At 40.3% G+C, this 72,089-nt stretch overlaps 1 protein-coding gene across 1 annotated transcript; it reads left to right on the top strand.

Annotated features, from left to right (window-relative positions):
* Window positions 1-30,002: 30,002 nt before the first annotated feature.
* Window positions 30,003-63,479, top strand: LOC135250953 (5-hydroxytryptamine receptor 2A-like). The gene is made up of 3 exons (XM_064327826.1): window positions 30,003-31,276; window positions 53,854-54,054; window positions 62,632-63,479. Exons 1-3 carry the CDS (start codon window positions 30,907-30,909, stop codon window positions 63,426-63,428), a joined length of 1,368 nt encoding a protein of 455 aa, XP_064183896.1. The 5' UTR covers window positions 30,003-30,906; the 3' UTR covers window positions 63,429-63,479.
* The last annotated feature ends 8,610 nt before the right edge of the window (window positions 63,480-72,089 follow it).

Here is a 72,089-nt window from a genome sequence, read left to right as displayed (position 1 = left end):
ACGGGAATGTGGCCCACAAAGCTAAATTACTCACCTGGCCAAACATCACGGCAATCTCTGATTTCCATGTGAGGATAGCGGGGCTGATTCACACATCTGTGCCCTGGAGGTCCCTCCTCTCTCTCCCAGCAGCGATTTTGGAGGTACTGACACCAATTACTCACTATCCCGAGTGTGTGCAGGCGAACCCTTCGGGGACATCTCCCACAAACCCGAGCTGATGTCACTTTAAGCTGTTTACCAGAAACTCCTATCTCCCGAAACTAAATCCGCGGCCCCACAATCAGACTGCCTGATTTAACACACACTGCTATCTATATACAACGCACAAAGCATGCACTAGTCCTGCTCCATCCAATCAGAGCATAGGCGCATGTAACATAAATTACTACTGTTTACAGTAATTGGCAGTGGTGCAGCCACAAGCCCCTCACACAGAAACATTGTTTTATTGTTATTGAGGTCAAACCTCTCTGAAACTGTTTGTTTTATCAGCTATCAACATTTTTGTTACTCATTCACAGGTATCTTGATGATATGTTAAAGGATCAAAACAAATGAGATTCTGACTTTCCAATTCAGACAAATTATGTGGTGTCTCTAAAGCCTTTTTTGAATACATAAATAAAACATGGTCCATGAGCTCTAAAAGAACAGTGGAAGAGGACATATAGCCAGGAGCAGTGTTACTGCAGTATCTATCATTGTGCCGTAAATCTGATTAACAATAGAAATACCGGTTTAAAGAAGTATTCTCACCTACAGCAACATATCTGTCTCTCAGAGTTTAATTATAGAGAGAAAGTCTGAGCAGATGAATAATGAAAAGAAGAAAAATAGCACTTTTCTAGGTCTGGGAATATAAAATGTACTTGGGAGCCCATTTGTTTTTAAAGCATCAGCATTACACCAACTGCAAACTACGAACTTCCCTCACGAAAGTAACTTATTAAATGATGTCAAATGTAATAACCAGTGTTAGGTAGAAGTGAAACTACATGGAACAGAGCTACAAGCCTCCTTAGCCTACTAGGCCAATTGCGATTACTGAGCTCACCAGAGCTCTCCTTCTTCTTAATAATGTTCCAGACTGTGGCTTTTGCTAAGCCTTTTTCTTATTTCTCAACCTCATAATGGCTTCCTTAACTGTAATTGGCACAGCTCTGGTCCTTATGTTGACAAATGGCAATAACAGACACCAAAGGCAATGAAAAGCCTAGAAATAAAAACTAGATGCTGAAAGCTGTCTTATACCTGCACTAAGGAAGCAATTGAACACGCTTGATTAATTGAAACACCTATGCAGCAATTTGTCCCAAATATTATGGTGCCCTGAAATGGGGTGACTGTGAAAAAAGTGCTGCAATTTCTAAATTTTTATAGAGTGAATCAAAAATATACAGATACCCTTTAATAAAAACTGAGAATCTACACTTTAACCACACGTGAATTGTTTGATTACAAATCTAAAATTATGGAGTACAGAGCCAAATCAGGAAAAGATGTATTTGTCCCAAATGTTATGGAGCTCAATATTAATGATTAGATCCCCAGTATTTATATTTCCAGTGTAAAAATAAATTTTGTAGATTTCACACAAGGGAGCCCCTTTATTTTAAAGCATCAGTAATACACTAACTACAAACCAGGGCAAAAGGATAAGGAAAATGTGTACAAGAACAAGAAATTCTGGGAAACTTGTGATGTTCTATTTTCCACATTAAATGGTATGGAACAGCACATTCTCTCTCCAGGGTCTGATAATACAGGCCTGTGGAGCAGTATGGGCCCACACACACACATGTGGTTATGCACACGTACACACACACACACACACACACAGCAAGCCAGGCAGCTGAGGGAATGAGCAGAATGAATGTGTATGAGTCAGTGAAAAATCTCATTAAAAGGGACACCGGGTCGCTCTCCAATCTCACATAGGAACACTAATGCCACTCATGGCATCAGTACTACATCAGCATTGCATTGGCACAGAACTGTGCAGCACAAACATAAATAGAAAAAACAAATCAATTTCTGAAAACATGAGTTCCGAATAAACGGCTTAATGCTCCCCCAAGACTACAGCTGCCAAACCCTGTTCCTGAACATCTCCCGTCCTGTATGTTTTCACTCCAACCCTAACAAAGTGCACCTAATTCAACAGCTAAATGCCGTAGCTTGTTGAGCTGCTAATTAGTAAAATGAGACATGCCCATGACATGAGAACCTACAGAATGTTAGAGCTCCAGGAACAGGGTTGGGCAGCACTACCCTATACCATACTGTCTAGATTTGTGCATTCCAATGTGACATACATTATATTTGAGGGTGTCTCAAACCTAATGATGAAATATCAGCAAGAATTTAGGGGTGAGTTACACTCTCCATTTGAATTAATGCATTCCGTTTCAAGTGAATTCCTTAAATTCAGACGTATGAACAACAGACCACAGCCCTGGATACTGAGAATAGTCAATACCTAATCATAAAATGAGACTTTTGAGCTACAGGGCCAGAAATCCCATAGTACGCTGCTCCAATTATTTTGAAAACAAAGGTTCCAAACAATTGTTGAGCAATTTTGAAATGGACACCAAACAAGAGACATCCTTACTTTACCATTGTCTATATTTTGAGTTCATTTTTTTCTCTTTAAAGGGAACCCCGCCTGTTGAGACTTGTAGGCCTTAATAAGGTGTAAATTTCTTCAATTATATAAATATGTTATAAAAACCACATTAAAGATCTTAGTTATTGAAAAATTGTTTTTAAATCCATCAACTCGTTGCCATTGTTATTATCGTCGCAATGCACTCTGGGTAGTGATGTCAAATGGTTGCACAGGTCTTGGTCCATTGCTCTTGTCCATTGAGTGGCATTGAAAATGACTTCTGTTCAGCATTTTCGATTCGAGCCAGAGCAGGACATTACTCAAGAGGAAACCACCAATGACAGCCCTCATCAAATAAATCAAAATGATGAAGATCGGAGAAGGTGAGAGTAGGGCATAAGAGATGGTGTCCGTGCAGCAACTGCTCACCTACGCCAACTGAGACGGGAAAGTATCCTGTTGTAAAGGGCTGCACTCTCTAGCAGCAGCCGTTCGAAGTCACTTTACTATACCAACTATCCCCATTCATTTAATAGATGTAACGTATATATATGACATGGATCAATAATAACTTTACGATATAAGCTTAAACTGGTGATAATCCCTCCTTTAAATGCATAATCCCTAATGATAATATGTGCTGATACACAAAGATGTTTAGCTATTGAATCCATCCTATTCACAGATATCCCATGTATCACATCACACACAAATTCTGTGGCCTGGTATTGATATTTTTCACTATAACGTCCAGTGTTAACGTCCAGTGCAACCATTGTAGGTCATCTACCCAGTGCATTGCAAGTCTAAAATAATGTCGACCTCCATCAAAATTTCAAAAAGGTAAAATTTTTTAATAAAGGCTGGGTTTAAAAAAAAAATTGAAATGTTTTGTGTGGTTTTTACAATATATTACCATAGTTGGGGGCATTCACAACATATTAAGCCCTACAAGTTTTAACAGGCGGGGTTCCCTTTAAAGAGCATTAACACAGTGCATCTGAAGCATAAGGAATTGAATTTTGTTGACCCTCCCGTTTCTTGCTGTTGATCAAGGCTCTGGTGTTGGTTTCCAGTTTTTCCACGAGGCATCCTGTCAGGTCTTTCTTTCCCCTTTCCACCGCAGGGTGAGTAACAGGTCCTAATGTATCACTAGCTGGAAAATTTGACATCCCCCATTGATCTCAGGAAATTCATGAAAACAACGTGCCATTCATCTTTCCTTACCACACGACCCCACCCCCCACCCGCGTAGCAGTGACACTGCGATACTATGGGGAAGAAAACAATGGGGGGGAACAGGGGTAGCCCACATTATCATTAGTTTTAATGTCAGTTTAACCATATTGTTCTCTTTTTTTGGAGATTTGTGCAGTCTTGTCTATTTTCATTAGGTATCTTGCGGTCATTGAAAGAAAAATCTCAATGGGTTTTCTATCCTGGATATTTAAAGAATAAAAGATAATATTGCATTGACAAGCACCCCCCTCCCACAGGCCACAATCAAATTCTCACCATGCCAGTGCCACCTGTGGCCTGGAGTGCCATGGGGGCGTTGAATAATGTATTGCTGCTCCTGGAAGTAGGTGAGCACATGAGCTGCAGTCTGCTCAATGGCTGCACAGCTCAAAGTAAGGCGAACTGATCCCCAGTATTTAGATCTATGGCATAACAACTGAAGAGCGAGAGTTTCCACAGAACTGAGCATGGCTAGCAAAAATATATTCTTCAGACCTAGTATTGCACTAAATACCTTCTAATCAGTATGTAGGAACAAGGAGAATTGATGTTGAAGTTGCTTATACTTTGGTAGGGGGAAGTGTGGTAGTAATGGGGAAGCGAAGCTTTCTAAAGCAACAACGTTTTCTGGTCCATCTGGTGTCAAAAATGGGTTAATTACTAGAAGCTCTGATTAACACAGTAGTGTTGTTAGCATGTGCTAGTCAGAAGAATTAACACTGAAAAGTGTCGAAGTTCGACATGAAGTGCCGTTCAACACGTTAAATGTTGCCCAGCAGATACACCTCTATTAATCCTGTAGCCTAACCAATGAATGCACTGCGACAAGCCAAGAAATCTTTTCATGAGTGTCCTGCCTTAATGTAATGACACATTATTGTTAATATTTTGGGCATATGAATAATCTTCAGATAAGGCTAGTCATACAGCCAGCGAACACACACCCTACTGAAAAAATATAATTTGTGTGTATGTACAGTATATATACATGTTTAATTGAAGTACAACAACCACCACTGAAAAAAATTAGGCACCGTAAGTGGTGCACAAGAGGCAGCCTATATGGATAGGTGATTGATTAGCCCACAGCACTTGGGAGATTGAGGTTGGCTTGTTTCTGTAGCAAAAGTTCATTTTACGTTTTTTGTACAAGTATTTAAACATTTTTTTCTGTTAAACTATTTTGCCAGAAAATATATGAAGGCTTACTAAGAGTGAAATACACATGGATGGTGGTTAGGGAGTTTGGCAGTGAAGTGGTTTTGTTACTGAACAGCGAATGTGCTAAGAATCCCTTCAGATACACCAAACAGCGATAGTATCCGAGCAGCAAAGGAATGCATGTAGTCCTCCATGGTGCAACAGGAACAGGATTAATTTAGTGATATCTTGGTTGTCTGATCTAAAACAAGGTTTTGCTCAATAAACACAGTCTGTTTTCCTTTCGGGGTCTGATTAGGGACAAACTTCTGTAAACCTCCCTACAGAACCCATCATGTCTTCAAACCAACAGCCTGTTTCAAACAGGCTGAATACCAAACCCGAGACCAAACCAAACCAAACATGCTTCTGATTATATGAAACAAGCATCAGCACAGTAATTTGGACTAAACTGCTTCACAATCTTGACGCATGCTCTGAAGCTTCAGTGTAACATCACAGTGCCTGTTTTCTATTTTTTAAAGGGACCACAGTGCCTGTTTTTCAGGCAGATGGTTAAACTAAGAGTTGATTAAGTGCAAATCTGTCACCCTTTGGGTCAGTTTAATTTGCACTTGATCTGGCTGCCAGTGTTCTGACTGGCAGCATCTTTTGTGAAGAGTAGTCCTGTAGCCCTCACTGTTGATACACCAATGGATTTTAATGGCCTCTTCGTAGGGCCATTATGTGCCTCTTGTGTAACTATTTAAAAAAACTTTGGAAAATGAGTCGCATTTTTATTGTTTCTCAAACAGCTTCTGGGAGTGCAGTGCTTGCGGGCTCCTGATGACAGCATTTGAATTAAGACTTTTTGTTCTAGTCTCATTTCATTTCCTCCCCTCGAATAAGGTAATGTTAGGAGACATGATGTGAGAATGAAAAAACAAATCTAGCCGGTAAAAATTTATACCCCTATGCATTGTATACAATAGCATTTTCTAATTACATTACTTTTAGTGATAACCTTTCTTGCTTTATTATGCTAACCAATAAGAGGAAACAAAAGTTTACACAACCACAACCATACTGCTTTTCCAGTATTGCCCTTAACCCCTGTTTCAGTCAACTATGAGTGTGCTGTCAATGCGGCCCGACATCTCTTACCCTGTTCCTTTTAAACTGCTGAAGCTATGTGGACATGGGATTGGTTAGTATGTGGATGGGAGATAACCTGGGAGACATTTTTGCCGGGCAGTGGTCCCAGTGGGCCAGATGGGGGGGAGTCTTCCTTCTTTAAATTAAATAGAAACACAATGACCTAGCACTGTGATGGCCGCTCAGTGCTTAACCTGGTCTGGCCCTAGAGATGAAATGTTAAACCATGGTTCAGACTCACTGTGGCTATCAAGGATTTCATGGTACTTTTCGGGAAGGGGTGTTAACCTCATCTCCCGGTCGAATAAATATAAATATCAATTTTTTCTTTGTTCAAACACATTTGTCTGACAGGACTTAACTTCTTCCTTCGATAAAACCTCAGCTCAAAGACTTTTTTGTGTTTTGTGGTTCCTCTGGAAGTATGTATTACCAATAGTCAATATTAATGATGTTCTTGTTCTCTCTAGAGAGAGGCAAATTCATAATAGTTCATAATAGTTTAGTTCATTATAGAAATAAATGTCAGACACAAAAACGAGATGTGTGATTATAGTGTTTAGGTACATTACAAGCAACATTATTTTTTAGAGAACTGAGCCTATTGCTAGGAGGTCTACGGCTTCATTGCTGAGAAGAGTGCTGAAGGTCATCCGTTGTTATCTGTAAATATTCAAGCATTTAAATATATAATATGTTGAATGTTATCTAGACAGAATGCCCGCTAAACTAAATTATGATTATAATTGGCTGAGGAAGAAATTCACTACAGTACAGTCAGTGTAGCTAGACTCATGTGTTTGCATGTGTGTGCCTGTCTGTGTGTGTGTGTGTGTGTGCGTGTGTGTGTGATCACTCCTCTCTTTTCCGCAAAGATAAAAGTTAGAATGGATAACCAGCTCAGCTCACTTTGAAACAAAGATAAAGGAATGCATGATGTCCAAACCACATAAGTCCCGCCATAAATTATTCCCCATTGTTTTCTCTGGCTACAAATAAAACAAGACATGTTTTTATAATGCACAGCTCAAAGCTGCAAAGTCTTATTTGAGTTTATAGTGACACCTCTGCCCCCCTCCTCAGCTCATTTCCCTCCCTTCTCTTTCTCTCCCTCTTTCCCCCTCTCTCTCTATAACCCATCATCCCCTCGGTGGCTGTTCATTTATATCCAGACTTGACCCCATTTCCCCCTTACGTATGGAAGAAGAAAATTAAAGGCTCGTGATTTAATGACAGCGGACGTTCTGGTTATTTATTTTTTAAAATCACCTCGTCTACACCGCATCTTGAGCATGAACAGACCACTGGATGCTCCCTCTGCTGTGGTTAATGAGGCAGGGAAAATCACCAAGTGGCTTTTCTCCATTTTGGAGGGTCCTGACTTGGTGGTGTGTAATCATATAGTAATAACTTCAGCATATGAGATGCAGTCACTGCCTGCCTCTGCAAGGGGTTTTCATATGGCAGAGTCATGACCTGAATCAAAGAGATTGGAGGCATCTGTGGATAATACAGCTACCCACCTTGCCCTCCATTTTCTCAAATATTAAATATGATTCATTGGCAGGAAAAACACTTGTAGATGATGGCAAAGCACCAGACAGCAATACGGATTAAATATTAAAGTTGACTCTAATGTTGCCACACAGTTGACTCATTTATATGTGATACAGCAAGTGAAAGCTATAACAGTGATAGTAAATAACAGAAATGATACTGAAAGTAATCCTCAAAATGTCAATAACATGAACAACTACACAAAACAACAGCATTAATTATATCATCATCATCATCATTATCAACAACAACAACAGCATCATCATCATGATAATAAATCAACAAAGAAAAAATGAACAATGATTGTAGAATTTCAGATGTTCTGTATTGGGATAGTCAGGTGTCCCTCAGATTACAAATCTTTAACTTTCAACTCTGTGTTGAAAGTTGTGCAGTTCGACATTTGATGGTACAGTAAGGCTTTTATCCAGTTAGTTAAGACTGGCTCCAAGATCAAATCAAATGCGCAGGTGCACTGAGGTTTCTTGGTGCAGAGGAATCCCAACCCATCCACCAGCATCATGCCTGGCAGTATCAATAGTGTAAAATACTGTATATTCAGAACTGATTTAACACTGAACATTTTACGGTGTAGTGACCAAGCCCAGCCATCAGTCATTTCAGCTGTGTTGCGGGGAAAGGCAACAGGGTGCCGTGGCTGCTAGCATCACCAACAGTTGGCAATTAATTGATTAAATTAATGTTTTAAAATAATTAAAAATATTTTTAGCATGCCTTATGATTCACATCGTCTTCCCTTTGGAGTATTTTTTTCTGAATTAGTCATTGCCAATTTTGAAATATCACCTAGGGACAAACCCATTTCAGGGAAACGTGGCCTGAAAGTGATGAAAATCCAAATGGCAAGCAAATGAGTGACATTTTTTCAATGAACTTGGCTTGTCCTGGCTCACTGGCTGTCAGTCAGTCTGTGAATTAGCCTCCAACAACTGCCCAGCTCAAGCCAGCTCAGTCTTTTATGAATGGATAAGCCCATTAATTTAAATAATTTCCGTCACATTCATTGTTATGTTTGAGCTGAATGGTCTTTCATAAAGCCAGGAAGGAATGTGTTTTTCCACCTTCTCACTCTCCATATGCAATGACAGCTCTCTCTTTTTCCTTCTTTCTCTTCTTCTCTCAAAGTCCAATCGGCAAAGTACAATCTATTGATTTTCCGAAGCTTACAAAAAATGTAAGAACTTTTATAACAATAACAGGGTTGGGGGTATTAACCAACAATTTAAATAAAATAGCAATGCTAACAATAATCACTGTCCCTAGTGAGAGAATGAAAAGCACAGAAAGAGAGACAGAGATACAGAGTGAAAGAGAGAGAACTTCTTGTTTCTGCAGGTGCCATCCAGGCTTGTTAAACTGATGGTTGGCCTATCACCCATCAAGCATGTCGTTGGAGAAAGGGGTCCCTTTCACATGCACTGGCAATGTTCCTCCAGGGATGATCAGATGACATCACAGAAACAGCGATGTGGTGAGAGGAAGACTCATGCAATATGGATCAGCACTACATCACTGTCACTCCCATACTTCTCCCAAGCTGAACAGGGTCCAGTCCTGGAGCCAGATAACGGAGTGAAGATGAATAAATCTCTGGTGAGGGTTTTAATGTGGATGAGGTTCCCTCGGGCAAGACAGCTTATCAGATCAGACCTCACTCCATACTGGCATGAAATTAGAACTTGTCCCAGACCAGAATGAATTCAGAACTCATTCCATACTGTTGGGAATTCAGAACGCATCCTGTACTGTTGTGAATTCAGAACTCATCCCATACTGGTGTGAAATCAGAACGCATCCTGTACTGTTGTGAATTCAGAACTCATCCCATACTGGTGTGAAATCAGAATGCATCCTGTATTGCTGTGAAATCATAACTCATCCCTGTGCATCCCTAAATTTGCTGTTGAATATGCAACTTTAAAAATAAGAAAAAACAAGCAAGATTTGAGAAAATAATAATAATATTTTGATAAATTATTAAAAACAGTGATATAATATAAAAGTAATGAAAATATTTTTGTGAGGTAAGGAAATGAATATTAAAATGATATGTACTTATTGTCTATGTTTGTAACACCCATTTGTTTTCTGTGTAGTAACTATGCCCTTGAAGCTGCAGGAAGTAACTTTTTAAAGAAAGATTTTAGGAAATGGTCATGCTTAATTAGTTGCAATCATAGAAAAAGCTGCTGTGTGAGAAATCCAGTACCATACACTGTGTTCACAACCTCAAATTATGCATTCTAAAACCAGGGATTTGGCCCAGGTTCTTGGTCTACAACATGAACCAATCAAAGAGATCGTTCACAGCTTAAATAAATCAACAATGAGACTGATGCATGAACATAACAGTACACATAGCTAGATGGATTGAGAAAGAAAGGGTTTCACCAATGGTGAACAGATGATCTGTACCTAATGCCAAAAAGAAAACTGGATAGAGCTCACTCTAAAACCAGAATAAACATCGGAGCATCGGCTGCCCCAGCACACGTTCTGTCACATACAGTAGCTGCAACCCATTATAAAATTACAATAGCAGGACATGAAGTTACTTGGAAAAATACAATAACCAGTCACTGTAGCTAGTAACGTACAAAAATACAGCATGCAGAGTGTCAGAAAGCATTGAGCGCATTTAGCCCTGGTTGGGTATTCTGCTGGACGTTTTATATTAGGACCTTTCTGATAGGACCTTTCTGACAGCAGTTGTCTGCTGTTAGGAAGGCCCTAGTGGCAGCGGCGGGTTGTAGCACTCTGGGCGTAGTTGATATTGATCCTGTGTACCGCTGTTGTTTTACCTGGACTTTACCTGGAGCTGAGATTTTAAGTGTCGCTAAAGTTATGCCAGTCTGTAATCCTGTAATCCCCCTTGCCGAGGAGTAGTAACTAGAAATGCTGATGGTCTCCTCCATCTCTTTCTCCCTCTTATTCTCTTTCAAAGAATATTGATGGGGATTTTGTGTGATGAGTTGGGTGTTTCTGTATACTGTACCTTGCACCACTGTCACATGCTGCATCACTTCCTGATTTACTATGAGATGAGGCCCGGATGCCATGGTGTAGCCCTACATTTAGTGCGTGTGTGTGTGTGTGTGTGTGTGAGTACAGTAGACCGTGTATGGAATGCTTACAAATGCTTGTGTGAGAAAAGCAGAGTGTACTGCTGCTGTCTCTAAATTTAATCACAATGCCCTGGCTCTTGTTTAAAAAGGCTAAATTAGCACATTCTCTTACACAGACCATAGCACACAGTATTTGCATACATTTATAGACCCACCCCAAAAATAACAGATCAGCATTCCTTTCCTCTGTTCAAAGACAATGCTAATCAGTATTTTAATTCAAGGATAAGAATCTGTCAAATTTGTAGAAAAGAGGCTCCCAAATTTTTATCCCAAAGCAGCCAAGGTTGTGAAAACCTCCTCTACATATATTATTTGTGGAATGTGTCTACCTATAATTAAGCAGCGTGTGACTAGTCGCTAATATTTGGGTCCATGGAGGGAAGGAATCACAATCGGAGCTGTGACCGGTAAACAGGAGAATGGAGGAACTGCATCGTGGGTAGTCCAACATTCTACATGGCTCATAAATGTATGTGAGTAGGTATATATGTATGTGTTTTCCTTACATATACACAGTCTTAGTTGTGCATAGTTCTGTCAGATGGGAAGCAGATGCATATGTGTTTGAGTGTTTGTATCTGCCAACCAGGACAGGGTTTAGACTGAGTAATGTGTCTTCCACCACATCCATGTGAGCAAGCACTTCCCTGTTTTTTTTTTAAAGAACACCTTTTGGATGATTTTTTCCCTCATTTTCTTTTCTTTCACAACATTTGGAATGTCCATTAATTTTACATTCATGTTTTAAAGCCTGCCAAAGCCTCCACCTTCCTCATCCTCAAATACAAGGGTGTGCAGAGAAAACAGCAGCTGAAAATCCAATGAAACTTCATGCTGCAGACTCTGTCACTGCATGATGACACCTATCCATCTTCCTCCTCTTCTGACAAACACCAGAGGGGAGGAGACACAGAAAGCCACAGAGAAAGGGTGAAGACAGAATGATAGAAAATAGAGAAAGAACCAATTTGTTCATTGTAAACGGCATTCCTTCTCTTTGACTTATGACAATGTCCTCGTTGTTCATTGCTTTGTTCTAGGCAGTCCTGCCAATAAAGCATTTTTGGCTTGAATTGAGGGAAATAGAGAAGACAGGGAAGAAAATAGAGAAGACAGGGAAGACACAGAGAGGTAAAAAAAAAACTGTGTTCTCTTAGAAGTGGGCAGGCAGTGCCTGTAAACCAAACAACAGTGAAACGCTAAACTAAGAATACAAGAACCTGCCCCAAACCCTCGCCTCATCTCTCTGTTACTGTACACAATCATGCTTTTGCTTAATTGTTACTTTAAATACCCCCACCCCCTCCCGATCACTCAATTCGACTGCCTGTTTCACCCCTCTTAGCTTGAGGTGCAGTTGTGGCCTATTCAGCTCAATAATGAGCGCAGCAGCATGAGTGCAGTCATTAGGAGGTGGCGCTTTCTCACAAGCACCTTTTTTTTTTTGGTTGTTGAAGAGAAAGAGCTCTCGCTGGCGCGTCCCTCGCATCCCCGGTGTGTAATTACGTCCGGCCAACAGCCCGGTATCATATTCAAAGCTCTGCCCTTTGCTGCCACATGAGGAGGTATTCACAGGCTTGGAGGCTCAGATGTAACGGCTAAAAGAGAATTCAGCGGGAGGCTCTAAAATGCTCCAGCCCCCTCTACCCGCACTCATTTCAGCCTAATGGAATGATAATTACATCATGCTCATTTTACCTGCCTCTTGTTTTGCTGCTGTTTTTTTTTTTTTGACAGAGGCTGTTCATTGAATTGGAATAACTCTGTGTACTTCACTCGGCAAACACATTTTAATTGCAAGAAAGCGATCAGGTTGAATGAAATCTTTTTTTATTACGTCCAAAGGCCTGAGCACTTGGGTTCATCACAAAATAGTTTTCCCTCCCTGAAAATAGAAAATAATTTGGGCTGTAGTACAGGAAGGCCAGCACTCTCATAGGCATTAAATCATGAAATATGAGCCAGCAGCTCATTGTTTGTAACTAAACTGCTGCACATCCTAACGGTGCAACAAAAAACATACAAACAGCAAAAGTTAAAACCACTTGCCAAACCCTTTCCCTACTTTTAGACGTCACACTCTTCGAAGCAAGGGGGGACTACAAATCTCTCCCCCTTGCTACAATCAAAAATGTCTTCCTGATGGTAACCGAATGAAGGACAGTTTCAGTCTCTTTGCTTTGTAGCTAGCTGACAGGTACTTTGGGAGTGGCAGTATGAACTCATCCCAAAATGCATTTTTCAATAATACCCTGGAGTAACAACGTGAATTGAAATTTATATGCAATTCGATTCAAATGAAACCGCTTACAATTGCTTAGCAGTAATTCAATTTAGGCAACCAATATTACAAAACTCCTGCCAGCCACTCTCCTGTATGACACAGTCGCTGTCAGACTTTGAATGGAGGCATAGAATATCATGACAACATCGCTTGTGTTATGATGGCAGAGAGAGGGAGTGACAGAAAGAGAGAGAAGACATACTGGGGGGGAAAAAAAATTTAAATCATAAATGTGTTCATATATATTTATGTTCCGTGTTGCACTGTAGTTATGCTTGTTGCATCTCTTCACGTGAAAGCAGTATGTTCCTGCTTTGGCAAACCTGCTTTGGTGTGTTCTGCCGGTAAACCATGATCGAACTGAACCTACAAAGATTCCCAAATACATATCACAGTGATCACAGGATGGCACAGACTGACCTGGTGACACAAAGAGGTCAGATAATCTGTATGAGACAGGAGATTTTATGTGACCATTGTTAGATGAGAGATGTCCTGTGATCACTGTGAGATGAAAGAGGTCACATGATCATGGTGTGAGACAGAGTTCCCTTTTCCCATGGTCATCTTATAAGTGGGATTATTTTAACAGGTCACATGTGTAGTCTTTACATATCGTTTGTCCACATGTGGTTTTTGGAGATGTAATTTTGAACAAGTGATTTTTTTCATAAAGTTATCTGAAAATAATTAGTGCTGTTATTATTGTTGTTGTTAATAATGCTAACTGTGTTGTGCAAATAGGGAGAAAAGAGGGAGATAGTGAGAAAGAAGGTAAAATATGCAACTTTATTTGCACAATATGTTGCCATTATCTGAGGAACAGTGAATTACCCCAAAATTTTGCAAAATAATGACATTTTACAATCTATGGCTATTTCATGTACAACATATGCCAGTTAGGCGTCAAATTAGTTATTTTATATGTATTCAGTGTTATTGCATTTGTATTGGTAATTTGTTTCTGATTTCAGTACATGAGAACAGATGCCTAATTTTGCCATCACAAAGGAACAAGTCTCTCCAGAGTTTTACTGGAGAGGAGCTCACTAATAGACTTTGGGGCATATTGGCAGCAGGCCCTGATGACACATACCCATGAGTACTCAAAGAGTTTGGTGTGATCATCTTTAAACCACTGGCAGGTATCTTTAGATAGCCTTTAGAAAATTGAGAAATACCGGTGGACTGGAAGCAAGGTAATATAATCCCAAATTTTAAAGAAGAGGATTGTACAGATATTGGAAACTACAGGTCTGTCAGTTTAACTTGCATCACATGTGACATACTGGATTCATTAGAGACAAGTTAGAATTGTTTCTTGAAAATAATAACATCCTAAGGGATAGCCAGCATGGTTTTTGCAAGGGAAGGTCATGCTTGAAAAACCTTTTGGTATTGTTTGAAGAAGCTACCAAGTGACTATAACAAGACTTGTGATAATATATGCTTAGATTTCCAAAAAAGCATTTAATAAGGTACCACATGAGGAACTTAACAAAATGAAGACAGTAGGAATTACAGGATGTATTTCAGAGTGGGTTCAGAACTGGCTACAGGGTAGAACACAAAGAGTAGGAGTAGGAAAGATCTTATCTGAGCAGGGTACTGTGGAAAGTGGAGTGCAAGAAGGATCCATGCTGGGACACTGCTTGTCCTCATTTATATCAATGGCCTTGACAGAGACATCTTTATTGTCTTACAACAGAAAAAGAAGATTGGAAAAAGTTGTGTTATTTTAACTATGCGATGTACCCTTGAGCATGATATTCACATGGGCGCATGCATTTAAAAAATATATAGCCACCAAAAATCTAACCACCGCTTGCTGTATATCTACACAGTAGCCAATCGGAAAATAGTTTCTCTGTTTAGACCTATAGCTAACCTAAATCTGAAACCAGCGTATCAGCTTGAAAAACCTCAGACCTTCTGACATCAGTACTGTCTTTTATCAACCTACTATTCTCCGTAGTTCATTTGTTTTTTTTAAATGATTCATTTCGGCGAGCTTGTGAAAATGAATGCTTGTGAATGGGAACCGGAACTGATAAATTCCGGAATGGACTCGTAGACACCCTGATGAAAATAACTAGACTAAGCTAAACTGGTCAAGCTGGTTTAAGCTTTGTTTTCGGCACTTTTAGCTAGTCAACCAGCTGTTCACGAGCTAACCAGCCTATATAGTCAGCTAGTCCACCAGTTTGACCACCAGGTTACTCTACCAGCTTAACCAGCTTTGACCAGCCACAGACCAGGAGTGACCAGCTGGAAATGTTGAAAACACAGCTCAAACCATCTGAAACCAGCTTAGAATCCCAGCTGGCCTTAGCTGGAATTTTCAGCAGGGCCATTCTGGGGCTTCTAGATTTTTCTCATTTGAGTACCAGCACCTCCACTTGGTGAGGTGATATGAAAGTTGGTGGGGACACCTAAATCTATGCCCCTGTGGACCACACTGACTCATCCAAATGCTTTCCCGCCGGGGACATGGCAATTTAATCTGGAGGTGGTGGGTCGGGGGGGCTAAGGTGAATGTTTATTGTTTCTGCAGAAATACTCCTCCTATCCTGTGGGTGATATGAGCAGAGTAGAAAGTCATTTCAGCATGTGACGTTGAATCCAACACATTTATGGATCAGTGTGACTAAGTGCTGGTGACCTTCAGAGCTTTGTACCACAGGGCAGGGGAGAGGCTTACGCCCCACCCCCTCAACCACACCCACCATAGAACTATAAAGGACATCTGAAAGTCAGCACAACCATAGAACTATAAAGGACATCTCTCTCTCCCTCTCTCTCTCTCTCTCTCTCTCTCTCTCTCTCTGTGTGTGTGAAGCTGCTCCAGGGTACCCAATACCCAGCACCACACTGTGCAGAAGTGTTTATCAGGTGGGAGTTCAGACACAGCACCGCAGCCAAGTACAGAATCCTCCACCACCCCCTTCCTCCTTTAATGTGATTTGTTCTTTTTATTGGTCACCCCAAGGGAGGAAAATGGAAATCCAGAGCAGTTTTTTTTATATGTCTCAAATGAGGATGGGGATCATTAATCACTGAAGGGTGAAAGGGTCAGTATGTTTGTGTGTGTGTGTGTGTGTGAGTCAGTGTTTAAATATGTGCGTGCATCTTTGTTTGTGTGTGTGTGGGGAGTGGTTGGAGGTTGTGAAGTTTTGATTTTACAGTTTAATTTATTGGGCATATATTTTCATGTTTACCCAGAAGTCTGGTCTTTAAGGCTGGGATAAAGGCGAATAGGTGGTTTTCCCTCTCCACTGGTTAATGTGTGCGCTAGGTCTCTCCCTCAGGGGACAGTTTAGCCTTTAATCTCTGCACAGAAAATGAAGCAAAGCAGGGATGTGTTTTTTAACATCTTGCTTCACATTTGGTCAACAGAGCATGCTCTTTCCCTTCATCCCTTCTCCTGCCTGCCTGCCTCACACGACTACTTGCCCCATCCTGCTGGAGGGCTGCAGTGTCTGCTGGTTTTCGGTGTGTTTCAGTAGCAGTGATTCTTTTAAGAGCTGTTGGCTAGCTAAAGCGTCCATACACTTTGTTCTGAAGGCTTTAATAGGATGCTGATTTAAAGGAAAGCACGAGAACCTGCAGACAGTATGGACCTCTAAGGCTAGACACAGGGTTGTGGATGCACCCCTCAATCTGATATCGATCCCTGACCTAGCCAAAGCCGAGTGTCTCAGCTGTATTTACATATCAACAAGGACTCAAGAAGAGATAACATTAACATCATGTGGCCATATTTGATTTGGCCTGTACTCAACAATGTAAACTCTACTGTAAGTAAATAGCTCAGTAGCAATATATATATATATATATATATATATATATACACCAATCAGCCACAACATTAAAACCACCTGCCTAATATTGTGTAGGTCCCCCTCGTGCCACCAAAACAGCTCTGACCTGTCGAGGGTTTTTAAAATCATGTGAAAATAATTCACCCTCTAACAATATCTTAGCTTTTTATAGCCCTGTAGCAACGAATAATGTAATAAACTACCAATAGTGTAATAACTCCCAATAATGTAATCCATTTCAAATTTTTTATGTAATAAAAACCAATAATGTAATAGTAGTAGTAGCAGTGTACTTTATTGATCCCCATGGGGAATTTGCACTGTTGCAGCATCAAAGACAACAAAGTAACACAATCAGAAATTTACAGTAGATACAAAATATCAGATACAAATATACAGTAGATACAAATATATACAGAAATCCAAATATACCAGAGTCCATGCCTCAACGGGTCAGAGCTGTTTGGTGGCACGAGGGGGACCTACACAATATTAGGCAGGTGGTTTTAATGTTCTGGCTGATCAGTGTGTGTATATATATATATATATACACACACTACGCATAGTGAGCTCCATAATGTTTGGGACAAAGGTATATTTTGTCTTGACTGTACTGCACAATTTTAGATGTGTACAGTAAGTGAAATGTGGTACAAGTGCAGATTCTCAGCTTTTATTAAAGAGTTTTTTATTAAAAACCAAAATGCATAAAAATTGTGAAAATCACAGAATCTGCACATTTTATGGAAAACAGTGCCAAATTGAAAAAGAAATATATCTTTGTCTGAAACATTATGAAGCTCACAGTGAAAAACAAGAAATTTTTTAAGAAAGATTTTTAATCCCAAGGCAGAATTTACATCTCCCATTTGTTGGACATTATAGGCTTCTTTATAACTAGTAAGCATATTTTTTTAGGTTTATGTTTATAAACATTTGCCTCTTTAAACACGATAATTCAAGCTGTCCCAGTCAAACTTAATGAGCTTTTATGGTTCCCAGCATGAATATTAAAACAAATGACTGAAAATCGAAAGACCAATTTATATTAAGTGGAATATTAATCCATATTAACCAATTAACCAGATTATTAGGGGAACAAATTGCTAAATCACAACACATTTTCAACTTTTCAACTTTTTACAACTTGGAAAAAAATGTATAGTTTTGTCGCCTGGCAACCCACCTGGGTTGATCTGCACCGTTTCAGTGTGGTTTTGAAAGCCTTTGCTTCCTCGGCCTTGAAATCCATTTCAGTTCTCTTCAGTCCCAAGGGTCATGAGTCATACCTTCACTGAGAACCATAAATATCCCACAACTTGCAAACAAACAAACAAAAAAACACATTTGCACTCAATGCAGCAGACTACCTAATACTGTCACAATTCAAGAAAAATGTAACAGGAAAATAGTTTCTGTTAAAAATGGCTGTTAAAACACAACAGAGCACTATTGAGTTATATTGACCTCTCTTGTGGGAGCATACACACTGACCAAGTGTTTTTCTTAGGACAAAAAATTTTTCAGATAATTTTTTTTATCCAAGAAAACTAACTGAATATGAATCAGCAGTTATGCATCTATGTGTCAGCTAAGATTTGTTTTACATATCTAAATCATTTAGGGATTGTGCTTTGTTTAAGTAATGCTTGCCAATATCATGGGGAGTGAAGTAGTCAAAAGGAAGAAGGCAAAACGAAACAAAGAATACTGCAGCTGCTAGGATTTCTCCGTATTGCAGTATGATTGACCACTGTTCTATTGCTTCCTCTCATCAATATTGCTTGGAACTACTTAGGCACACACATTCTGTTCTTGGCATGCAACTTTTAACATAGCTGGGGCAGCCAGTCCCTTCCCAATGATGTTCTTTTTAAAGCAAACTCACCTCGAATGAGAATGGAACTTTGTGACATTTTTGCCATTTGAAGAAAGGTTGGTTCCATGTTTGTTTGATTGTTTTTGGTTATGGTTATCAATGTGTATGGACTCTCGTATAGATTGATAAGCAATATTACAACAATGCTTGATGTTGGGCTACATCGCCCAGTTAGGACACCACTGGAGAGCAGAGGAGGTTTGGGCCTACTTCATTCATTTGCTTTTCCCAACTTTTTTGTTTTTGTTGGATTGTTCTACAATATTTCTGTCATTCACTCACGGGGAAGTATGCATTTTCTTGAACAAAAGTACAACACCATCCCAGCAGTGGCCTCGCTGCCAAGCCAAAAGACTGGTTAACCTGAACAAGGCTATGTGCAAGGAAGAAACTTTGGAGTGGATCAGTTTCAAATCTTCTGTATTGGGTTTTAGGGATTGCCTATCCACATGCGGCTGGGGACTTTGTAGTTTGGTTTAATTCATACTTAACAACTACAGTCAGCTATTTCTAGTAATAGATTAGGCTCACTCCTATCAGAAAACCTAGGGTTAGGCGTAGATAAACTTTTGGTCATAACCCCCCCCCCCCCACCCCTCCACCCCCGACTGGCCACATGTCCATGAACCCGCAGTCTCTGTCAGACTGCAGCCATAGCAGTTACTCCATAAAAGGGAAAGAAGGTGATAATAATATTAAATAAATATTCATTTTCATTTTTATAGTGCAGTTCAATGCACTGAAATATAATGCAGATGTCTGAAATGGCATAGTATCATAATTGCAAGCAGATATAAAACAGAAAGCATAAAGTTCATGCTGGTTAAAATAGAGACTCGAAAAACATTGCATAAAGAAGGGAAGAGCCTTTTCTTACGATCAGATTTTAAGAGCTGCGGACAGAAAAACACTACATTGTAAATTCCACGCAAATTCCAAAGGTCCTATTTTTAGGGTGGAAAATGATGGTCCAGTGCAATTGCAGATGGTTAATGCAAATATTGGTATTCTTGAGAAAGCACCAAGAGCTAAAAATGAGCATTGGTCAGAGGTGTCTATTTTTACTTCATGGATTACATTAATTTCTTTTCATGGAATCATGGGGGCTGGTGCTTTGGTTTTGTGGGCACACATCTTCACCAATGCACAGTAAAAACTGCCAATAAAAACGTGTTTTAACCAAATATTCAACAATGCACCAGTAATACAAGAGAACTGATTAAGCACTAATTACGCAAGGGATGAAGGTATACAGGTTTTTAAATATTTTGTGGAGGCATCCACACACAGTCGGCAATAATTAATATTATAATATATATAAATTATTTTTCATTAAAACATTAATGCTTGCATTTACTGAATCCAATATACAAGGATTTACCATTTATGTGTTTTTAAATAATTTAGCAAGCATGGCAGTATAATGAGACATTAATGAAAAAACTGTATCCGCAATCGGGAGTCCATTAGCAGAAACACTTGGAAGACATCCTCTCTGAACATAGGAAAAAGATTTCCCACCTCTCCGAGGTGAAATAGATTTGACATCTATGCACACACTCTAGACATGCACGTGAATTGGCTGCCACACATTGCAATCACTTCACACACATCGGCAGCGCAACAGATTGTGATAATCACATCAAAGATCTTCAGCATGGGACTTAACACAGTATTTTCATGTGGAGGAGGTGGTAGGAAACTCATCCTCATTTGGAGAAATACCAGAGCTTAGTGTAGCATCCATCGTGTAGTTTGCAGTTTTATAGTCTTTTATCAGAGTAGAATTAGGACCAATAATTTAATGTGTATTATCAAATTAAAATTTCAGTTTCATAATGAAAAAGAAAATATTCATTCTACAGCATGTGCAGCTATTCCACGTAACCCCATTTGAAATATGAAAGCCCAGTACAAGTCTATTGACTGCATTTCAATCCAGCTTCACAAAAGCAGGCATTTTCAATCAGTTCATGAAAAGTGACGATATCCCGTTGTCCTTGGCCTATTCAGGGGCAGGTGGTCATTTCACCATTGTTCCCATTTCATGAATCACCTTAATGACATGCAAATGTAAAAGTGAATGTTCCAAGAGCACGGTAATACAGGTGGTCATGGTAACGCTGAAACAGTCGTGACGACCGGTGCTTATTGTTTATGAATAAGGAAACATTTTTAAAATAGCACAGGGTTGGCTCCTGTTATGAAAAATTTGATATTGACTAAGAAACCATGCACTTTTTATGGTTATTTTTTATTTATTGGCCAGATTAGCCTGTATGTGCTGTTGCATTTGTATATCTTCCAACCTATTCAGTTTTATCTTTCTTTTGTTAGTTCCTTCATTTGTTTCATTTTTATCAGCATCTGGAATTTATCAGGAATAACATGACAACACTTTTAAAAGTCTATCAACTCATGCTGAGTTGTAGGAAATGGAAAATCCACACGTGTTGTCCAGATTATAACATGATTTGGGTGAATACCTGATTCTGATTGGCTGGAAGGTGTGTGTCAAACTGTTCAATGCACAGGTAATTAAGTTTAATCACCCTTCAAAATCCAAATGCTGGGCCAGTTAACCAACCTACAGTATGTAACCATAGCAACATGTTGAGATCGAAGCAGATTGTTCCTTGTAGATTATTATTATTATTATTATTGTCATCATCATTATTATTATTATTATTATTATTATTATTAGTGTAATAGTACTAATACTCTATTTATACAACACTTTTCAGAACATGGCACCCAAAGCGCTTTCTAAAACAATATAAAAAAAGACGAAACATAAACATAAACCAAAGTAACATATGAAGGTTAAATTAGTTCAACAAAACATAGACAGCATTGAAAAGGAAAAGAGAATATTGAAAAATGAAAAAATATTCACCCCAAGGCCAAACTAAATAAATCTGTTTTTAAAAGTAACTTAAAACTGTCAACTGTCTCTGCCTTTCTTATGTTAACAGGGAATGGATTCCAGTGCGTGGGAGCTCTCAAAGAGATAGAGCTCTCACCATTAGTTTTTAGTCTGGAGCACGGGACAGTGAGTCCTCTGTGAGGAACTGAGCAATCTATATAAACTGTATGGGACTACAATCTCATATACTGTAGGTAGGTGCAAGGCCATGCAAAGCTTTAAAAACAGTTAATCATTTTTTTAAAATAAAATAACTGGGAGCCAGTGGAGTTTGGCCAGGAATTGGGGTGATATGTGTCCTTTGCTCTTAAATAAAACTTGTAGACTACTTAAACCGGCATATGGAGAGTTGCAGTAATTGAGATGAGAAAAAAGCATGAATTACTTCCTTTGTGTCATGAAAAGATAAACATGGCCTAATCTTTGCTATGTTCCTGAGCTGATGGTAGCAAGATTGCAGATTACCTTTTAAATATGAAGCTCAAATTTCAGGCACAAATCAAAAATAACTCAGTGGTTTCCGAGAGGCAGGCTTAATATTCAATCTGAGAGAGATTTATTCACAGATATGGGGACATGAGGTTGGGACCAGTAATTAAAACCTCAGTCTTTTCTCTGTTCAGCTGCAGAAAATTTTGGGCTATCCAGCAATTGCTGTCAAATATGCAATCATAAAGAGCAGTTAACCTAGTTAATTCATTCAACTTGATAGAGTGGTAAAGCGGTGTGTCATCAGCATAAAAATGAATAGATGTTTAGAAATGTGGCCAGGCAGGCGCATATAAATAGAAAAGAGAATTGGCCCAAGAATAGACCCTTGAGGGACACCACATGTAATGGGTGCTGGCAAGGATACAAACTCACCAGTAGAGATTGAGAACTGTCTGCTGGTGAGATAAGAAGAAAATCACTGCAGGGCAGTATTCTTAACGCCCACCCAGTCACCAAGCCGATCAATTAAAATAGAATAATCAACCATATCAAAGGAAGCAGTAAATCAAGTAAAAGCAGTACCAAGCAAGCATCATCATTTGCATTCGAAAGGAGATTGTTAGTTACTTAAAGAAGCAAAGTTTTGGTGTTATGCACTGCCCGAAAGCTGGATTGGAATTTCTCAAACAGATTATTAGTTCTCATACCAGCCAATAACTGTGTTGACACTGCCTTTTCAAGTACCTTATTAAGAAATAGCAACTCTGAGACTGGTGTATAATTGTTTAGGACAGAGGAGTCTAAAATAGGTTTTTTTAATATAGGCTGAACAATGGCATATTTAATGGAACAGAGCCCGTCATCAGAGTTAACAGTTAATAATTGAGATGATATCCGGGTAAACAGTTTCCATAACCTCCTTTCGAAGGCTAGTTGGGACAACGTCCAAGGGGCAGGTGGATGATTTTAAGTGTGCAACTATATCTAGGAGATCCTTGGCTGATATGTACTCAGAATAGCAGAACTCAACTGTCAACTTTCCCCTGGTGGACAGCATTTACACATTTTTGAAGGGGGAGAAATTAGACCTCTGACCTTACTGACAAAGAAAGACAAACTTTTCACATAACTCAAAAGAAGATTGCAGGTAGAATTTTGACTACTGAATAACAGAACTATCGATGGTATTGAAATGGACTCTTTAGCTGTGGCTATTTTCAAATGTCAAATTGGAAAAGTACTTTGTTATTGCATCTTTAACCATACTCTTAAATTTAAGCATAAGATCCTTCAAAAGACTGTAATGAACTTATGAATAGAAAGCTTTCCATTTATGCTTTCTACAATCCCTGTTTAAGGTATGTATATGATCATCTTTCCAGGGGGTATTTCTACAGTAAGATTTTGTCTTAGTTCTGAATGGTGCGACTACATCAAACTATTATTCCTAACATATCCCATATTATCACACTTTTGTGATTGCTCATGGAACATCAGCTCCCGAACAATTCTTGTCTTGGTCATGCTAAATACTAAAATAATACCAAAAATAAAAATAACCCCTCTTTTAAAGTCACTGAGAGAGAAAGAGAGCAAGCAACCGACAGGAACCAATGCTGGTGGCATGAGATATTTCAGCCTGTTGAAAAAAGTGTGCAAAATTTTTAATTCGGCTAAATGCATTAGTTGATTAATCACTGCAATATTTTTTCCAGTACAACCCCCAACCATTTCTGGGCAGAGATGGGCAGAAATATATTAAAAAGTATTGTGTCACAAAATCAAAATGACATAGGAGGCAGATATACAATACAATATAAAATACAACAAATACAACAATACAAAATAAATATAACCTTGTGAACACATTACACAGGTGTTTAATGGTGTGTTACTCTCCACAGTTCAGGGCCGAGACCGAGAGAACGCACCGGGAGAGTGCATTTTTGAGTTTTGTTTGTGGTGCATGAAAGATGTGAGGAAGTAAACCGCAGCTGAAAATTTGGCCTGCTATGAGTGGCGAACTGAAAAGCTGTCACTCACTTTTGCTTTCTTTTAACTTAGTTTGTTGTTTTAGTTTATTGTGTTCTCACAGAACCCGTGAGAGGGAAGGGTGAAGGTGTTAATTTATTTGATTTTGTGTTGGTGTGGGTGCGCTCTCTTTCTCTCCAGGCAGCAACCAACGGTGAACACCCGGAACTGCCACATCTTCCTCCTAGGGGTGTCACACCAGCGTGTGACAGTGGTATAACGTGGTACAGTGTGACAGTACGTTGTAACATTGTGGTTTAATAATGTGGTATGATAATGTGGAGTGATTTGGCATGGTAATGCGGTGTGGTAATATGGTGTGATATGTGGGGTAAAGGTAACCACCTGTAGTCATTGGTAGCCCTGTGGCTATGGGTCTGAGTGTTATGTTTGTGGCTGAGCTATGTTTTCCCAGCCTCTGTGCTCAACAGCTATGATGTCATTGTGGTCTCCAGGCATAATTCAGGCTAATTAAATAAATAAGACTGTAATTTGGTGCTAATATGAGCCCGTTGTGGCTGCCCACAGGCACAGGAACTGGATGATCAGAGATTGGGGGGTGGTGGGGTTGGGTTCCTCTGGTGGCAACCATGTTGTAGAATGAGACTGTGCATACACAATGAAGAGCAGTGAGTCAGTTCATCTGCTCAATCAAGACACATGTTATGCAGGGTACTGTACAAATGTGTGTGACCACCGATTTTCTAAAATACCGGTCCTAAGCCCTGGAGTTACAGGATCTGCTGGCTTCCTCAACCTCAGTCATGGACAGCCATAGAATCTGCTAGGGTCCCAAATCCTGGTCCTGGAGAGCCACAGGGTATGCTGAGATCCTCAAACCTATAGTGCAATTGCATTATTTGTTTTTTATTAATAGCTTTATTTGATCAATTAAAGCAGTTGATTGCATGGACCTCAACAAGGGCAATGTTTTTGGTGCTCAATTTTACATTCAAAACTCAACAGCCATGTCTCTTTCCAAATATTATGACAAATGATATGGTTACTCATGAACATCCACAGACCTTGCTGTGCACGGTTTCATCAAAAACTGCTTTCTAGCAAAGTTTGCCAACTGTGTATATCGGCACAATGTCACCACGTAAGCCCACCAGTATTCCTAGGGCTCAGTCGCAACCTTTTTTTTCTATCAGCGTTATCTAACTGTGTGTCACTGTGCTTGGCTTGCTATATGCTACAGCCCCGAATACTGGCATGCTTTGGCTGAGACTTCCATGGATGTGTCCCACTGTCTATCACAGGTGCGTAAGATGCAGACATGCCACTTTAATCCAATGTAAGCAATGTTTTTTTTCGGTCTCAGTTATTTTTTTTATAAATCAAGCATAAGCACTGTTGAAATGCCCTTGAGATTATGTTTAATTAAGTTGAATTCAATTCAAGAACATTTTGTTTTATATAAATGAGGACTCAGGTCAAGTCATACAGATAAGTTTCCCTCCAATTTCTCGTTACACCATGGATTCTTTGTAAGCCAACCGAGTTGACAGGCCCACATTCTGAATGCGCTATCTGCATAGTTGAAGGTCGGGCTTTATTTTCCATTGCACCTTGTATTTTCGTGTTCAATTTTGTACAAAAGATACCTTCTCTGGGAACACCAATAACAAGTGCATACAATGCATAGCTCGCAAGAGTATTTCAATAGTGCGCTGTCCCTGAAAAATAAAGAAAGAGTGATCTGTTCTAATGTCTGTGTCTTCTGCGAAGAGCATAATGAAGAAATGATGAAACTCCTAGAGACTGCTGTGAATGCTGATTCTGTCATTTAACCCTAGTGACAGTTTGAAATGAATAAACCATATTATAAAAAGTATTCAAAATAGTACATATGAATATATTGGTAGTTATAACCAGTTGTGACTTGAAGGTTAAATAGCCTCATTTAGCCAGAGGTATTTTCACTTTTAAATGGAAATTTCAGGGGTCAATAATTACTGATGTCTGTTTGCTAAGTTCCATGCTTTGTTCTTTTTAATGGAGATTTAATGGTCACCTTTTATATAATCAGACAGGCAATCGGTCAATTTGCTAAAAGATTAAAAAGTCACTGAAACTCTACTGGTTGGCGGCCAATTTCAAAGCCTTAATACCAGCAGTTATGAAAGTCCAGAATTTAAACCGTGGAAAGAGAACATGACGTCCACAAGTTTAAAGGGAGTTATTTTGTGCACCAAAATGAACTGTTAATCACTTCCACTTCATTAAATCATAATGAAGTAGAGATGTTATTAAGCCCACTGCCAATGAGCTCTTCAGCCCTTCCTTGCTTCCGCTAAATGATTTGGAATTAAATTGAAATCGACCAAGAATTGAAAATGAAAGACTTTGTCCCGGCGCACTCTTTGGCCTGTCCTGTGACTGTTGTTTCAAACACACAGGGGGCGCTATGACTTTCTTTCTCCATTAAAGGCAGTTGTTATGAAATGTGTCTGGACCCTGCTCCCTAAGTGACTGTTATGGACTTAATATTGATGGAGAAATTGATTTAATTAAACAGAGTTTATTGAGTTATTAATGAGTTATTTCACATAAAATGAATTACACGCGCTTTCAATTTATGCCAGTGGTATACACTTGAGCCCTTGGAGATTTGGAGGGAGGCTGGTTTCTGTGCTCTTAAAACAGTAATCAGTTCATACTCAGGAAAGCAGATGGGGTGAGTTCACAGTAATCAACTTGCTTTAATCGATCAATTAAATACCGAGCAACAACAAAACCTTGAAAACACCGTAGCCCTCCAAGGGCAAAAGAGAAGACTTTTGATTAAGACTAAAATGTTATGTACAGGTGCTTCCTCTGCATGTGTTTTTCACATTCCTCCCGCACGGAGTCGTTGAGACGAAATGTAATGTTTGCCCCCCATTACAGGAAAGGACGCATGATTTCTTGAGACCTCGGTATCAATTATAATCCCATCCCACTGCTGCAACACCCCCGGTCAATGTGGGAGCATGGAGAGAAGCGTACGTGTTCCCTGTGTGTGCAGCCGCCTGCAAATCCTCTTCTGCCGCGCGACCACTGCTCCGTAGGGCTGAACATCCTGCACCGCTCATGCAGGCGAACCACTGGCACCTCATCCACCAGAAAAAAACACCTAATTTCTGATCTATCACACCTTAGAAAACATTTGCTACAATGTGCTTCACGCCATACTAAGGTGTAACACACCCACCCCCCCACCCCTTAATTAAAACAAGCCAATAATGTGAGTGACAAAGCAGGTAAATAGGAAGAAATCTTGGGAGGAACCAGACTAGGGTAAGGGAGCCCATCCTCCTCATGTCAGCATAGGGTGTGGGGTCATTGCGACCAATACTGTAAAAGTCAGTCAGTGTTTCTAATAAGCCTAAATCAGTAAAAGACCGATGGAGTGCAGGTATAGTATGTTGAAATAATGGTTCTGAGGTGGGGTGGTGGGCTGGGATGGGGGACTTGGGACGCAGGAGAAGAGCCCCAACATTGGGAGAGGGAGACAGAGATGCCGCTATTGCGCTGTAATGCAGGGTATATCCTGTCGACTGCCTGGGTGATGTAAGGACCGCTTACGCATTGCACCCTAGTACACCTGGGACACATGTGCTTCCAAGATCTCACACTCACCGTTTTCGCTCCGCAGTACAATTAGCACCAAAGGCAAGTAATATCTCCAGCCATTGTCATAATAGATCACTTAGCAGGTATGGGCATTTAAGGGTGCTGTCTGTATGGCATGCCTGAAAACACTACTTGTCTGTAGTACAAATAAATTATTTAAGGCAGTAATCAATGTGCAGACCGATCATTCTTATTCAGTTAGACTCCTGACCACAGTGGGCATTGGCACGGTCAGGATTTGACTCTGTATTGTGGGGCACATTGACTGCACTAAGAACCAGAGCCTTTAATATTGCTGAGAAGCCACTCAACCCTGTACCCATGTTCTGAGAAAATGTCAAGTTTAGGGAAAGGCATAATCAATATTATTGGTACATTTATTCAAGTATTACATTTTGTCGGTTCATGCAGCTTTTGCGCGTGTGTATGTGTGTGTGCGTGTATTTGTGTGGTGTGTGTGCAGTTGTGTGTGTATGTGGGTGTTTTGGTTGCAGGTAATAGTGTGTGGGTGTGTGTGTGTGGGTGGGTATGTGTGTGGGTGCCTGTGTGGATGTGGGTGTTTTGGTTGCAGGAAATTGTGCATGGGTGTGTGTCTGTGTGTGTGGGTTGGTATGTGTGTGGGTGTGTGTATGCATGGGTGTGTGGGTGTTTGTGTGGATGTGGGTATTGGTGTGTGTGTGGTTATGTGTATGGCTCTTTTGTGTGCGCAGGCAGATGTGTGTTAGTGTGTGTATGCACGCACGTATGTACTCCACTGCACACTGTATGCCACCTGCATGGAATTGAATTCACAGTACTAATGAGCTGTAAGTAATCTAGTCAACGAACAGTGCCATGCTCATTAACCAATTAGTACAGAACTAATTAACATGTCAAACACTGCGAATACTGTCTGCCTCGACTGTCTCTCCCCACTCACAGCCAGATGACACACTGTGCACGAACGGCTCCTTTATTTAGGAGAGAAGAAGAGAAGAAAGCGATACAAGAGAGGAACAGAACTATGGGAGAGAACTAGTGAAACAACACGCGCACACACACACGCACGCACACACACATACACACACACAAACAGATGAACATGTATGCACAAACACTGACATACACATGAGCATATGTGCACACACACAGCACACAAACAGGCACGTGTGCACACATAGACACATGCATATGCTCACACACCCACACGCATTGACTTCCTATTTATTGAAGCACTTGATGCTAAAGTGAAGACCAAACAGATGGAGGGAGAGGGGGTAATGGGCAAGTAACCCCGTCTCATTTTTGGCATGATTTCAGTAATTGTGTACTGCCAAATTTCATTAGAATGATTGCAAAAATAATAACATAATAATAAATCATAGCCAAGGGAATGTTAATAAATGATTGGTAAATAATGATGCCAATAAGTAAAACAATTAGAAATGCTGCTGTCTTATTTTATTGTTGGGACATTTGGTGTCCTTTAATTAGAATATGTCCACTCACTGTCCCTTAGGCTATGGCAAGCTGCTATGTCTCTCTCTCTCTCTCTCTACTTTGCCCCTTATCAGCAGCCACTGATTGTATGTGTGTGAGTTTCTGAGAGAGATGGTGCATTTGTGTCTGTGGAGAGAGAGAGAGAGAGAGAGAGAGAGAGAGAGAATGTGTGTGCTTGCGTCCGCGCGTGTGTCCGTGTACATGTATGTGTGTGGGAATGAGTGTATGACTGTACATCACACTATCAGCAGATTCAGAGGGGAGTGTGGGGAGGTGAAAACTGGAATCTTGGAAGCGTCCAGAATGCATTGTGGTGGATGACCATTCACTCAGACTCATGCTCTCCTGCCTCCTTATACAGTGCATTGCTTTTCTGGATTTTCTGGGTACGGTCATGACACTGATGAAACCACAGTATTCAGTCGGCAGTATGCTGCTTCTGGAACACAGGAGAGAGAAAGCAGCATGAACAGAGAGAAAGAGAAAAGTGTGTATGTGAGAGAGAGAGAGAGAGAGAGAGAGAGAGATAGACTGACATAGAGAGACAGAGAGAGAAAGGGGAGGGCAGAGAGAGCAAGAGAGAGAGTGACTCAGAGGAAGAGAGAGAGTAGAAGAGGGAGGGAGGGAGGGAGACACCGAATAAGAGAATGATCGCAGTCCCTCCCTGCAGGAGTCAGGGTCCTGTTCTGTCTGAGCATTGTGGATTTTGAGAAGCTAAAGTCTGAAGACTGTGAGAAGAGGAATCGTGACGTCAGTCTTCCTCCAGATCTGCCAGCTTACAGCCTCTGACTTTGGGGGCAAGAGAAACAGCGAAAGGAAAGATAAAGTTGGTGCCTTTGAAACTTTCACTTTTTTGGCCCCTTTCTCCTTTTCTTTTTCCTGGACTCTCATGCACATCGATCCTCAAAAAAAAAAGCGAGACACACCCCCCTCGACTCCACGTTCTGCAGGTCTGCGTGTCACTGTACTGTGGGGTGCAGGTGTGATGCAAGAGAGGTCCCCGCCAACCCAAGAAGAATCCTGATTGATTCACGCTCCATTTGTCTCCATTTCCAGCTGACGGAGGTGAAAACAAAATCGACTTGCCCCGCTGCAGAAGTGGATTAACTCCTATTTACTCTCCAACGAGCAAGTGGAGGGGCGTGTGTGCATTTGTGTGTGTGCACTTCTGTGTGTGGAAAGAGTTCAACCAGCTGCTTTCTCGGAGGCAGACTAGTGGATTTACAGCCATTTCTGATGTTTCTGTTTTATTGCATGTGCCCATGTGGAGCCCAACGTATTGACAGGGGATCTCAGATCTCTTTCTTTTGGAATAACTGGGACTTCTCACCCTGAGGGTTGTTACTGTTCTATTGTCTTTCTCATTGTGCATCTGAAACTGCTGTCGCTGCCTCTCCCATTTGCGGGGTCCCCTCTTCTGCTCCGGTACGACCTCGGCAAACCTCCTGTCAAACCAGGATGGGAATGCATATAGCTCCCAGAACTGTGTCAACACACCTCCCGCTCTGTCTGGTGGGTTGATCTCCGGGGGAAATCGTGCACGGGAGTGTGTACGTGCACGCGGTGAGGTGGAGTGAACACCATGAACTTGTGCACAAACGTCTCGGACACCAGTTCCTGGATGGGGGCTCAGGCAGTTCTGGGTAATGTTGGTGGGAACGTTTCACTGGGATGTAACAGTAGCAGCGGTGGGCTGACACAGTATGGGGTGTCCCACAATGATGGGGCATGCGGGTGCTCCAGCACCACAGCGACAGAGAAGAACTGGGCAGCACTGCTCATCCTGGTAGTGATTGCACTCACTGTTGCCGGCAACATCCTGGTCATCATGGCCGTATCCCTGGAGAAGAAGTTGCAGAACGCCACCAACTACTTCCTGATGTCACTGGCTGTGGCGGACATGTTACTGGGCCTGCTGGTCATGCCTGTATCCATGGTGACCATCCTGTACGGTAAGTGATGTCATGGGACTGGAGGGTCTGCTTTTGGGGCTTTAAGTTGACACATGAGGCTCTGATTGGGTGACTTGGTGCAGGGTGTGGGGATTAGGGATATCGAGACTGTTAATGGATGATGATGTTGTTAATGATTATGGTGTAAGCCAAGGCTTCATGTCCAAAGAGAGTGGAGCTACTCCCATGTGCTGTTCATCACTGACACACTCTGACATATCCCAAAATTAAGAGGTTAATTTCATGGGGGGTTAATAAGTTTCAAATGAAAATGTAGGTAATTTATAAAAGATTAGGGCCACTCTAAGGTTCAGGTCAATGAGGTATTTTCACATATACACACACATACACACACACACACACTTATGCTAACTCACACACATTTAGAGCTGTTCTGTGTGTCTTGTGTCAGATTCATAGCATCATTCCTTTTCCTTGCACATTACATACACTAATGCACATACTTTGTCTCATTTTCCCTCCTCCTCCCTCTCTCTCATCTCTTTTCTCCCTTCATATGTTCTTCTGGTGAGCTATTATTCCCCTCTTCCATCCTTCTACTCTCCCTGTCGGTTTCTCTCTGTTTCTCTTTTCCAGAGGCCTTCTGAATGCCATTTTAAATGATGTAAATGTCACACATCGGAACCTGACTGACACTCCGTTCTCTGTATCATAGTGAACAGAGCTCATTTTCATTAAAAACTGGGGAAAGTCTGCACCACTGGTGTGATGGAAGCACTGAGTTTCTGGTTATTGTAACAATGAATTAATGGAACAAGGTGCTGTGAATATGATTTTATCAGAGGACAATGCAAATCATTTCACCCTATTGGTGCATTCTGAAATATACTTAATATTTTCCTTTACACTACATTTCCATACAGCTTTCTTATATTATCATAGCGAATCATAACATTACAAATTAATTAGCACACATTACCAAGGTAAAAAATAATTTAAGTAACCCCCCATACTCCTGCAGAGTCTCAGAACAATTGGAAAAATATTTTCCCCTTTAAGAAATGTTTTATTTTCACAGTCCATAGATTAATTAATCTTGTAATATTCCTTTATGATCTCATAATAACTGCAGTTTATTTATGATATATTGTATTGAGTATATGCTTGGCACAGATTTATCGTATATTTTATTTTTATGCATATTTCCATATAATAGTGGTGTTAAATCACTACTGAATTCTAGTCTGTAGTAGGTGTTGCAAAGAGGTGTCAAACATTTATGATTTTAATGAGTTGGGTGGTCCGAAGGCATAGTGGTCCTTTTAAGGGCATTGAGATGGAAAGGTTTGGAAGTCATGTATTAACGAGCCTACCACACAATCCACTGCACGTAATGGGCAGGGAGGGAAAACTGCATTGGTACATATTTTGTTCTAAAAAATAGTCTCAAAAGATGTAACTAAAGTCAAAATGGTGGAGGCATACATTGCTTTGCCTGTATTATATATGCAAGGCCCACATTTCAGTTACATTTGATATAGTGGTCATCCGTGGTAATGGGTTTGGCTGTAGATGGGTATGGGTAATGGATGGGTAAAGAAATGTAGTAAAGGACCAATGTAGATGGGTAAATGACTGTGTGTACAGACAAATTAGTGTGTTCCTGGTTCGTTCGAAGGGACAGGGCTATCTCAAACTGCCAGGGGCTTCTTTTGGCACAGTCACTCTGGCTGCTTCTGGTAGCAGTGCCGTGGAAAGGTCTTCCCACTAGTGCAACAGAACAGGGCCACCACCTCAGTGGTGAACTGTGAGTATCCTGTGGGAACTGCTACCTGGTGCCATATGTTTTCAAATGGAAATGCTACACCTTTGTGCTCTTGTGAAAGTCATTACTCATTTAGTCTCATTATTTATTTAGCTCACAAAGTTCTGTTTTGTATTGTATTGTCCCTTCCTGATTTCCTGTTGCATATTTGTCATACTGAATGGCTTCTGATCTTTAGACAAAATGTGATATTAGACAAAGGGAACCTGAATAAACACAAAACACATAATTGCTCCTTAAACTTAATAACTGGTTGCACCACCTACAGCAGGAATAACTGTAACCAAATGCTTCCTATAATTTGATTTCATAATTTTGATTTCACATCCATGTGGAGGAATTTTAGCCCACTCTTCTTTGCAGAACTGCTTTAATTCAGACAAATTGGTAGGTTTTCGTGTATGAACTGCTTGTTTTAAGTTCTGCCTCAGAGGTTATAGCGGGTTTAAGTCAGGACTTTGACTTGGCCACTCCAAAACTCATTTCTTTTCAGCCATGCTGATGAGCGACCATTCTCTTCAACAATGTTCTGATACAGAGCCACATTCATGGTTCCTTCAATAATGGCAAGTCATGCAGGTCCAAAAGAGAAAAATGTTTGAATGTTAACCAGGAACTCATGCAGTGTTGTTGTTAATATTGCTTTAGGGTAATGCCATGGTTGTCAGTGCCCCAAAGATGAAGAAATGCTTTTGTAGATGTTTGTGGATAAATGTGGACAATGATAAATTCTGTTTTTCAAAATGTCTTATTTTCTTCTGTGCTTGTTCTATGGTTCAGTGTGATATGACCTATCATTGTTTTTGTTCTGTGCCACTTTCTGAAACAGAGAAAAGCGATCGGACTTGGCTAATGCTAGCAAGTGGTTAACTAATGGCATTCTGTCATTTATGTCAACAGTGTTTGCTTGTGGACGTTAGCTGTGCAACTTTTGGCTTGGATACTAAGGACAGTCTCATAATAATGTTAGTTACATTACTGTTAGCAGCATAGCTTGTAGCTTTGAAGCTGTCATAAATAAACCTTAGCAGTAGATAGTTGTGATCTTGCTCTATCTTCTTTTTCATTTCATACTAAGGACCCTCTGTCTAAGCCAGCAGTGTGGCTGACTCCAACCCCATTGTGACTGCCTTTACTGCGCCAGCAAGTAGAGCTAAGCTGAAAAACAAAAAAGAGATGAATGTCACTATACTGTAACCTTAATAGTAAAGGTGTTGCATCCTTTCAATTCAGTGGAATCTGTATCTTTTAGGTAGGTTTGCAAAAACTACTACAGAAAGTAAGCAAGAGATACAGTGTTCCTTTTTTTCTTTGTTTTATTAAGTGAGATGGTGGCAGCCCTGAATCCCTATTAACCAGCTCCCCTCCAGGCAGTCCTGATAGCTCATAAAAGACTGTTGCCGAATTGCACTTTATTTTCTTGTGTTCCTGTTCTGCCATTTTACAAAATGACATGATTGAAATTGCTCTTTGTTTTCTTAGATTCTGCTTATTTTGTCACTTCACAATGAAATTATGTTTACAGAATAATACTTATCTGTCATTTTACATTGACATAATGTTTGCTGAATAAAAATGTTTAGAAGTAGCAAAGATATAAACCGTACTCATTTATAGAAACATAGTTGGCTGAGGTTTTCATTCATATTGTCACGTAACGGGTAGGGGGGACCCAAACGCAGAGGGAAAAAAAACACAAACTCAAAAAGGTAAAATTAACAAAGACTTTACTTACATGACAGGGGACAAAAAAACAGGAAACCAAAAGGCCACGCAGGGCACTACCAAAAAAAACACAAAACAGAAAACTCAAAATTCAAAACACACACAGAGCAGAACACAGGTAGGACAGAAACCAGGCAGGAACTAACAGGCGGAGACACAGTCACACACACAAGCAGGTCAAAAACACAGGCAGGCAGATACATGTAAGTCAAACAAACACAAGGAACCAGCACCCGAGTCAAGGGAACAAAGAACTTAAATAGACAGGGGGTAACAAGACACAGGTGAACTCAAAAAACAATCAACCCAGAAAAGGAGGGGATAACAAGACACATGTGGGAACAATGATAGAATAACGAGACAACAATAATACAATTAACAGAGGGGAGCAGGACACAAAACAGAAGTGCCGCCATCTGGCGGCCCAACAAGGGAAACACAGACAGGAAAACACAGAACCATGACACATATAAAGTATCAAAAAAAGCATTATGAAGTTATCGTATCAAATTATAAGTGTCAGTTTTGGTATTGCTATTGAAAAATTTGTGATACCCAACCCTAGTCGTAAGCCTTCTCAAAATCTGCAAACACATGTAGAACAGATTAGCAAACTCCCACGCCCTCTTAAATATCCATGAGCAGGTACGTTGTTCTGCAGCTTGGACAAACCGGCACTGTTCCTCATGCATCTGAGGTTTGCCTATTTGTCAGAGCCTCCTTTCCAGCACCCTGGCATAGGCTTTCCCTATGAGGCTGAGAAGTATGATTCCCCAGTAATTGGAACACATTCTCCTGTCCCCTTTTTTAAAGATGGGGACAACCCACACCAAAAGCACTGTTCCCAACCTCTACACGACATTTAAGATATGTCAACCACGGCACCCCAATCACAACCAGAACCTTCAACATTTTGGGATGGTTCTCTGCCACTATGCAGCTCTTCAATTACCCCAGTGACTTCTGCCACAGAGATGATTCTGAACTTTCAGAATGTTCCAGCTCTGCCTTTTGAAAGGAGGGCATGTCTGTCGGATTCAGGAGTTCCTCAAAGTGCTCCTTCCACCTTCCAACAGTATCCCCAGTTGAGGTCAGAGTTCTACCACTAAGGACTAAGGGTGATGTCCTGCTGCCAAATGGTTTTCCAGAATCACCCTGAGGCCACCCAAAAGTCATCCTCCAAAGTCTCTGTGAACTCTTCCCACACCTAAGCTTTTGTTTCTGCAACAACATCTGCTGCAGCCTTTTTGTTCTTCAGCTTGACCGCCTCCCTCACTGCAGGAGTCCACTAACAGCTTCTTGGGTTGTGGCCAGGACAGGCCCCGTCAAGCTTATGACCTCAGTTTCTAGCAGCTCCTTCTACAACAGAGGTTTTAAGAAGGGTTCATTCAGACTTAATTTTCCCAACTTACTGTAGGACACAGGAGAAGCTCTTTCAGAGGTGAGAACTGATCATTCTTGACAGGGTCCTCCACCAGGCATTCCCAGCAAAACACTCACTTCACATTTGGACCTACCTGGCCTGTCCAGTAGCGTCTGCCACCAGCAAATGGTGATTATTTGACAGTTCAGGTCCTCTCTTCACCTGAGTGTCCAGAATATACAACTTCAGGCAATTACAAAATTGCTCATCGACCTTTGACCCAAGGTGAACATCTTCGTGTGCAAACATGGTGTTTTAGGGATCTAATTAGTTAATGTTTGCCTGAGTCCTCACCCCAGATCAGTTCACCTTGGGAGACCCTACCAGGGGCATAAGCTACCGACAGCATAGCTCTGAGGATCATTGAACCATGCAAGCACTTCTGCCACAACAAGGCCACAATCCAGGAAGGGAAGATGCTACAGGTAGCTATTTTCCTTTAAAATCCTGCTGACTCATTTTGGAAGATAAAAATGGCACTTATGTCTATCTTCCAATAAGTACTTTGAAATCCCATTTTTTAAAGTGCATCATGACTTATTTCCTGGTTCAGTGGTGCAAATGTGGGTGAAATTTAGGTTGTATACACAACCTCAAGAGCTGTTATATTTATAATGTGAAGCAAAAGGTATGTTTGGTTGTAATTGTACATAAAGACACCAAGTATTTGAGAGTATTTACAAAACCAGTCATGAGATCAAATATTTTGTAGCTGTTAATACAGTATTGTCTTTCAAATATTTCAGATACTTCAAATACTTTGAATATGTTTACAAATACTACAAATACATTAAAATCAATACTTTGTTTTTCTAATACATGATACAATATTTTAAGATTATTTGAAAGTACAGTTCATACAGCTCAAAGTGATTTACAGAGGTTAAAAGAAATTGACCTGTAATATTACAAAAATCAGTGTATGTGGTAAAACATAATAAAGACATTAAACAAATAACAAATAACAAGTAACAAATCTTACATGCATGATTATATTATTTAAATTTGAAATAGCAAACACACAATGGATTACTGAGTAAAATGAAAGGGAGTTGGTGATAGGGAGGGGGAATTGATCTGGAAGCTGAGGTGAGAGGAGAAAAGAGGCATGGCATTTTATACCTGAAAATAATCAGGGAACAGTGTAAGGGGTTGTCTGGATATTTCCCTTTTATAATCTTTCTTTAAACCTCCAATTAGAGACTGGGTTACATGAAATAGCTATGATCACAGGAAAGACGTAAGTAGATTGGCCCTTAACTTCACACTGATCTTTTCGGTCACAATAGGAATTTTCACGTGAAGTGCAGTGAGGCTGTAAAAATAATGGTGGCATATTAGTGAGCTATAAAGATGGGTAATCATAGGTTTCTGGGTGACTCATCGCGCTAAGACTCTGGGTTTCAATGTGTGAGTGTGCCTCACAATTTGGTATCGAATCCTCACTGTGCCACTGCTAACTGTGGCCTGCAGCCCCAGAGGGAGATGGATCTTTTTCTTATTGTGGAAGAGAAAATAAGGCCAATGAGAAGCCTTTGGTCTGTCCAAGCAGTTGTGCTTGAAGTGTAGCCTTCTGATTCAGTGATTGCAGAGCTCAGGTGGTCTGTGGAATGAATGAAGCAACAGAACAATTCCGAGAAGGGGAAAACAGTAAAAATAAAATAATTGGGCATAATTTAAATCTGTGCCAGCGTGATTCAATCTCAAAAACGTTTAGCACCATTCATGCGTCAGCAGTCATATGGGCATGTCCAAAACCATCCCCTTCATGATGGTGGCAGTACAGACATACATGTATTGTGAATGGAGAGCTCTTCGTTACTTTGATGCCCAGCCTGTTTCTTTCATTCACCCGTTACACACTCCTGGGAGGACATAACGGGGGAAAGGGGGATTTTCTGAAACAGCTGACACAAAGGAGCAGTTAAGTGGGCGACATACCTCAGGAGGTAAGACCGATTGTCTGGCAGTCGGAGGGTTGCCGGTTCAAACCCCGCCCTGGGTGTGTCGAAGTGTCCTTGAGCAAGACACCTAACCCCTAACTGCTCTGGCGAATGAGAAGCATCAATTGTAAAGCCCATTGGATAAAAGCGCTATATAAATGCCGTCCATTTACCATAAGTGGCATTTTTTTCCATGTAGGGAAATTTTTGAAGAATAATGTGATAGCATGAGAGGATGTTTAAAAAAATTTCTCCCAAATCTACATTTTAAAAACCTACTGAATATATTGCAAAATAAACAAATTATTTCTGCTTTGGTCCCAGTGGGATACATATGAAAATAACAAACAGAATGCAATATTAAAGCAGAAAGGCAATATATTGGATGTTTTGAAAATATACAGTGAGCTCCATAAAGTTTGAATGTTAAAATGAGCAAATGTGAATATAAAATATACATATGTTTTTTTTTACTTGGCTTTGTATTTCCTGAAATTTGGGGGCTATGTATAATAAGTGCTTTAATAAAAGCTGGGAGCCTGCAGTTTAACTGCAGAACAATTATTGACAACAGAGCCAAAGAAAAAGCTAAGTCTCTTTGTCCCAAACATTATTGAGCTCACAGGGTATTTGAGTGTTAGTGTATATTCAAACACATTATTAAACATGGCATATGTTATAGTATAAGACAATATATTTTTATTACATAAGGGAGGGATGTTTAGGGCCAATCACAAGGGAGACATACCTCTCAGTGACAAAAAACTCTAGCTCTTTGAGGAGCTGTTGAGTTGATGGGAGAAGCTAATTTGCCAGTGACATAAAAAACTGTTCTATTTTCGTTGTGTACTATGTACCATCTAAGGGATATTTGAAGTGCAAGAATATCCCGCACCCTAATGATGTAAAACTCTCACGAAATAGGGAACATTCACACAGTCATTTCTGTCATCTGCTACTCATTTCTCTGTCTCTCACTTTGTCTCTCTCATACTTCACATCGTGTTTTTCATCATAGACCCCCACCCCCACCCTTATTTCTATTCAGTGCCATTACTTTTGTAGCAGTTATGTTTGAAAAATGAAACAATGAGCCAAAGGAAATCAGTAATCCTACATATTAACTGCTTCAGAAAAAAATAGTCTCTTTCTCTCTCTCTTAGATGGGGGAGAGAAGCGGTGAAGTTCCTTTGAGTTTATCTCAGTAGTGAGAGCCATCAGAGAGCCATGTGAAGGATGTTGGACAAGGTCATTGCTAAGTTGTTGATAAGTCTTTTTGGGGGAAGGATTAATTCACAACCAGTACCATTATTATTAATATTATATTATTAATATTATTATCTAAGAAAATATATGTATTAAAAATAGGCAATTCCTCGTAATAATCCATGATCATTAAGGGCAGTCCCTCTGCCTATGGGAGGCAGCTACATATAGCTCTCTCTCATATTGGTAGCAACTGGTAGCTCTCAAATTCAAGGTCTCTCTCTCTCTCTCTCTCTCTCTCTCTCTCACACTCGCTCTCTCTCGCTGTTTAACGATTAGGATAACAGGAAGGGAGCGGTGGTTCTGGTGTCCCCCTGAGCGGCAGCAGGTGATAACTGTCCCTTGTATACAACAATGCTTTATGGCTGATCAAGCAAAGGCAAATGATCCTACTGCCTGTGCAAAAGTAGATGTCCCCTCTGTCCAGGGAATCAGAAAAAGTGGGGAAGGTGACTTCCCTGGGGATCACCGATTGCCCCTGTTTGTTCTCACAAAGGAGAGGGGAAGGAGGACTCCATTATCCTACAAATGAAGCCTGTAACTGAAGCCATAAGAGAAAGGGAGAGAGAGAGAAAGGAGGGAGGGCAGAAGGGGGAGCACGACTGAGAAAAAACAGTATTCGTCAAAATATGTCAGCATATCTTTGCCGCACCAATAATTCAACTGAATTGAATTGAAACTGACAAGGAAAGAGAGAAAGACATTAAGACAGAGATATGTCCACATAATGTGCTGTCACAGTACAACTGTATACCTGCCAGTAAGATCGAGAGAAATCAAAAATGAGAGATTGTATTGTTTTCACAACAAATGATATACATGCTTGTTTTTTTATGATTGCATTTTCTTTTATGCCAAGAGCTGGAACAAAATATTCATTATGTGATTAATGGACTAAGACGTCTATTGAATGCAATTTTATTCTATTCTATTCTGTTGGTTAGCCAAGAAGAGTAATAGAGAGAGAGGAAGGAAATATAAAGAAAGGGAAAGTGTGATTTGATACTACGGCAGTGTTGATATATTTGGGGGCTATGTCAGCAGCCGTAGGCTACTTATTCTGCCAAACCTGGAAGTAAACAAAGGCAGAAATAAGGGACAGGAGTGTTGGGGTGGGATGCGGATGGGGGAGGGTCAGAGTTCAGCCAGGGTGTTTGGGAGGGGGAGTTGGGGAGGGGTAAATGATTGATGTTATTCCAACTCCTGCTGTCATCTCTTTAGCGCTGTCTACTCCCTGGAACGTCACATGCACAGCAGAGATGTGGTTTATCGTGATTTTAGAGTCTCTCCCTCCTTCACCTTCCTGTCATTAACATCTCGAAAAAGGGCTCTCTGATTCCACTACCACCGTAGCTGATGACTAACACATCTGCAACGGCCCAGTAACAGGTAAAGAGCCAACATGGTAGTCCTGAGATCAAAACAAGTGCCCTTCTTCACAGCCAAAAACACACAGCCTGCCATACCATGGTTGTAGCGGATATGAGGGACTGAGACAGAGAACAAAGAAGAAAGTGTGTGAGAGAAAGAGAGAGACAGAATAAGAGAGAAGGAGAGAGAAAAAAATACAACAATTTTTCCATGCTGGCTTACAGGGAATATGAATATGTGTGTGTGTGTGTGTGTGTGTGTGTGTGCGTTGGGGGGGGGGGGTGTATTGTATTTTGCAAAAATATGTAAACAAGGAGATGGGGCTTTCTTTGCCATCAGTACAAGACAAAAAGAATCAGGGCACTTTCAGAAACCTTAAAATTCAAAAACCTTACAAAAGGCACACTCACTTCCCGGACAGCTTTAGTAGAACAATCTAGAATTCAACAGTTTCATATTGGGACTCAAGAAACATATTCAGCTGTTATCCACGAGCTTTTCAACAAATTCAGCTAAAATGTCAGTTCATGTAAATGGCTGATAATCGGTTTCTGCCACTTCTACACCCCAAGAGGCTTCTCATCCCCAGTTCTCCCACTCACTCTTGCTGAGAACAACTCCCTCCTTAAGATGTGACGAAGCCCTATGACTGACCTCCTCTTTCCTCCTGAAACTACAGCAGAGAAAAATCTGACAGATTGATTTTAAAAAGCATCTGCTACTTGGACACTCTCCCTCAACCAAACACCTGAGAGATCCACATTGTTATGTGATGTCATCATGTGTATAATGGAAAACAAAACAGGGATAGTACAGGGATGTTCAATCTTGTCCAAAAAGGGGTGGTGTGGGTGTAAGTTTTTGTTTTAGCCCAGCGCTAAGACAACTGACTCTATTATCAAGGTCTTGATTGAATTAGCTAATTAGTTGAATCCGGTGTTGAAGTGCTGGGCTAAAACAGAAACCTTCACCCACACCACCCCATTTTGGAAAACATTAGACACCCCTGGGATAGACAGACTGAAATTATCTTACTAGTACGAAACACAAAGGCAGTCTGAGAGGAACAGACCTTGAGGAATATACTGCATATCTTTGATTCTATTATGACTTTTTCCTCAGCGATATGCTGAATATGTTTTCTTTTGAACAGTTTACATGAAATAGTACTTGAATTGTTTATAAAAGCAATACCTTTGAGAGCGCTATATCAACTGCGCATTTTATTGATTGATAATGTTCTCGTCATCTGATCCACAGACTGTTCTCACATTAACATATGAGTCACATCTGAGAGTCTTAAGCACTCCAAGTCCTGGGAGATATACGCAAACTTAAATAATATCATTCATAAGGAAAAATAATCCTGCTTCATTACAGCTTGATCCTGTATTTATGAAGTTGTCAGGCCAATCCTGTTCAGAGATGTATCAGTGACTTTAATATCCGGAATGCCCTGGAATATGTCATTTACATCCAAATTTGGGTTCATTGTCCTGAGACTAAAATTTAACAGATTGCAGAAGAGAGCATGCAGAAGAGACATTCATTGGAAGTGCGTATAATCGTTCGGGAATTTGAAGATTTTTTAATTCCCAGGTGAGACAATGTTCTACCCTTGAGCAAGTTACTTAGGCTCAGTCGCTTCACTAAATGTCGAGCTGTATGAATGTATGGGCTGTGCGTATAATGTAAAAACAGCATTTACAGGAATGTAATGAATATTATTGCACACACAGCTGTTCATTCTATTCTGCCAGACCGAAACATATACAGTTGACTGGGCTGTGTCAGGTATTTTTACAGTCATTTCAATGAGCCGTAAAACCTGTCTTATATCCCGTTTTGATTGTGAATTAATAATGCACTGACAGAGCTCTCCTTGGGTGCAGATTTAGCACAGCTTCCCGTTTTGTTGGGAAAAAAAAAAAGCACCGTGAACAGCCGTTTTCTTTCTGAGCGCCCTCCGACCCTGGTGCAAAGCAGGAATATAAACTGTAAACATGTGCATGCGGGAATATCTTTCTTTCTCTCCGTCTCCGCCTTCGTTGCATCTCTCACACTTCACACTCTGCTGCTCCTGCATGGCTTCTCTCTTTCTCATCTCATTTTCTCTATCAGTGCTGTGGTTACAGGGGAGGGGGGATGGGGGGATGGGGGGGGGGGCGGTGGTGATTGTTTACTGTATTATTTCCTGATTATTTCCTGCTTGTTAGAAACAGAGATCTCAGAACGCTGATGCAGCCATGCGATAAAGCATCTTTGACCATTCAGTAGCCTACGAGTGTTTTTCATTTATTTTAATTGCTATGTGATACAGGTTCTCTGACTCCATGTGTGCAGAAAGAAATGTGTTAAGATTTAAGGTGATTAAGGTCTTTAATACTAGTATGTATCGTTTATTTTCTCATCACCTGTCTTTTCATACGGAACCAGCTTCCGACTCCCGAGCATCATTAGACAGCACAAGATTAATTACATTCACTAGACAGCATTAATTAGGCTGGGAAATATGAAATGTCTTGAGGTCCCTTTACATCCTACATTTCCCAAGTGGCTTGTTCCTTCCTTTGTGTGGGATATATGGGATATTAGGGTAATCTGAGGTGCACACCAAAAGGGTCCCCAAAGACAGCTGGGGCATTAAATGTACAGTCACAGTTTTAATTCGTAGAAAAATATAATAAAATAAAAAATATATATATTAATAAAAATAGAAAGAAACCGATTTATTATAATCCATTCTCGAGATGAAACAGTCCAAACCCGCAGTGTGGAACAAGTGCAGAATATTTTGACTTTTAACTTCTCCTCCCTCGGGCAAAATATCTGATAAAAGTGAAACACTGATCTGGCTGCTTGCATTTTTTAAGGAGAGTGGTCTCTCACGTCAGCGCTCTGGAGAAGTCCTTAGCTCCACTACGCATTGTACACATGATTGGGACCCACTTTCTCACAGATCTATTTCTGTAGCCTACTCAAGAATTTTTAGATGTCTACTGAAAGGAAAAACATTTTTTTTCGTTTTTTCAGTTTGCCATGCAGATGTCAGTAGCGTACTCTAGCCCATACTGGGGGACTGCAATCCTGGTCTTGGAGTTACAGGGTGACCTGATTTGTGTTGTTACTCAACACTTAATTCAGAAATGAGAAATCGCTCATTTAAATCTGGGCAATGTAAGAATATGAGTTTCCCTTTCATGATCCTGAGTTCCATAAATCTAATTCCTAACAATCCTCAGCACAGAAATTAGACGTTACCCTTACTCCAGCATAGTAATTCAATTTACTTAATTTTGTACATGTCCAGGTGATTGAACCTTTATCTGGCCACTCCCAGAACAGAATGAGGATCTTAAGGACAGGTATCATTTCAAAGACTTTTGAGAACTTTTTCAAATTAAAAATAAGAAAGATTTTGAAGAGGTGAAAGTGGGAGGAAATATCAGGGAACTGCTCAAAGTTTTCTCCAGAGATTGAGGGAAGTGGGGTTGAGGGATGGGGGCTATTTTGGTCAGGGCGGGATGGGATTTTGGGCCATCAGAATGTTGATGAGAAAATCACAGCCTTCATTTTTTACAAAAGATTGATGTCTTATCTCGTCAATAAGATTGTTACGCAAATTCCTCCTTTGTGGCAAGTTCTTATATTTCTGTTAGTCAACACAGTTTTGTTCCCTAAGTGAATTCCTTTTAAAAAGAAATACTTTTAATATTCTTTTTAATATACCTACTTGTCTTATTTTTTCCATTTGGTTCCATGTATGACTTTTCTGCTTTGTCGATTTTAGTGGCAGTGTTGAGGCTTTTGAAAGAAAAGTAAAAAACTCCCACCTTTTTTCTCTCTTTTAGAACTGGTGTTTCAGACTTACCCACAATGCAGTTCACTGAAGCCTGACTGGCTTTAAATCGAATTTATTAAAGCCAATTTTATGAGGCTTGGCCGCTTCCCCTCTGAAACATCTCTGCAGAGAGAAAGAGAGGTGGATACATTTCCTGGTGCAACAACCAAGTCCTGCGAGTATAACTATGAGACTGAGATTGAGCTCATTCTTGTAGGAGTGTGGCTGCTGTTGAGCATCTCGTGCCCTTTCCTTCGTAGTTGTTTTTGGGATTAGTTCCCCCTTCCTAATTTGAAATCAGCAGTCACCACTCTGCCACCCATTTCCAATGCAAGGAGCTTTGGCACTCTTTCAATGTGCTCACCTATGAACCAGAGAGTGTTTTCCACCCTATAGACCATGGTAAGGCTCAAAATAAACCAGTGTTATGACTTGGGGACAACTCTATAGACATACGGTAACAATCAAGCAAAAAAAAGTCATATACTAAAAACAACAAAACTACTGACACAAACCAAATTGTTTTAAAAATGCATTCAAATATATGTACAAGTTTGGATGTTGAACTGGACAGGACAGTAGAAAGTAAGGCTACTAAATCTTGAGCGTGCCACAGAATAAATTCAGATGAGAAAAGAATTTATGAATACTGAAATGCTTGTGCAAACATTCTTACACTGAAAAAAGTGCTTCATCGGATAAACCTAAAATTGTTTGTTACATCTGTATTTTTTTTTAGGTTCGATTCATTCAATTGTATTTTCAGTTAGTAGAGAACACCTAAAATATATAGGTGTAATAAAAATTTAAGGCTTACCAAAGAAATTTTTTTTTCAGTGTTCACACTTTACAATTAAATTTCATTGTTAGCATATTTCGTGAATGAGGCCCAATGTGACTTCTGCTGGATTTGCCCTAAAGCCTAACAAAAGTGAACTCTGCTTTCTGCAACACCGTGCATAAAGGCTAGAACTTAAAACAGGATGAACCGATGTTAAAAAAAAAAAGCACCAGTGAGCAGGTTCAGTAAAAGAAAGATTTTGTAGGTGGAGACAGACTGTTCATCTCCTGGAATTGGGGTACCCAGGTGTTGTTCATCATCCCCTTAACAAGCTCCCCCTGCATCTCCACCTATGGGCAGAAAGAAATCCTCCGAAAAGAACGAAAACAGGGTAGCAGAAGCAGGAATGTAACACCCACACAGTACAAGAAACCACTGACAATTTTACACCCTACATTCCAGACAGTTCTACAGAAGAGTCAGACACAACTTTACACTTTGCAGACCACACAGTAATACAGGAGAGCCAGACACAACTTTACACTTTGCAGACCACACAGTTCTACCGGAGAGACAGACACAACTTTACACGTGCAGACCACACAGTAATACAGGAGAGCCAGACACAACTTTACACTTTGCAGACCACACAGTTCTACCGGAGAGACAGACACAACTTTACACGTGCAGACCACACAGTAATACAGGAGAGCCAGACACAACTTTACAATTTGCAGACCACAAGTAAACCAACCAATAGACAATGACTTGTGGTGTCAGGCATGTCATCAGGAAGAGATGATGCAGTGGCGACCAGAGGAACTCTGGCTGACTTAAACCCACCCTACCTGTAGTAGATTGATGTCTTCTGCCACTGCTGTGGACACCGCGTCATAGATATTCTATGCTAACAGCTTAGTATGGTCTTGCACAAGGGTGCACATGGCTGAGACGTTACAGTAACAGCAAGTCTTAATTTTTTCATTAGGAGCTACAGCTACAGGCTCTGTCACCAAGGAAAACATTTTATTATGGTCTAATGTAGGAGTGAGCCAGCACTGGTACGCGCATAATTGACTAAAACGAAACCAGCATACACAGCAGGCCTCCAGGAATCGTGTACTCCGTAATCTAACACTTCTTATGTCAGTGATTGACTCTCAGTTTTTTTATCATTATATCATCATTATAAAGTATTATCATAATGAATCTATTACTTACATTAATGAAGTCACAGACCAATCTGATTCAACTATAGAGACAGGTGCAAGAACAAAGGTATTCTATTTCTGGTAGTACTATCTTTCCTTCTATCCTTGACAAAAGCACAGAGGCTTTATAATTCATTCTGTACAGCAGATGAATGATTGTATTGTCACGTAGTAGTTGGCTAATGATGTAGCACAGGCATAAATTCAGCAACATCTGTTTGGGCCTGCACTTGTAGCAAGTGCCTTTACTAACAGAGCTATTCAGGAGCCCTCGCATCGTATTTCAAACCAGAAATATCTTCAAAGTCAGACAGATTCTGCTGTCTGGATCAGGAAGTGGGAGATGAAACTGAAACAACATAGTTTCACAGGAAAAGGGGGTGGGGGGGAGAGACAAGAACAACAGAAAAAGATCAGCTGTGATGTGCAGCGGCATGCTATCAACCTGATCCATCTCTGTAGCAAACATTCATCAAAATACACAGAGGTGCATTGGACACTGGGGGTGAACAATGAAGACAAGAGCCTTCAAAACAATGGCTGAAAATGTATACAGAGAAACAACGAAGGATTGTTTATCGAACCACAGAGCAGACACTGAAGGGTGCTAACAGGTAGAAGGTGATGAAGAAAATAAAGGATGATTCCATGTATCCTGTTGTTGATCTTCAGCGCTGAGAGCTGTTTGTGCCCTTTAACACCGTTTTTGTTCCTTTATCATGATTTGACGTGCGATCCTTTGTGACTGTCTAAGAAGGTGTCTTTGCTTAAAGTCTGCTTTTGAAATCTGCCTTATTTATCCCCACTCCTTTCATGTAACACTCACTTCGTATTTGAGGCTTTATTGAGCACTGCAATGGTGGCATGCCGATTGATGATGATGATGATGATGATGATCAATGATGATAACGGAAATGATACGCAATCTGAAAACATGCAAGTCATTGTTCGTCTATCAACTATCAACATTTTTACTGCAACCGTCTAAATAAAATTGGGTGAAATATTTATTGTCCGAACATCAAGCATAGTTTTTTAAATACCAGTTCAATGAAGGAATAGTTCAGAATTTAACCAAAGGCATTCAGTTTGGAGTCATAGACAATTCTGCCATCTACAGAACATTCATTATTTGTTTTCAATGCAGCAAAATTCATTTTTGTTGCATTGAAGCTGATTTTGAATGTGAATGCCTCTTATAAAAGTACTAGGCAGTTGCAGATGTGTGGTGAAAGACAAGGATGAAATAGGCTATAAAGACTTGTGGACATTGATTATTTTTCGGTGTGAACAGCACTTGGTCTCTTGTAAAACCTGGTCAGCAGCAGGTTCACGTAGCACGCAACTTTAGTATCCTCTAGGTGGTGGTTAAAGCAGGCAGCAATCAAGATTGACATGGGTCTATAATAATGAGTTGAGAAGCCCACTCCATTTTTTCAGTTTGGTCCTGATCTTGTTCTACAGAACATGAAACAGGAAATGCAGAAAATCCTGTGTTAGTGTCTAACTTGAAAACCCTCCATGTTTTGTCATAAATTGCCTCTGGTCGAATGCATTACAGCCGTCTGCATGAAGCTCTCTCTGTCTATATCACTCTACCTTTAACTCTACCTGGGGGAGCGCTAATCTTAGAAATGTGCCCTTTTATCTGTTTTTCTCCATCTCTGCTCCTTTCAGCAGCCTCTTAAGTCAGCATGGAGCAAGGCCATGACTGACATCACCTTGGTTGGCTGCACCACACTGCTAGCAGATGGCCATGAATTATGTAAATCAATTCTACATAATTCTAGCTGGTAATTTGAAGCCAATATTGATCATATGTCATAATATAAACATTTATGAAAGTGGTTTTGCTGGTTGCGGGTTAAGCTACTGAGTAGAGCTGGATTAATAGTTATTTAATTACTTACTGTTTAGCCGTCTAGCAATCGATTAAAATGAAGGGAAAAGACATCATCTAAAATCTTGGAATATGCAGTCACAAGGACAATGCCTCAATAAAATGTTGGCTGTAAATGTTTCTTATATTTCATGTAGTTGACTAGATATTAATGGCTTCCTGTAGCTCAGTACATATTAAGCACTTCTCAAATGTGGCAGCAGTGAGGTGTGCTCTCGTCTGTGTGATGTTTTCCAAGTTGTCCATTTATCCCCCCTCTCCTTCTCTAAACCAGGCTGGGGGACTGTCTTTCTCACCAAGATGCATGATGGAATATCTTGATCACAATCGCACTCGGTCCCCAGAGGCTGGCCTGCCGCCATGGCAACCAGATGCACTCATAGGGTCGAATAAACAATGCTTATGTAATGTCTGCAGTTTACCTGGCATTAGGCAGGGACTGCAACCTCGTCATCAGAGAGACATTACAGGAGATTGAAAAAAGGGGAAAGTGGAAATTTTCTAATCACCACGCTATATAAATGTCAAATGAGATGCTTCCTGATCACAAGCTCATTTCGGTTCATTTCTGTTGTTGCCTCTACAGGCCTTCCACCTTGGTATAAAAACTCACCATGCTTGGACAAACCCTTATTTTCCTTTCATTATTGAGTACATTCTTCTGTAACTGTTTTCATCCAGGAGCCATGACCCTGCCCTGGTTCAAAATTATTACAGTATGAAGCAATACCGTGTTGAAGGAGGTTGAAACTGGAGGGCTTTTACTGCAATCCACCACTGCAGTTCAGCTAACAGTCTGGACTTCAGATACATTACATACAAACCTACTGGCAGCATCTATATACTGTATGGTTGTCATTTTGGCAAACACACACAGTTTAATTAAAGGAAAATTAAATAAATACAGGAACAGTAAAGGAATGCTTCTTCTCGTTAATTAAACATTTGCCCCAAATTCCCTGCTCTGCCTAATTTGGAAATACTGCAAATCCTTCTTGGAGAGAAAGGGAGCTGCACTAAATTAGCAGCACAATATTAAGCTGTCTGCCATGGGAGGACAGGCGAAAAAGGCTAACTTTTATCTGCCAGGAGATAAGGTCAAATTGTGTTGACCCTGTAGGCTGACATCGTGGCATGTGTGGTCAAAGGCGCCCGGGGGTGTCATTGCACCCGCAAGCATCAACATCTCCCTATTTCATTTAGTTACTTATTTATTCATTTAACCCAAAAAGAATTTGATATTAAAAAAGGAGGTCTTAGAATATGCATCCTTGGCTTAACTCGACAAAATTAACATCACTAAAATGTATGATGTGCTAGCCTCTCTACTTTCCCCTTTTTACTTGTGGGGGCACTAGTCATTGAATGGATTATCCTGTGCACGTCATTCACTGTTATTCTCGACTGGTCTTGCAGACATCTAGTAAAATTGCCATCGAAACAGTAGCTATTGAAGCTAGCCTGAAGTGCTCAGGTTGGCCCGGCTGGTAAATATTACAACTTTTTTGGAACTTTTCTGTAGTGAGCTAGCCTGTCTAGCTGTATTTACATTATAAATGAGTGCAAGCTTTCCATCTTCAACTGTCAATGTTTGGGAATGCCACATTAACAAAGATGGAGCTGTTGACAATGATAATTTCGATCGTCTATTTGAAATTGATTGAGTGTAACTTTTGTTAAAGGAAACATTCGGCCAGAGTCTACATAGTTATAGGCCACTAAACACACAAACAAAAACAATAGGTTCAGTAAATTGTCCGTGTGAAATTATGTGTTGATAACGTAGTGCTTAAAGCCTATCATTAATCATGTAGCATACTTTTTAGTTTGGCCAGAACAGAAAAGGCATGTGCACCACCAGGCAGGGGCTTCTGTTGAGAGTGGATGGTTAGAACTTCCAAATTCAAATGGAAGTAATTTTTTTTTTTGCTTCACCTAATGTCATCCTCACCTCAGTTTATATCCAGGTATTCTGGTGAATTCAGTGCCTCGGTGGAGGTATTCTCTAATAAGGGGCCAGGCACCATATGTGCGTAGGCACCTATTGTATTATGTTAGTTATTTTTCTGCCGTGGGAGTTTATGGCAGCCCCAAGAACCACTTGGTAGATTTTTGTGAAATTTGACGAACTGATATATGACAGTGCAAGCTATAATCGCACCAAATTAGGGGCTAGTACTTTTGGCTGTAACTTTTGAATAGTTTGGCCCAGGATAATTATTCTTTTTCCTCTAGGTTCCTTAGGTCTTGCTGCATTCAACACATCCAGCCCTGTTAATTTGCACCATATTGGATTTTCCGCCATTTAGAATTTTATGAAAAACACATTTTAAACATATCCTCATAGTCTGTTGACTGGATCACCATGAAATTTGGCATGTATCATTTTCAAAGTAGGCTGACCAAAAGTTCAAAGATATTTGCTAGGTCAAACAATATGTGTATGTCAGAGCCTGGAGAGAAAAAGTGTGTTGGAGGTGTCACTGTATGCCATGAGCTGAATCGAATTAGCTTGCCATAGTGCTTGGCCCCTTCTTTGCTGCTTGCAGATATACAGCATTTAACCTTCTGGGGGTTTTTTTTTGTTGGTTTTTTTTCCATACACGTGATTGGTTGCAGTGTTAAAGAATAGTACTAATTTTGGTAGTGTTTATTATTTAAAAGTAAAATGTTTTGTAGTTTCATGTGATTTTGGATTTTATTATTTAACAGATTTGAATAAAATGGAACAATTGAAAAGGCAGATTTGATTACTATTGATATGCCCTATAAAATAGCATGGTAAATAATCCACAATTTGAATTAAAAACTAATTAATGCTGTAAAGCTGTCTCTGCAGTGTTCTTTGTGAGTTCAAGATAACATAGGGACTTCCTGGAAACTGGATATATGTTGGAAATGTTCACCTTAACTTTCCAAACATTCTGTGAATGTACAGAGAAGCCACATGACTTTGCTGGGATTAGTTCATAACTACAGGGCCACTGAAGGACATGTTCGCTAAATAAAAAGTATGCACTCAGAATACTTTCCTTCAATAAAGTTTCATTGTGAACAGTTTTGCATACTCCTGCCTTGCCATCCGCAACCCAATCCACCACAGTCGCTTCAATTCCCGCACTAAGGCTTTCCTCAAGATCATGGCCGTCTGGACCATCTCTGTGGGTAAGGGGCACGAGGCAACATGATATCATCAGTGTGTGACCATCTCTAAGTATAATGGGCTTGGTCAAACAATGTGATCAGTGTGTGTCCATCCCTGCCTGGGGTTTAATCAATATCACATCTTCAGTGTGTGACCCTCTTTATGGATAATTAGGGGTTTGTTTGTCATTTATATTCTGCATAACTTTGTGCATATTTATGTTCTAAAGCTTGGCCTTAACAGTCTGGGTTTAGTGGCTTTTGTGCTCGACCAAAAGTCATTCTGGCTTCATGGTTTAAATGTGTTGCAATAATAAATTTGTTGACAGACATGTAGGAATTAGACAGAGAGTAACAAATATAGAGGGGACCACAGCTGAGAAGGTGCAGTAGAAGGGCATTGAACCTCAGCCCACATGAGGGGACTAGCTTATGGCTTGAAACTCAGCCACACTATTGACTACAAATCTTGCGAATACATTTTTTTTAAAGTTTTTGGAAATAATGCTTGTCTGAGCTTTTCCAAATCTACAGCAGATGTTGTACCATTGAGTTATGATATATACAGTATATGTAACTGAGCATTCCAAAATTGAAGAAAAACAAAAACATTCCATTCACTGTTCCTCCAAAGCCGCAGGTTAGAATTTGTAAAAAGAAAATAGTGTAAAATTTGTCAGAGGCTTGTGCCAATTGCATCATAACTGCAAAAGAACCAACTGCTCTTTAAACAATAGGGACTTCCTGGAAACTGGATATATGTTGGAAATGTTCACCTTAACTTTCCAAACATTCTGTGAATGTACAGAGAAGCCACATGACTTTGCTGGGATTAGTTCATAACTACAGGGCCACTGAAGGACATTCGCTAAATAAAAAGTATGCCCTCAGAATACTTTTGCTTTCCTTCAATAAAGTTTCATTGTGAACAGTTTTGCATACTCTTGCTGTGGCATATTAAATATTTTCAAGTCAAATCTCAGTACTTGAGGTTGAACTGTAAACGCTAGTGTCAAGCAATGGAGCAATTAATCAAATTTTACTTTGAGTCGGGTCTGAAATTCAAGGACATCGTGCCAGCGCTCAGATCATCATCTTAACAAATGACAGTTGAAATGGTCGCTTTTGTCAATGGGGACTTTTTCAAAGTAAGGGATAACAAGAAAAAATACTTTGCCTTCCCTTGCAACACTTTTGCAAAAGTATTTTGAGGGAAGGCAAATCATTTGTGAGGGAACAGAAAAAATAGCCATTTTAATTTCTCTTTTGTATCCCTCAGGGGTTCTTTACATAACACCTGAGCTTGGCGCAATGATTTTTCTGCTCATTTGGGATGGGCCTATTAATATCATTCTGCATTACATATTGGGAGGAAATTTGTAGATAATACTTTGTTTAAAACAAATGAATCCCATCCTGTGCACTTTCCAATTGACACCAGCCTCAATCATGTGGTTACTCAGTATAATCTGTGGAAATAGTGTTCCAGTAAGCATGGTATTTACTCTCTTATCTACAGCTTGCAGTTCTGCAGACTCATGAAGCATCTTTGCTGATGCTAAGAACTGAACTGCATTTTGGAGACCTACGGTGCGCCATACCCAGTGCTGATTCTCATCCTCACCCAGCCTTGTGTGCCACAGCTAACCAGATTCAGAACAATAATTCAGTTAAAGCCACTGTACAGCTCATTCAGAACTGTACAAATTACACTCTGTCCCAGAAATCGTACGTAGTTTCTTGTTCCAATGCTGGTGTGCTAGATATCATAGTGTTGGACTGTTTGAAGGTCTGAGCATATTGGATAAGGGAGTACTACATGAGACAGAGGTCTTCACACCATCCCCTCAGGTCTTAAGTGCAACTCCAACAATCACATTCTGACAGTACAGTGCTCTTGGGGATAGTGTCCGGGTCATTAGGCCCAATCTTTCTGCATAATGTTTGAATCATCCAGGCGGAAATATTTTAGATACAGTGTTTGAAATGTGCTCCATTTGTACAGGGTTTCTAAGCAATCAAACCACTGTTATGTTGCCATGCAACTTCCTGAGCAATCAAAAGTATTTTTTCATCTTCCTTATTTGCCAGATTTTGTCATGTGACTTCCTAAGCAATCAAAACAGTTTATCATGTGACTTACTGAACAATCAGAACAGTGTTTCATGTGCCTTCCTGTCCTGCAGGATACAGCTGGCCACTGCCTCCCACTCTCTGCCCCATCTGGATCTACCTGGATGTTCTTTTCTCCACGGCTTCTATCATGCACCTGTGCGCCATCTCCCTGGACCGCTACATTGCCATCCGCAACCCAATCCACCACAGTCGCTTCAATTCCCGCACTAAGGCTTTCCTCAAGATCATGGCCGTCTGGACCATCTCTGTGGGTAAGGGGCACGAGGCAACATGATATCATCAGTGTGTGACCATCTCTAAGTATAATGGGCTTGGTCAAACAATGTGATCAGTGTGTGTCCATCCCTGCCTGGGGTTTAATCAATATCACATCTTCAGTGTGTGACCCTCTTTATGGATAATTAGGGGTTTGTTTGTCATTTATATTCTGCATAACTTTGTGCATATTTATGTTCTAAAGCTTGGCCTTAACAGTCTGGGTTTAGTGGCTTTTGTGCTCGACCAAAAGTCATTCTGGCTTCATGGTTTAAATGTGTTGCAATAATAAATTTGTTGACAGACATGTAGGAATTAGACAGAGAGTAACAAATATAGAGGGGACCACAGCTGAGAAGGTGCAGTAGAAGGGCATTGAACCTCAGCCCACATGAGGGGACTAGCTTATGGCTTGAAACTCAGCCACACTATTGACTACAAATCTTGCGAATACATTTTTTTAAAAGTTTTTGGAAATAATGCTTGTCTGAGCTTTTCCAAATCTACAGCAGATGTTGTACCATTGAGTTATGATATATACAGTATATGTAACTGAGCATTCCAAAATTGAAGAAAAACAAAAACATTCCATTCACTGTTCCTCCAAAGCCGCAGGTTAGAATTTGTAAAAAGAAAATAGTGTAAAATTTGTCAGAGGCTTGTGCCAATTGCATCATAACTGCAAAAGAACCAACTGCTCTTTAAACAAGAAAAAAAGAATGCACATAAAATGAGGTATTCTTTAGAGTATTGGTAACATACAGCAGCATATTTAAAAAGGTTTCAAAAGATCTCAAAATAGACACCACTGACAGCATGCAGTTCTCTAACTGCTGTATGTAATTTGTTTTGCCATTGTTGGATCTTTCAAACAATTTCCTGTTAGATAGTATTGACTGCAGTGCATTGTTGGTCTAGTCGCAAAAACACCACCTAAGGATATATTGAGCTGGCTAAAAGGAAAGACATTTCTAACCTATTGGATCATAAACCCCCTTACCCCTCAGGGGAATAAGGATCAGTAAAATCTATAGCAGTGAACTCAAAATGAAACACCTATATTTGCATCTTGTAGTGTAGCCTCTGTAGTTCAATTTGTGAATACTTCTATGGACAGTAGTCACTGATACATCCACACCTGATCTGCAAGACAAGGCTATGTGTCACAGCAGACTTCAAGCAGTCATTGCTGCAAAGGATATGCGACAAAAATCATATGCGTCAAAAATGACTACCTTCATATACATAAAATAAATATCTCCCAAGCTTATGCTGCCCTGAAATGGGGGGCTATGTATAAAAAGTGTAGTAATTACAAATTTTACAACATGGATTACAAATTTTAAATTGTGGAGTACAGAGCCAAATCAAGAAAAAAATATATGTTTTTGCCCCAAACATTATGGAGCGCACTTTATATATATATATATATACATATATATACATATATATATATATATATATATATATATATATATATATATATATATATAAAGGTACAACTATAGTGAAAACACAATAGTGGCCTCCTGTGAAAACATTAGAATGGTATGTGTGAGAGAAAGGGGCAGAGAGGGTGAGACAGAAAAATAGGAAGGTAGAGAGAGACAGTGAGGGAGAGAGGGGGAGAGGTAAAGAGAGACAGGGAAGGAGGAATGAAGGGAAGGAGAGGGACAGAGAGGGATAGAGAGAAGAGGAGATGGAAAATTTGTGCATCCTAGTGGTTACTTACAGCCATGGATAGAGAGGGGGCCCCTCGATCTCAACCCCTCCCACCCTAGTTCTTCCTCATCCATGATCGTATATCCCCTCCAACCCCCCCCAAACATTTTCACTCCTGACCCCCCCCACCCCCGACCCCAGGTTTGTGCTTGCAACTCTCCACCAGCAATTCTGGAGAGATCAGAAATGTTTTTGACTCAGTGAATATACACTTTGAATGCCCTGTCCACTGTAGTGGACACCTTGCATTAAATGGATATATACTGTATATATATATATTAGAGAGACCCTGAAACAGGATATGTTAAAGAATACTTTTTTCCAAACATCATATTTGGTTCTATATTTTGGTACCATATCTTGATATTAGTGTCCCTGTTACAAAGACCAATGCTATTAACCAGGATGAAAGGCAGGGTGCTGCTGAATTCAAAAAATCTGAACAGATTAATAAATAAGAGATGTTGGAGTGCAATGAAAGTGTTTTACATTAAGCTTTTGATTAACTCCCACATACAGCCCGGCTCAGATGTAGACTGGTCTCCCGCAATGCTGGGGGGCGGGGAAGGGGGGGGGGGGGAGGCTTGTTTGAAAGCCTTAGCATGAGCAGCTGTAACTGGCGCTCTGAAGATTTTCAAGCTTTTTAGCATGTGGTTCAGTGCTTAAGCTGGCAGAACAATCAGTCATTCTAATTGCCAAATTGTGGCGTCAGTATCCAGCTGATTGTGTCAATGACTGCCCATGAAAAGGAAATGATTACCTGGCTAATGCCGGCGAATATGTGCATGCGCGACCTATGGGGCGGGAGAAAGGAATGGTGGGTATTCACATCATGTGGAACGCTTGACGATGTTCTAGAGTACAATATGTTTTTGTAAACACATAGCTTTTTTTTGGTGGGCGGGGGGGGTTTGTGGGGGAAGACTTTGCCCTGTTGATGAAGATCTTTGTAGAGGAGAATGATGCTAATTATTTACTAATCTTTACTATCATCCTATCATCATTATTATTGCTATCATTATCATCATGACTTCCATTGTCCTCGGAATCTTTTTCATCGTTATCATCCTCATTTAACTATATCCAGGCTTGCTTAACTCCTGAGCAGCCTGCCTGTCCTTATTTTGTTTAAGCACTACCAGGCCAAAGTTGTGGAAGCACTACGCTCTCAAAAAGGATGTGTTAATGTTAACACCTTTTTAACAAATTTACTACTTTTGTGTCACAAATATACAATTTATATTACAAAAGGAGACTTTTTAACACAGAATGTATTGAAATTAACACTAAACATGTTGTCCTTAACTAGACATGAAGGTGTGTTAAAAACGACACGTTATGTGTTGTTTTTGACAAATCTGTTTTGAGAGTGTACCACCTTTTACAGCACTGCTTTTTAATATCTATAAATAACAAACAACATCTCCAGACATAGGTTTAAGGTAGCCTAGGTGTTATTTTTCAAATCGAGTGCTCATGTCCTTCCATATATCACTATCACACTGGATACCAGTGTCCAAAATCTCAGGCTGTAGTATTTTTATGGATTAATAGGAAGCCCAGAAAGGAAAGCAGCATTTGGGTCAGCGGATGGGCAGGTGTCTACTGTCTACTACAGCTCAAGCTTAATGAAACAAATGCTTAGCTTAACTGTAAATGTTCCGGTACTGTTTTTGTTTTACCGGCCTCTCCTTTACAAACTTAGTCCACTTGAAAACTTAAAAATAAACTGGGACTATATGTACCTCTATCAGGAAAGGATTTTCCACTGAACATTTTGAGATGTATAGATTGATACAGTAAGGGCCAACATGGATGATTTGTGCTTGTCTGTTGCTGATGGCCAATATTGGATCATTCTGGTTAGCTTTTTTGGTTTCCAACAACCAAACCTGTTGGTCCATTGAAAATTGTGTATAGAGACACACCAGCAGCAAAGGTAATAATACAGGTGTTATGCAACATTATCAGGGGAACAACACTGAGCAATCTCGTAAGTCACAATTACCAGGCTCTGCCTAAAACTTGGTTATGAGGTTTTCACTTTTAATATGATCAAGTTAGCACATAGTAGGGTCAATGGTCATTGGATACTAATTGGAGTGACAAGCACATTTATCAGTACCACAGTAACAAGTATAAGAAATGGGTGCTAGAACTGCTAGGTATGCTAACATTAGCTTTTGTGCGTAGGAACAGGAAGTGCAGTCGACAGCTATCAGTTTTGTAGTTTCCCTGTATTCCGTTATTTGCATCACATCACTGTTCCTGACTGCTGCACATGTATGATATGAAAGAATAAGCTTGTTGGCTAGTTCACAACAACCAAATGTGCAACTGCAGGCAATGCATAGCTCTTTGAAAAGAAAGTTTAAGCCAAAAAAGTTTGAAAGTTTCTGAATATTTAACTGTAATGTTAATATACTGTAGAATTTAGCTTAAAAGAATGGAATGTATTGCCTATTAGGAACAATGTTAAGTTAAAAAGATGATATATTTCTGTTTTTGTTTTACGAAGTCTTGCAGATCCCATCATTTTAAAGTTTGTTTATCTTTAAACAACACTGGCAGACACAATTTCTGCATGTCATAATTTCAGTGCAGCTTTCATGGCTGTCATAAAAGGAAGTGTGTGTGTGTGTGTGTGTGTGTGTGAGTGTGTCTGACTGCAGAACAATACTCCATGCAATTTGTTTTCTATGACTGGTGACTGTCACAACAGAACCACTGTGTGTGTGAGAGAGAGAGTGAGAGGGAGGGCATTATGCTCTTGAAATAAATATTAATAGAGACACAATACATAATGAACTCAAAGGGGAAACAGGAAACTCAAAGAACAAGAGAAAAAACAACAGTACATTAAGAGAGTATAGCCCAAACTCCAATTTAAGAGATAATAAATAATGTATACATCCTGAAATTCGAAGGCACAGTTTTCTCCGAGGGAAACTCCTCTGCTACAACCATGAATGTTTTGAAAGGGCCTTGACTTTTCTTGGTATTCCGGGGTATAGCTTTAACGATTGTTAATGCACTCAAAACATGCTCAAAAGATGTTGAATATGAATACAATCATTCAAATCGATGACCGTTAAAACCACACCCTGGAAAGACCTGTGTATTTTCACAATTTTTTTCCCTAAAATGGCAATATGGAAATGATAATCTGGTGAATTTGCAGGCCTTGCTAATGGGATCTATGAACTAGTGTGCGCTTTCTTTCGACAGTACAGGCCTACAAGACACCGAGGCATTTTAAGTGCTCCTGGCAACAGTATCCAGGGAGCCTCATTTCTAGAAATGAGAAATGTTTTGAGGTTTAGCCTAATGCAAAATATATTTCAGCTTCACATCATCTATTTATGGCTGTTCAGACTTGCTTCAGTACTTGCCCTTTTCATGAGAAATTGCATCTTTTCACAATTTCAGATGCAGCCAGCCTTTTCAAATGTAACATTTATTTATTTATTTATTTACTTACTTACTTACGTATTTTATTTTTTTACCATCACAAAAATTTGATGGGAAGCTGGGCTATTTGGATTGGTAACTCAGAAGTTTCCTTACTAAAATCTGCAGTGTAAAGTGGGTGAAATTATTAAGTAAGAGAAGCTTCTAGTGGATTGATTCCTATTGGATCTGGGCACCAGGACTGATCGAGCTTTACATCTCCACTTTCATTCATATCAGTCAATTTCTCTTTACTCTTTTATCATCTCTCTGTCTGTACATCTATGCTGTCTCTTTGTCCCTGTGCTCAACTCTTTTTCTTTCTGTGTTTTCATTTCTGTTCACTGTCCTGTTTCTGGAACGCCAGATCCGTGTGCTATAAGGCAGATGCACAGTGATCTCATTCTTGAAAAACGCAGAGGTATCACAGCTACAGGCTGCCCAGTTAACCGAACAGAGTAAGAACGAGGAACAAGGACAAGTTAGGTGTGATGTCACATTACAGTAAAAAATAGAGGACATTGAAAACAGCCCATATAAGAACAGCAATGAGATTGGTTAATTTATTTCTGAGCACCTTATCCGCTAATCGCCATTGTCGTTGTTATGTTGGCTGTTACCAGTGTACTTCGTGATTGGTGGAGCTCATTATTGTAGAGTCGCTTGGTTATTATCGCTAATGCAATAAGGTGAGCATTAGATGTAAAAGAGTCACACTTTCCATTGATAAATCCATATATATACAATTTCTATTTTTTGTGGTTTCTCAGGGTCCATTCTACAATCAGTGTTTCCAAGAGGTAGGGAGGCAAGTTTTAAAGGGAGCAACATAAATGAAACAAAAACAAAAGTATTTACTCCTGTAGAGTAACACAGATGAGTAAATACACTGACACATTGACTGATGCAAGTATTCCTTTAAAATGCTAGAAGCATGTGAGCTGAGCATTAAGAAGCCGGTTACTCATAGGCAGCTAGCTGATGCACTTTCAGAGTTCCCTCATTGAGATACCATATCTTTAATGATACAGCTAGAACTCACAGTCCAATCTGTGTATCCTTATACCTTGTGATTTTATTTTGCCAGCTATGTTTTACTTAAACATTACTCTTTGACAGGCCTGTTTGGCTGTCTGTACTGCACCTATACTTCAGTCAGTATTGGTGAAGTCACAAGCAGGCACATTAACATATTTATATAATGAGTGTTTTCCATCACTGCTGATTGGTGACTTTTTCTGTAAATTACCTTCATAATGACACCTTCAACAACCAATGCCAAATACTCCAACTGTCAGAATATATGAACAGTTTTTCAGGATAAAAGTTTAGCTCAAAATCACAACAGAAAAACAAGTGCTAAAAATCATCTGGTTGGATTCACTAAGAAAAAGGTCCCAAGCACAGCTCAAGCTGCTTCTTGTGCATCAGCTGCGAACACTATCCACACCATATTAATGACTTATTCGCTAAAGTATTGATGCAAACAATAGATTGAGCAAGCCCTGATTCAATAACATTAATTGCCGACTGTCATTTTCCAAGGGATCAATTTTAATTAGATGCACAAAATGGTGCAGGGTTAATAATGACTAAAATAGGAATCATTGAACCACTGATGCGATTTGTTGAATGACCAGCAAATAGACTTTTTCAATGTTTCTCAGAGCAACTTACTCAATTCTCAATTCATTGAATTTTTAATGAATATATAAGTGAAATAATAATAATAAGAAGTTATATAAGGGGGTTTCAAACAGTTTGGTGTGTGTGGGGTGGGCCATTTGTTGTTGTACAGAGTGTAATGTCTAATGCGCCTCCCATTGTCCAAAGTCAAACCTATGCCATTCCTCATTACATTACATTACATTACAATCACTTACTGCAACAAACGCTCTTATCCAGAAGGAGATACAGAACTGGAAAACATCAGCGTAACTCCCAGGAATGCAAAACTGTGATGTCTTCTAGAAAGCACAGAATAATCAATGAGTGTGATGTTAACCTAACAAACAACAATTTGTTGTAACTAAAGAAACTACCACTAGACAGTTAGCCTCCTTACACAGCTATGAACATAAAATTATACAACAGGACATTGTCTTGAATTGTTACAGTATCTAGAGGGGTCAGGGTAGTCATTGTGCAACATGAAGAGGTGAGTCTTCAGTCCGCATCAGAATATGGTCAGGGTGTCTGCTGTTCTGACAGCAGTGAGAAGCTCACCACCTGGTGGGGACAGAAGGTCAGGAGACATGACCTGGAAGTGCAGGGTTGTGGAATGAGGTGCCAAATTCCCAAAGGTAGCAGAACAAAGAGGTCTGGGAGGTGTGTAGGGTCTGATGAGCTTTTGAAGATATAACAGAGCTAACCCTTTAACTGTCTGATAGACTTGCAAGATTTTGAATGTGATGCAAACTGCAATAGGTAGCCAGTGGGGGGAGATGAAAAGGAAAGTGACATGGCTGAGTTTGGGGAGGTTGTAGATCAGATGAGCAGTAGCATTCTGGATGAGCTGCAGAGGTTTGATTGCAGAGGAAGGGAGGCCAGCAAGGAGGGAGTTGTAATAGTCCAGGTAGGACATGTGCTTTATAAATAAAGTTTGATTGATTGATTGATTGATTGATTGACTGATGTTCAGTGCCTGGGCTAGTAACTGGGTTGAGTAGGTGGTGTGGAAGGGGCAGATTCTCCCAGTGTTGTAAACTGCCATGATGTTCTCAAAAAGGAACATTTTAGAGTATTACTTTGAGATTCCTAGCAGATGAGGAAGGTGACACTCTGAGGCCATCTAGGGTGAAGGACAGGTCCACCTACATGGAGGACTTAGCTGGGAAGTAGAGAATCTAAGTTTTAGCCAAGTTGGACTTCAACATGACATCCAACTTGAGATGAATACCAAGACAAATGTATCAGAGGTAGGAGGAGTTGTGCATCAGCATATGAATGATAACACAGGCTATGGGAGGAAATGACAGAACCAAGAGACTTGGTGTAGAGAGGAAAGAGGAGAGAGCCTCCCGTCTGTAGCCAGGTTCCTCCCGAGAATTATTCCCATTGGAGAGTTCTTTCTTTCCACCATTTGAGTGTTTTTCTTCCCATTGGGGAGTTTTTTATTACTTCAACTGCTTGCTTTTTTGGGGGTTCATGCCATTTTTTCTTTCTGTTTTCTCTGTAAAGCAACTTTTGACACTGCTTTGTAAAAAAAGTGCTGTACAAATAAAACTGAATTGAACAGAATTGAAAGGGAAGGATGAAGACAGGAAAAACTACGGTCTAGCTGTATACACTCTAATCTCCATCCCACCCTGTTAACTTCCCTCTTTCTTTCCTTCCGACTCTAACTTGATGGTTCTGTCTTTATCTCAGTTTATTCATCCCTTCTCTCTCTCTACCCTTAGGCATATCCATGCCAATCCCAGTTTTCGGCTTGCAGGATGACTCCAAGGTGTTCAAGGACGACAGCTGCTTCCTGACGGACGACAGCTTCGTGCTGGTGGGTTCACTGGTGGCCTTCTTCGTCCCCCTCACCATCATGGTGGTGACATACTTCCTGACTATCAGTGCACTGCAGACAGAGGCCACGATGTGCCTGGACCAGCTTGTACCGAGGCCCCGCTGGGCAACGCCTCTGAGCTTCCTGCCCCAAGGTTCGTTGACTTCTGAGAAGCTGTTCTTCTGGCGTTCGCTGAGCGGGCGGGAGGTGGCAGCCCCAGCCTTTGGCCGCAGGACCATGCAGTCCATCAGCAATGAGCAGAAGGCCTCCAAGGTACTGGGTGTGGTGTTCTTCCTCTTTGTGGTCATGTGGTGCCCATTTTTCATCACCAACGTGCTGGCGGTAGTGTGCAAGGGCACGTGTGATGCAGAAGTCATGGGAGGCCTGCTCAACATCTTTGTGTGGGTGGGGTACCTGTCCTCTGCTGTCAACCCGCTGGTTTACACCCTCTTCAACAAGACTTACCGCTCTGCATTCTCACGCTACATTCGTTGCCACTACCGGGAGGAAAGGAAGTCTCTGCAGCTGATCCTAGTAAACACCATACCCCCAATGGCCTACACCTCTACTCAGCTGCCCCTGGGCCACATCACCCCCCTCAGAAATGGGGAGCCCTCCCCAAGGTTTTTGGGGTCAAATGGGTCTGGGTCCCCGAGACCTCCTGAGCACCAGAGCAAGGATGAAAATGTCAGTAGTGTTTGAACAGCTTTTTTTCCATGACAAGTGGGGACCATGGCAACCTGGCACATTCCATGTAACTAGAGCGAGGCTGGGCTTCGATACCCTAGGTAATGTGATGCCGTACTTTCAGCCCTGGAAAAAAAATTATTATAACGCAAGGAGATAAAATATTTTTTTCCTAAAGAATGACATATATGTATTTAATACTGTTTAAAAAATATTTGTATCTTCATGTTTTTTTTTACTCTATATTTGAACAGGGAGGAGAGATCTTGCACATGGATGTTTTTTGTGTTGTCTCTTTGTTTTGTTTCTTGTGCACTTTCCTTTTTCTTTCATGTTTATGTTGGTTCAGGCTCTTGTGATAACGACTGATTTCTGAGAACAAGAAAATGGGGTGAGTCAAGGCATGTCAATCTATAAGGCAGATGCACAACACACACAACTCACAGCTTGCCAGACAACATCTCATCATTATCTTTTCAATTAGGCTAGATCTATGGAGGCCAGGGCCTGTGCTTAAAAATGTCATGAAGTAATATCAGGATCAGATTTCCCCTGTTTATATCCTGAGCTTATCCATTATGAGAAAGATGGATCTTTCCTAGATCATCTCTCCTACTCTCAGGTGCATCATGAATACAGGCCCAATTTTCTCTGTGTGCCTGAAGTTTTTTTACTCCCATCATTTCAGTGCAACTGAGTAGGCAGACAGTCGGCCAACGACATTACTGCCAGGCAAAACAGATCGCTCTGTCTCCATTTCACAGATTCCTAATTTTTTACGAGCCGGAGCTTGGCTTGGGTGACACTCCAACCGTCCCACGGGCCAGGAGTTCAGTTTTACAGAACGCCGTGTTGTTGTTGAAACAGCTCCGCGACTTGAGGTTTTTCACCAGATGAAGGAAGGATTTCTAAGATTTCCAAGGAGAAAAGAGACTCAGCTTTCAGCGTCCAATCAGAATTTACCTTTGGTTGCCTGAGAAACCAGATAAGGCTCAGATGTGGGGGGTGGGGGGTGGGAGAGTGAGCCTTTGGCTTGCGTCTCAATCGAGCCTAAATCCTGTGTTCTGTGGGGCTTTTGAATTTTACTGCTTCAGCCTAGCTGTGACAGACCGTGGGCAGTTCTGACTCATACCCAGGTAAAGCGAGGCTGCTCTGACTCATACAGTACCTGGGGTAATCAGGGACATTCTTACTAATACCTGGGCCCATCTAAGCCATTCTGACTTAGAACTGAGGGCTCCCTTCCCTTATAGCTTTATGAGTTTCTCTGTGACATACAGGTAGCAAGCGCTATTTAGGTTGTAAAACATAACAGACTCTCTGTACAAAAGGGTCTTGTGTGTGTGTGTGCATGCATCCATCACATGAAAACAAGATGCCAACTGAGGTTCACACACACTGTAACTAACATTGTCTGCAGTGGCAAAAACACAAAATCTCTCACTCTCATGCATATATAAATGCACACACACACAAACATTAGACAATCTCCTGAAACAACACTGCTCATAAAAACAAAAAATAAACGCATGAATTACTTAAAACATAAGCAATGACGATAAACTTGGGTTTAGCCAGTGAGATTTGTGCCCAAAGAATGTAAACATGGGTTACAGGCTATGTCCATCAAAAATCAAGTTATGTTCCCTAATTTAATGAACATATAACCATGGGACTGTTTGGAGGCTATTGTACTGTAGCTCTAATGTGTTGCACACTGCATCATGTATATGAAAAATCCTCTGGAAATATACATGTTTGCCAGTCAAGTGGAAGTGCCTTGGGACAGGCTGTACCCTCGGTAGAGACGGCTCTCGAAAAACATCAAGGCCTGTTGGCAAAGCTCTTTCGACTTCAGGATGGGAAACGCCAGCAGGCCTCTCTGCCTGAGCGCAGTGAGCAATTCGCAAGATTTGCGAGATGGTGGAACAGATTATTACTGAAGGCAGGGGCCAAATCTGTCATCCCACGTGATCGTCAGCCCCACACTGCTCTTTAATCTCACGCAAATACCTTCATCTGCTCTTATCTCTTTTTTCTCTCCCCACCTCGAGCTGCCCCTTTAATCATACATAAATAATTCAGATATGTCATAATCTTTTATGCTCATAATTTATAACTCATTATCCACTCTTTTTTTAACAGCAGCTTGGCACATACGAAAGAGGCACTACAGTAGCTGGCACACCTCACATAATTCTCTTCACAGTGCGTGCCATTGCCACTATAGGTGGTACTGTGGATTATAAAGAGTATTCAACATAGGCAAAAAGGCTTACATTTCAAAAATATTCAATTTTTTTGTTTTGAGCTACCATATATAGATTCTACATTCCCTTTAATTGTTCTTGGACTGGACTGAGAAAAAGTAGTTGGATTAAAAGTGTGAGAACGCACATAAGGATGTTGCCTCATCTGACAGGCCATCATGGCCACTATCTCCCTCCCCTTTAGCTCCTCAGTCCTATTAAAGACCTGCTTTTGTAAGTACAAAAAGAGGGATACTCCCAGTTAACAAAACATTTCAAAAATTATCCAGATTGATTCCAGATGTGTGTCAATAACATTTTAAGAATGTTCCAAAATTTGTGTTAAAATTCCATATTGCTAAATATTGATACTTTCCTTGAAAAAATTGTTGTTAGTCTAAGGCTTTAGTTGTCTTTTTACTAGAACTGCAAAATACTCAAAATAATTTTTAAGCCCATGCCTGCAATGTTCCTCATGATTAAAAATAGCATTGTGAATGCTTACCTTACTTTCTGAGAATGTTCTAGGAACTAAAAGTTGTTAGCGGGTAAACACTGGCTCAAATCCAGCAAAATGTCCCTGATCCAGCCACTGCCCCATAAAAACACTTCCAGAATGTCACCACAATGCAGAACTGCACCTTGGCCACGTGATCAGCTGAGTGTCTTTAAATGTTTTGCTAGACAAACAGTTTTACAGACGATGGAACCTGATGTCTCAGGAGGTCCCTGTTGTCTCTGTGGGGTTTACAGGTTGCAGGTAGCCCCTAAGATCTCTGTATTTGCCAAAAAAGTGACTGTTTCTGTGATAGTGGTAGTATTGTGTGTGGACCACTATGTATGTTTCTGCTAATTATGATGATGCACACATAACATTTCTTGTGTTTTCCCCTGCCTTTACCTCAGTGTACTTTGTGAACATTGTGATTAATAAATCACACTTGATTGGAAATCTGTTTGAACCAGGCCTAACCTATGTAATGTCTCATGAGCTAGGACTCCAACAGTATTTTCTTTGAGTGTTCTACTGTATGCCGCACATTACTCTGTGTGAAGGTTTGGGATGCTCTTCCCAATCAAGGGAAGTTGAGCTGCAAAATTTCTGGACTGACTGTTCAATTAGTTGCATATTTCTTTAATTACTGTTTACTGCTAGCCTAAAACTCCAGTTTGCCTACCAAGGCATACTGAATCCTGAATGGCTTAGGCTATTTGGAATTTTGACCATGAATTAAGTTTGATCTCTTCAACCGTACTGCACATAATAGGAATCGGTAACACCTTGACTTCAGTAATTTGTACGCGTGAAAGCTTGAACAGCGTTCAATTTCCCCTCTTAAAGATCGGTGGAAGATCATCTGAAGAATTCTTATCGGGTGCTGCTGCGGGGATTTAATATGGAATAGCTTCAGTTCCCTGCAAATGGAGCATTTGGCCTCAGGACACCGGGGTGCGTGCATTCCCCTTCGACAATGTAATCAGACCGTGTTGAATTTCATATTGAAATTCTAAAGCAGTCATATTTTAACTTTAAATGTAAGATTTGCGACGGGTGAGAAAGGAGATGGTTGAATATTACGTCTGTAGACGAAAACATAGGCAGATTTTATTTTTAAAACAGTGTTTAAACTGGAGTGCAATGAAAGGAGACGCTTCTTTCTATCCTCTGAATTTGGGCTTTGATCCAGTTCACTGGGGGGTTTTCACATCTCTGCAGTTTTATTTCTCTGATGTAGTTTCACTGGAATTTTTCGGAGATTTAAATTAATGGTAAACAAGGTTTGGAGGACTTTAGAAATGATAGGCGAAGGAGAGGGAGGCTTCTTAAATTCTGCAGGAAGTGATGTTCTGTCAAACAAAGACTGCACAATAGGTCCATGTACTTTGTCTCGTACAGCTTACAACAAGGTCAGACTCTGCATTCAGTGTGTACTTTTTAAATATTTAACAGCAAAGGGTATTTATAATTAATATATCATTTTTTATTTTTATGTGATATAACTGTCTGTCCATTGAACAGTTTACATTGTGAAAGTTTTCTATTATGACTATGCCTTGTAGAAACAACATCCTTTCCAATGTTCACATTCTATACTTTTTTCAATATAGGGTTAACATTACCACATCTGACCACTGTACTGAAGTAAACCAGCAGGGTTGTGTGCTTTGCAGGAGCACACAACAAAGCCTAATAGAGAATGGAACCTGCAACCTTGTGGTCTTCATGTCCCAGCCTTCCTACCCTCTCTCCCTTCCTCTCTCTCTCTCACTCTCTCATCTCAATGCTACAGTGGTTATTCAGCATTAATATTAACCTGTCTTGGTGTTAGTCCTCCCATGTTTTTCTGCATTTCTCTCCTGTTGAAATTCCCGTTGAACAGAATTTTGTTAGACAGATCTCCCTCACTCTTTCCCTCCCTGTCTTTCGCCTTCTCTTCCCCTCCCCCTTTCTTGTCTTTCCACCCTCTCAAAAACACTTACACTTACATACAGTCTGTTCAGATTTTTCCAGTTTTCATTTGGCGAGTTCCTGAACTGTTCACAGTTTTTATCTTTATTTAATAACCTTGGAAAATATGTGGGTCTTTTTGGATCTCCATTTATGTTTTGTTAAATTTTACTTGACAGTTTGGATGTGAGGTACTGTTCTATTTAAAATGATTGTGTGTTCTTTTGTTTGGTAATAAAGTGCAATAAAAATAAAAGTCTGTGTGCTGCTGAAAAATAAATATGAATGGTTTGACTTCATTCCAAATGCAGACAGCTTTTAAATTTAATTCATTTCTGAATTACAGCCTGAGGAAGACAGGACAAGGTGGCACACCATTACCTTTTAACTCCTCAAATCAAAGGTTGTCAAACTTGGTCCCATGTATCCTGTGTATGCTAGTGTCTGTTACAATCAATCACTTGATCAATTTATGTTGCTATAAACATGAAGTTCTTTTTTTCATTGAACGTATTGTAACATTATTTGATTTCGATTCATTGGCATTTGTTTTGGCTCTGTCCACATTTTTCCACAAATGGTTTGGTTTCAGTTGCCTGTACTCCACATTTTTAGTACTTCAGGTTTGACTCTGCAGACTTCACATTTCAGGCTCTAACTTATGAAACATATGTCTATGCTCGGCATTTTCTTCTCCCATTTATTTAAAGGCATACTATGCAGGATTTTCTGCCATTTCTTGCTTGTCCACCTGTATTTGTTATTCTTTTTTTTATTCTTTCCTTTTTCTTTGTGGGCTGTATATGAAACATGTATGGATTGGTCACAGTGGTGCCAATCTGGCTGGTGGCTGGTCAGCATTTATGAAGCTGCCGTTATTAACTAACGTAATTCAGTTATGTTTGGCAATGTTAGCTGGCTGATCCAAGAATTTGCTATGGGTCCGATATTTTACAAAATAACATAACATTTAATCTAAATACATTACAGTTGTCTAGACTGGAAAGGGATAATATTAAAGATTAGACTTGATATACTGCAGTTTTTATACTAATATTAGCTTGCTTGCTAGATTGGTTTTATATAGTCAGATGCTGATAGTTACACAAACTTGTTTGCTTCCTTAATTGTGTCAGCTAAAGTGTCTGACTAAAAACCATTTAAATCTATTATAATTAGAGGTTGCAGTTACATTTTAATGAAAAACCAGCATAGACTGGAGTCCCCAACAAATGAGACTGAGAACACTCACCTTGTTCTCAACAAACTGTAACAGAAATGTTCAATGTTATTGAAAATGTCCTTCTTTTTTCAGTGTGCATAACAAAATTCTCAGTTAAACCAACTCTGAAAAAGTTTATTTGAGTCCATTAGGGACTATATGTACTATATTACAGTTAAAATCAAAGTTGCTTTAACACTGAGTTACCAGAATAGCCAATGGGGAATCAACATTTCAACTTGCTGAAGGGGCCACTGAATGCTGACAGTCTTCCAATAGTCATTATTCTGGATAATTTCTAGTGCTTACACAACACCTTCTGTTGATCAGTAAGCAGAATGAAATTGGAAAAGAACTGCAGATGAAGAAATACTGCTGGGAAAAAACCACAGAAAACACTAAGGCAAACAGTGACAGAAAACAGGATAAAAGCACGGTGAAACTGAAGAATGCACCAGGGCCTTTTCTGTGGCACATTTCTCCCTGCAAGGAGGAGACTCGTCCCCTCTGACTCGTCTCAGTCTCTCTTGTAATTTGGCCCTTTGAAGAAAGGGCCTTGGAGACTCTCCACTCCTCCACCCCCTCTTCACTGGAGTTATTTAGATGATCAAATTTCCCGATGTTCACAGGGAGAACATACATGTGTGTGAACATACATGTTTCAGAGTTACTGTTTGTCCATTTAAAATTTGAATTATTTTTAAAATCTTGATGCCTGACTCTGTGTGGGTGTTCATAAGGGAAACTAGAGGTTTAATAAATTCCTAACTCGGCCAAAGCAGAAGTCCGCAGTATCTGCAGTCTGTATTGGCTGTCTGCTTGCAGAGGTGAAGTGGGGAGAGAAGCATGTGTGACTGATAGGATAGTATACACCGCAGCAGAAGCCTTGGCCTGTTAAGCCATGTCATACAGAAGCCAGGTTTCCACAGTGTACTGCTGTCTGAGAGAAGAACTGAGAAAAAGAAGGGATGAAGGAGGGATGGGAGGAGAATAAAGAAACAAGACTATTCACTATTTTATTTTTTTGCATTCTTTCTTTTAAAAAAATATTGAATCCCAACGTGGGGCTGAACATGTCCAATTCCCACCCTAATTTGGAATGTCTAGTTAGCCATTTGCAACCACAGCCTCATTCATGCAAGACCCACTGCTGATTTGGGAGTGTAGACACCCACTCTTCTCCAACAAAAAACACGTGGTGTCACCAGCCTGCTTCTTCTTACATCACATCCCTCAGCCAAGCTCACATACAGTGGAGTCGGAGGAAGACCTTTCATATGTGGCTTTGGCATGCAGTCCACAGGCACCCGATTGACCAGCAGGGGGTTGTTAGAGAGGGGTGAAGAGCGTGTTAGAGGAGGCTGTTAGAGCGTGGACCCAGGGCTGTCTTATCCCAATGGGCTACGTGGGCTGCTGTCCAGGAGCCCAACACTTCAGGGGACACAGACCAAATGTGAAAATGTTAAAAGTGTTATTAATAAAATAAAGATATTTAAAGACAGGCTAAGCAATTTTTGTCCTTTTGGCATTCCAAAGTATTAGCGTGTCACCCTGAAAAAAAAATGTGGGGCTCGTTGCAATTGCTTATTTTATCCGACCTTGTCTCCTCGGTCCTTGCCTGACCTGAAAATCGATCGAAGTCCGCAATCTTCTAGGACATTCCAGCCCATTAAATTCTCTTTGAAGGAAGTAGGAGCAAGGAGCTAGGAGGTTCCGGGAGGACACTTGAGCAAGGAAACACGAGTGCATCCTATAAATGATCAACCTGTGGATCTCCCCATCTACCATTTCTGTAATTGACGAGCCCTCAAACTGATGCTTGACCAAACAAGGATGTTCCAATTTGCCTATAACGTGTTTCCTCGATTCCTATGCCCTCACATCCTTTCCTCACTTCCTTTTGCACACACGTGCACACATACACACACACACACACACACACAATGTGTTTGCATTGCTAAGGAGGATGAAACTGTGCACAGTGTACAGGGCCAAGCCTGTGCAGTATCACAAAGGCCCTGTGTATCAGCATGTCTAACACAGATGGCAGGGTTTCAGCTGTCCAGCTGAACTATAAAGGAATAGTACGTGCAATGTGAAAGTATGTGCTACCTTATCATGCTCTCATCCTATACCGAGACAGGAATATGTCAGCTACCACCCAAGTCTCTGGGCCATTCCATGATCTTTCAAGGGCCACACCCAGATCACACTCAGCTGAATTCAACAAAATTTTTATATCTCTTCAACATCACAGCAGAGCAGTCAATTCTGTCATATATCAGCGTTAATGGCTAAGCAGAGGCCCATAGAGTGGGCAGCCATCTTTACCGTTATTACTATTGCCACAGTGCCAAAGCCGGTCCAGCCCTGTCATCATCTCCTGTGACCCCCCTTTCCCTCATTTAGAAGAGCTTTCCAGCATGGGTTACAAACAAGCTCCTTGGCTTAATCAAATAAATCTGAGTACTGAGATTCTGGGGATCTGACAAGTAATTATTGATAGTCCCCATATCAGCACCCCCTACAAGTAGGGCCCCAGTGCTCTCCTTTTCAACTCATCTCATCCAGCTAAATCCTGTGTTTAGTGTTGAAAGGAAAAGCAACAATGTGACTGCCTGTGGCAAACTCTGCTCAACGTCTTTAGTCTGCAGACATCTGAAATCTACAGGCTCAGTACAGCCTGATGTTCAACAGCTTGATCTACTCCAGTTGTTTTGCTTGCATTGTCTTGTACACTTCTGTTGATATGCAAT

Source organism: Anguilla rostrata, chromosome 3 (genome assembly GCF_018555375.3).
Source record: "Anguilla rostrata isolate EN2019 chromosome 3, ASM1855537v3, whole genome shotgun sequence".
Lineage (NCBI taxonomy): Eukaryota > Metazoa > Chordata > Actinopteri > Anguilliformes > Anguillidae > Anguilla > Anguilla rostrata.
Note: the sequence above shows the minus strand (reverse complement) of the source record. Positions and strands in the feature narration are given on the sequence as shown.

Excerpts from the sequence above, each read along its gene's own strand:
- LOC135250953 (XM_064327826.1), top strand. The coding sequence starts at position 30,907 with ATGAACTTGTGCACAAACGTCTCGGACACCAGTTCCTGGATGGGGGCT. Across the intron at positions 31,277-53,853 it reads CATGGTGACCATCCTGTACG|GATACAGCTGGCCACTGCCT; the intron begins GTAAGTGATGTC and ends CCTGTCCTGCAG. Across the intron at positions 54,055-62,631 it reads CGTCTGGACCATCTCTGTGG|GCATATCCATGCCAATCCCA; the intron begins GTAAGGGGCACG and ends CTCTACCCTTAG.